The following is a 72,089-nucleotide window of genomic DNA, read 5'->3' on the forward strand; positions in this document are numbered from 1 at the left end:
AAACATGCTTCCCGGTGCCACAAAAGAAGAGTAAATGTTATGAATGTTTACCTCGTATTATTTCCTGGAGAGTGATGTGGTCAAGACCAAGGCTAGGAACCTACAAACCCGCTCCTAGCCTCCTAAAAATATATTCACAATTAACGAATGATGACCAGATAACGAAACGCACATTATCCACACCACTCCCAATAACAGCAAGTAAGCAGTGTGCCTGGAATGAACGGAGACAGAACAGCGACGCCAGTCATTTTCCAGAACTTTCACCCCACTCCCCACTCCAATTGGTGTCTTCTTCTTCTTCTTCTTCTTCTTCACTTTTGTTGGGCTCGGTATTTAACTAACACCCAGTTCCAATACTGTATGAATGAAACACTTCCGAACACTAAGAACCCCTTAGTTATGGTGACTAATAAACACTTTATCTCACAGATGTTAAAACTGGTAAAACTGTGAACTTGGCTTTTATCATGTATGGATTGGATCGTAGTAAGTGGAATTAATGCACTATTCAGAAAGTACTTTAGGACAATGATCACTGATATGGGTGGAAATCTACATCTTGTGCGTGTAAGCACATGGACACAAGGTACTATATCTTCACGCCGAAGTGAGACCCCATTCACAATGCAAACGTAACCGTAAAACTAACGTAAAATTTGTGGTATTCACAATGGGGGAACGTAACATTAACGTAAAGAGTACACAGCAGCCAATCAAAACACTGCCATGCTATTTAGCACGCAGATCGGGTTTTGGGCTATCTCGCAGTTTTATATTTCAATACCTCGAAGGAATCAAACAACGTGATTGCGGAATTCATATTACTTCAAACATATATTGCTTTGCTCCTGGGAGCTGTGTACCTGAAAAGGCGACCTAACCAACGGTGTATAAAATGGGTTCATCCCTTGAATCAAAGAAGGTTATCTCAGGGCGATTTCGGTAATCTACTGTAAGAAATTACCCTCATCAGTTCGTTTTGTACATGAGGATGAAACCTGAAGTGTTTGCTTTTCTTACGATTTGCCTCCCCTTTTCTAATACAAAGAAATGTAAGGTCTCATTTACCGACATCTATGCCCCTATCTATCATACCCCGATGAGATGTTTGAATCTATTTCTTTGGTTGATATCGTTTTTGTAAACTAGTAGTCTGTCATAATGTTAAGAAATATACAAGGGACACTGTATTATCTGGTTTTATTTATGACAGGGATTGTCACTCGCCCGGTCGCCAGCGCTGCGAGCTTGTCTCCCGCCTTTTACCGTCAGATTTCATTGCTACAGCATATTTATTTCCACATATTCTCCTTCGGTACAGCGTCTTTGTAATTCTTTTTCTTTTTATCATACATACATACATACATACATACATACATACATACATACAAAGATTATTTTGAAAGAGAATGACAAGTGTTTCGTCGAAGTCATTACATCGCTCACAAAATACAATGTTTACGTCTGCTCAGATTGGCTGGTTCTTAAACTTAACGTAAAATTAACCTCAAGAGCTTGGAGTTTGCAGTCTCTTAATGTTACCGACTCTCAGTTTAGTTTACGTCGGCGCATTGTGAATGGTTCCATCAGATAACATGGCCGCAAACTTCTAGTAAGTTAACGGTAATTTAAAGTTTACGTTACGTTACGTTTGCATTGTGAATGGGGCTTGACCCATCTTGGCGTCTTCTACTTTGACATACGAGAACGGGTCTACAATTGGGAAGGACACAGAATATAACTCAACAAGTAAGGATCTAGTATTAAGGATGGGATAACACATATAGAGGGTTGCAATGTAGATATTGCTCAATGTGTAATGAAAACTGTACCGGGTGGTACACCTCCACGCCGCTAATTCAAACTTTGCGCCAGTTAAATCTCCTCTACTGGAGGAAGCCTGAACTTTAACTTCCATATTTATTCAACGATTTCTCAGAAGATGTCATTACTATAAATTTTGAAGTGTTCTGAACTATGTCAGTTTCGATTCGTTTTGTTTTATCTGTAGCAAGAAGTGCGAACATTCTCTTCTAGATGGCACTACTGAAGGACTACAATTATGCACCCTAGTGCGAAGTGAAAGAACTGTGTTTTTGGAGAAATTTTGGGTTCATAAGTTTGTTCATTGTTAAATTTCTTTCAGTCATAGTTTAAGTTGGCAATATTAACCCTTTCTTTCCGCCAGTTTTGAATTTGACCAATAAGGAATTTATGTAATTAATTTTCCACCAATAAGGTGTTTCTTCTTCGTCTGTTGTAGTAGTTTTTGCCATTATCCAATAAAAGGCTTGTGGGCGGGTGTTCTCATTCCTGAAACGCCTCGAACTTTCCACGAGGGTATATAAACTGCTGATTTTCGGGTCTCCGCGCCACTTCAGTAACATCTATCAGTGTGTAATGTACGTAGCAGGGAGCGGGAAGCGCCTTTTTCTTCGGGCAGCAGTTCAACCACCAGGTAATGGCCTTTTAATAACTTCTTTTCTTGCTAGCTCAGCAGTTTAACTCTCGGGGAAGGTCCGAAGCCTTTTACCATGTAACTTTCCCCTAAAATGTAAAGACACTTGGTATCTATTCTATCTTTTTAAACTACATATTGGGATAGAGAGTGCTTAACCCTCTCGAGCTCCCACTCATATTGCATTGAGGTGAACTTATTTTCACAACCGTTTCTTCCTTAACGTAATGTAAATTGTCTCCTTCTATAAGTCACCTCTTTAGTATGGGATTAGACCTTGCATTAGAGGCCTAGTGCCAAGTAGGTTTTAATAAGGCGTATTTGGAGTGCAGTTTCGCCTCCTCTCAAGTTGGTATTGTGGAGGCCATGTAATATTTCTGTTTCTTCACTGAATAGGCCTCAGTAGGTTGGGTATTTTTACCCCTGTGTATATGTCCTTGGAGGACAGCTTGAACGTGGAGTTTGGTGTGGCCTTTGATAGGCTTGAACTTAAGAGCGGGTTGCTCTTTCTTAAAATCTGTTTCTGCGTGCCTCGAGGAGGCTTTACTGTGTAATTTGGAGCAAGTGCTCCTGGGCATGATTGGGGTCTTCTGCCCCTTTGTTGAATCCTGTATATCGTAAGGTTGGGCTTATAGCTCAAGAATTGTGTGTCTGGCTCTCGGAGCCCAAATTCTGTAACTCTGTAATTGTACATTCTCGATTTGTGTTTCGGCTACTGAGTACCTGTTATATTTGTTATTTCTTAATCTTGAAAAGAAAATATAACCTTGTTAAATTTTAAATTAAATTTAATTTCGTACATTGAGACCTGTTCATCCCAACACCTTCTTTCACCTCTGCACATCCACAAAACTCCGTAACAAAAACTTACCAAGGACGTGTGTTATTACGAGCGACGTGTTACCCTAAACCTTGATGATGATGATGATGATGCTGTTGTTTAAAGGGGCCTAACATCGTGGTCATCGGCCCCTAATGCTACGAAATGAAACGACAAAGTAAAAGTTCAAAATTATCCACTGACCAAAATAAAAAATGCCATGAAGAATGAATGAACGAATGAATGAATGAATGAATGAATGAATGAATGAATGAACATGAATTTAAAACAATCAGTGGATCCGACTCAAAAAACTATCATAGTTAATAGTATTACTGACCAAGGGACCACTTCCAAGGCAAATCGAGGATGCTTGGTGTCTAAATGGGTCCAAAATACAAGTCAAAGGCCCCTCAGAATGGTACTTATCGCTAGTAATGTAGAACCATGGTATCTGTCCTGTTGCGGTACTAATCAATGGTAGCAGAGACTTGCGGTATTCCACACATTATTGTACTACTCAAAGCTTATGAAATTCGACAATACAGACCTATGTTTTTCTCACTCTGCGGCGCCATTCACAGGCAACGCAAACCTATGATGTTCATCACATAAGAGTACTAACCACAGGGACCTCTCACTATCCCGTGGTGTTCCTCATATAGTGGGTACTAATCACAGGTAAGGCAGGTCCATGGTAGCTATCATCCCATGGTCCCGCTCATATGGTGGTACTAATCACAGGTACTGCAAAAGCCGACCGCACGGTGCTCCTGTGTGCTACTAATCACAAACCTATTTCGTACCTAATATAGTGGTACTACGCACAAGTAAAAGCGACCCTTGGTGTTCTCCGCGTGGTGGTACTAATCACATGTAGTTGCATGGTTCGAATACAACCATCCCTTGGTCGCCCCATTTAGTCGGCTCTCACGACAGGCAGGGGATACCGTGGGTGTATTATTAGTCTGCCTGAATGAATGAATGAATGAATGAATGAATGAATGAATGAACATGAATTTAAAACAATCAGTGGATCCGACTCAAAAAACTATCATAGTTAATAGTATTACTGACCAAGGGACCACTTCCAAGGCAAATCGAGGATGCTTGGTGTCTAAATGGGTCCAAAATACAAGTCAAAGGCCCCTCAGAATGGTACTTATCGCTAGTAATGTAGAACAGGGGGTGTGTGTTTGGTCCGCGAGAAGTATTTTATTTCCCTCAAGTCCGCCGGCAAGCCGGTTAGGACCCCCCTATCCGCCACCTGGGACGCGCCACGTGGGAGTATCACCTCTCCCCCTGCTATGCCTGCGTAGCAGGTTCGTGACCCTAAACCTTACCTTCTGAATCTGGATCCTTCTAACAAAAGAACAACGCACTATGACATATGAGCTAGAGTCGACAAATGACAGTAGTATTGCGAACATTGTTCTTAGTACCTGCTAGAGTTGTATATTAAACAAAAACTAATCAAATCTTAAGTAGGCATAGTCAGGAGTGTGAGGAAGAAGTTGTAAATGACACAACTATTAATGGAAACTTTAACCGTATGGAATTTCTTATAGTATGATTTCCGTATCATCTAAAAATCTGTTTAATATGTATATTACCTCCGGTGTCGGGTTGTAAAAAAGACAATCAACACTTGTTGGAAGCGGCAGTCGTAAGCGTACGGTATTAGATTTGCAATTAACCGTGTTCGAGCCTGAATATATAACGGACACTGGGGAATGAGGTGATTTGCATCCGCCTCATTTGAACCACACTGACATATCGGTTGGTTGACAATGTTGAAACGATACTTATACATATCCGTAAGCGAATGGTTGAAATGTAGCCTAATAATATTTATTATATGACGCCGTGTGTAAGTTGTTCGTTGATACCGGTGTTGAATTGGCTGAGAGGGTTGGATTCTGTGATAGAATTTCCCTTTCATTCTTGCAGTTTCATTCCATGTTGATTTTTTATGTTTCTTTAGTATTGAAATTAGATCGGTAACTCGAGTCATAAATGTCATTGGAGGGGTGTTGAACAGTGATGCTTCTTTGGCAGCTTTATCCGCTTTTTCATTACCGGGAAAATTTTTATGCGCTGGAATCCATATAATTGTAATCTGAGTACCAGTATTATGTAGGTGATATAGTAGTTGCTTAACATTATAAACATACGAGTTCAGCGTGAATTTAAGGGACTGGATCGATTGTAATGCTGATAGAGAATCTGTGAAGATATTGGCATAAGGGATTGCTTCGTTTTTTATATACAGGAGTGTTTGTCTGATCGCTATAAGTTCTGATGTGAATATAGAGAAATGCGGGTCGAGTTTATATAGTGCAATGTGTTTTATTCGTTCATAATAAAACGCTGCGCCTACTCCGCAGGAATTCTTAGATCCATCGGTATAAAAATTATGTCCAATATTAGAGTACGGTAAACGAAGTTTTTTTGAGGTTGATGAAAACATAAGAGGTTTTATACCGCAGGAATGTAAAACTAGTAGTTGTAACTTTTATAGTATCTGGGTAGTATTGGATTACTTCATACGATACCATATAATGGGGAAGGTTTGCGCTCGTTATGATATTCGTTTTTAATGTCGATACATGTTGGAATACGCTTATTAGAGCAAGGGTTATTTTATCTCTTTTGTTATATGAATTGTATCTTTCATACAGTAGTTGGAGTTTCGGTACAATAGGATTAGAAACTGTTATTAAACGTCGTAGTAGGTACATGGAAGCAAGGTACTGCCGGCGAATATGGAGTGGTGTTTCTCCCGTTTCCACGTGCAGAGCATTCGTTGGTGTAGATTTTAATGCACCAAAACAAATACGTAATGCTTGATGTTGTATGTATTTAGCTTATTCAGTGTTGCGGGATTAGCAATATCAATGATATGTGCGCAATAGTCTAATCTTGAACGAATTGTAGCGCAGAACAGTGTCTTTGCTGTTGTAGGGTCTGCCCCCCAGGATCTTCTCGTTATAGCTTTGAGGAGTTTGGTATAATTAGCCGCCGTATTTCTGAGGTTGTGGACATGTCTAGCAAAATTTAGTTTGTTTTCTAGGATGATGCCTAGATATTTATGATATGTATTTATCGGTATCTCATAGGAAGCCACTGTTAGTGGTTCAGTGTTGTAGATCCGTTTCTGCATAAAAATGAGTGTTGAACACTTAGATGGAGATAGTGATAAAACCACGGGCACTTAACCAGTTCTGTACTTCAAGCATTACTTTAGTAATAGTATTACGGGCACAATCAATATCCCTCTCTGATGTATATATGACTATATCATACGCATAGAGTAAGATACGTGCATATTGTAGTACAAGTTGTTCTAGGTTTGAGACATACAAGGCAAATAATATGCCACTAAAAATATCGCCCTGTGGAATTCCATCCGTAGCCTGACGTAAAATAGGTGGAGAATCAGGGCGTTTTATTATAAGCGTTCTGTATGTATGGAGGTTTCGGAGTCGTGTGATGAACGAAGTAGGAATGCCTTTGGATGATAATGCGGCCCATAACATATGCAATGGGACGGAGTCAAACGCCCCCGTATATCCAAAAAGATTGCAATTGTGTGATATTTGCGTGTTTTGGCAAGCAATATGTCAGCTGTTAGTATATTAATGGCATCTTGTGAACTTCGACCTCCCTTGCGTAGTTAACTCGAAAAAGAAACCAGGAATGTTATTATACAGTTGCTTCTTGTTGCTTCTTTTTAAAATATCTTTGTTTGGAAGCTTTTCTAGAACATTTTAAAGACTTGCGTGGATTAGGAACATTTTTGGGATGAAATTCCACTTGAATGTTTCTGTACATCTACCCTCTTCTGTTCAAACTGGAATTCATCAAAATGATGTCATAAGAAAACACATAATGGAACTCATAATTAAAAAAATAAAAATCTTCCGTATAAATATTCCTCAGGAATAATTTCATGTAATAACTTACTAGTCTCGGAATTATATATAGGTTGCCATTTATTGTGCCTGCAATTATGCACCGTAACAAATGAGCTCACCAGTTCGTATCACTGAAAAGCGAAACATGTTAGTTCCGCAGGTTGACTTATTCTGAGAATTTGGTGTCGCGCAGTCCCCATTTTCCTTAAATATGTTAACATACTTCACATAATCAAATGGGGCTCGCCCACATCATAACGATGCCACCGCAAAGGATTGTGGTAGCGTGACCGACCTTCCTAGACTGACCTTGTAATGGCACAGGGTCGGTCCAGGAAGTTCTGGACACGATCCCAGAATCCTTCGCGATATTGAGTCTTAAGCATCGTTACGATTAGGACGAGCCAGATGCGATAACGAGAAATCTATTTGCATTTGCGCTATACCGAATTATCAGAAAAAGTCAACTGGCAGAATTAGAGTGTTTTGCTCTCAAGTGATAAGCAATGGTGAATTCAGTGGGTACGGTACAAAATTGTAGGCGTGATGAATGGCGACCTAAATATTAATTCCGTCCTGTGCGAAGTTCGTAAGTAATTACCTCGAAACTGTTCCTCAAAAAGCATGCCCTGTTAGTATGAACGATTTATTTATTTATTTATTTATTTATTTATTTATTTATTTATTTATTTATTTATTTATTTATTTATTTATTTATTTATTTATTTATTTATTTATTTATTTATTTATTTATTTATTTATTTATTTATTTATTCCATTAAGTATTTCTTTCGGACATCATGATGAATCGCAGTTTGAACAGAAGAAGATAGATAGATAGATAGACGGAAACACTCAAGAGGAATTCCATCTCAAAAATTTTCCTGATCCATTCAAGTGTTTAAAATGTTCCGCGAAATACCCAAAACAAAGATTATTTTGTAAAGAAGCAGCAAACGTAATAGGAACTGTATACTAATAGTACTGGTGTTTACTTCTTCGAGTTAACAACCAAAAGGAGATCGTTTAGGAACACTTAAAGTAAGGAAACTAGCACAAGTAAGGGGAATAAGTGTAAGGGCTCAGCCAAGAGCCCCTGGTCCGCCAACCCGCGCTTCCAAATTAAGGGTCCCTGAGGTTCCTTTTAGTCGCCTCTTACGACGAGCAAGGAATACCGTGGGTGATCTTCTACCATCCCCACTCACAGGGAGTAAAGATTATGAAAGCCTATACAGTGTAGTTTTTCTTGACACGCTTCCTTGTTTTAAAAACATAAAATCTGAATTAAATGAGAATTAATGACAATAAATACTCATTAAATAAAATACTCAATCGTCAGACCTTGTACTCACACTTAGTTCTTAGCAGATTACTTACACATACAATATTTGAAGGGCGCCAGCTACAACTCAGTGCAGCAAAAATAGAGTGAGAAACTTGAATATCTCTAAGGCGTGGGGTAATAAGCTTACTTTTGACAACATACCGTAGGTTCTGGAAAAGGAGATTGTCGTTTTGTTTCCCCCATTAAATGTGAGGTTATCTAATTCTACCATTGAAATAAAACGATAAATTAATTTGGTAGAACAAAATATATTCTTGAAATAATTTCAATAAAAATAGTAAGAACTGCGGCGATAAAACAGATGAGAATATAAAAGTATGACATTACAACTGAAAGAAACTAGGCATTAATTTTAATACCTCTTGACCGGACATTTAAACATTATACAAGAAATTTATCCCTTACTGGGTCACTTGACTGTACCTTTGACACTTTGAGTGTATTTACGACATATTCCTTTAGGTTGGTGTTTTGCTGTAGGTGTATCAAGCCTAATTTGGTGATGTATCCTTTTTGTTTCACTGACGACTAAGTATCCATGTGACTCCTGCTTCTCCATCCGGATGACTGACTACTATCATCTCAGTACAACACTTCTTGGCAAATGTCTCCATCCATATGACTTCTTGGCAAGTCTCTCCTTCTGTATGACTTCATGGAAAGTCTCTCCTTCTATATGACTACAACTAACTGACCGACTGAGGTCTCTCCTTCCAATTGACTCACCCACTGTTCACCATCCATTTGACTGACTGTATAAGACGCTGGTCCTAGTATTTATACCTTTAGTTGACACACCTACGCAATATCCTGAAATAATTATAATATTATTCGCACCCGGCGACAAATCTTACATACAATGGTGAAATTGCCTGGGGCAGCAATAGGTATCTCCAAAAGTGACCTCACCGCTAAATGCACACAATGAAAGAGCGATGTCTCGGCAATTACGCTAGCAGTATTACCCAATGTTGTAATGTCACAAGTTATTACACACGATATTTCCACATCTCATATACAGCAACTCTTACTGTACATGTTTTAGTGCTAAACTACACACACAAATATATACGTAACGATTTAACTACAATCACCCAAGCGATATACATTGAATAATTGAACTGAATAATAATAATAATAATAATAATAATAATAATAATAATAATAATAATAATAATAATAATAATTGTACCGGGCGGTACACCTCCACTCCGCTAATTTAAAATGTGCGCCAGTTGAAACTCCTCTGCTGGAGGAAGTCTGAACTTTATCTACGCTATTAATTCTTTACCTTCTCAGAAGATGTCACCACGTGGAAAATTTTGAGTTTTTGAACTGTGTCATTTTTGATGTGTTTTTGTTTTGCTTGAAGTAAGAAGTGTGAACTTTCTCTTCTAGAGGACACTACTGAAGATCAACAATAGTGCACCCTAGTGCGGAGTCAAAGAACCATTTTGTTGGAGAAATTTTTATTTCAAATGTTTGTTTCTTGTTAAGTTTCTTTCTGCTATTGTTTTAGTTGGCTGTATACCCCTCTCTTTCCCCTTGTTTTGCATTTAACCAATCCTGAATTTCTTTGAGTTATTTCCGACCAATCCGATGTATCTTCCCCCAACTTGGATATGTTTCTGTACCCTAGCCAATAAAGTAATTGTGGGCGGGTGTTTTCATTCCCCTAACGCCTAGAAACTTCCGCGAGAGGATATAAACTGCTGATTTTAGGGTCTCCGGCCCACTTCTGTTCCATCTTTCAGTGTATAAAGTACATAGCAGGAGGCGGGAAGCGCCTCTTTCCTCGGCAGCGGTCATCAATAAGGTAATGGCCGATTAATAAATTCTTTCTTTGCTAGCTCAGCAGTTTAACTCTCGGGGCGGGTGCGAAGCGTTCCACCATGTAACCTTTTCCTAAAATGTAACAATCTTTCTTCTATTCTCTTTTAAGCTACCTTCTGGGATAGAGAGTGCTAACCCTCTCGAGCTCCCACTCTTATTGTTTTGAGGTGAACTTATTTTCTCAACCTATTCTTCGTTAATGTAAAACAAATTGCTCTTTTCTAAAGTCACCTCGGTAGTATGGGATTAGCCCTTGCATTAGTGGCCTAGAGCCAGATTAGGTTTTTTTAAAAAACAAGTGTATTAGGAGTGCAGATTGCCTCCTCTCAAATTGTTATTTTAGAGGTCATGTAATTGCCCCTTTTCATTTAATAGACCTCAGTAGGTTGGGTATTGTACCCCTGTGTCTATGTCCAGTGAGGACAACTTGAAGGTGGAGTTTGGTGTGGCCTGGGAGAGGCTTAAATTTTGAGAGCGAGTGGCTCTTTTGAAAATTAAGTGTTGTATGCCTCGTGGAGGCTTTTCTGTGTAATTTGGAGCAAGGGCTCCTAGGTATGAATGGGGTTTTCTGCCCCTCTGTTAAAACTCGTGTTTGGGGTAAAACTGAGCTGATTGCCCAAGCTGTGTAAAATCAGGGCGAGAAGCCCAATTCCTGTAAATATTGTAACTACCCTTTTGACTTGCTACTTTGTACCTGCCATGCTTGTTATTTCTTGTTTTTGAAAAGAAAATATAACCTTGTTAAATTTTAAATTAATTTTGCTTTCGTAGCTGGAGACCTATTCACACCCGCACCTTCTTTCACCTCTACCTACCACGGAAAAACTCCGTAACAATAATAATAATAATAATAATAATAATAATAATAATAATAATAATAATAATAATAATAATTGTACCGGAAGGTACACCCCAAAGCCGCGCTTTCAAATTCAGCGCCTAAATGAACTCCTCTTATGGTAAAACAGTGAAACTGAAACTACACCAACTTTGAACTTTACTCAGAACATGTCTCCACAGAAATATGATGTAATTTTGTTATTGTAAAGTTTTCTAAACTGGCTGAACTTCTTCTAGTTTTGTTTGCCATACATCAAGAAGCTTGAACATTTCTTCACGGATGAAACCACAAAAATCTATGATCACGCACCCCGGTGCAAAATGTAAGAAGTTATAATTTAAAGAAGTTTTGTATTTCTAGGTTTTTGTAACTGATTGATGTTCATCTACTCTTGGGTTGGCAATATTTCCCTTTTTTTTTCCGCCAGTTTTGAATCTAGCCAATCACTAATTTCTGTAATTAATTTTCCGCCTATCACAAGCTTCTCGTTCGATTCTGAGTGTTACTTTTAAAATCTACCAATAAAATTGAGAGGATGTGGCTAGTATAGTCTTGAATGATCTCGAACCTTCCCTGAGGGTTTATAAACTACGGCTTTTCACGTTTCTTGGCCAATTGATCGTCATCTTACTGAGTGTGTGTGTCAAAGCGGGACGCGGGCGGACTCCTTCATCGGTCGACAGAACATCTACAAAGTAATGGCCATGTAGGCCGCCCCTAGTGGACTTCGAGTGAACTAAAAACCGTAGATAACTCGTCTTTGCCGAGAGAAAAGCGGCAGAAAAAAGTAAAGATGGAGTGAGCTGTTTTTGTCCATTTGTGTAGTGATAATTGTGGTGTAAAATAAAGTGTAGTTAAAGCAGATTCAGTGTGTTGTGTACTTCACTACATAATTGGTGACCCCGACGTGATTCAGTGACGGAAGTACGCAATAAACATCCCGAAGTGCATAAGTGTAGTGTAAGCGTGAAGAACAATGGATGAAAACAACACAACGGGTACGCCATCGGCAAACGAATCTCATTCAGGACACATGGTGGGTGAAGCTAACAAGGTGAGCATCAAGATCCCTCCTTTCTGGATAGAAAAACCTGAAATATGGTTCTTTCAAGTGGAAGCTCAGTTTTCTATCTCAAGAATTACCCAAGAGGACACTAAATTTAACTACCTCGTGTCTCAGCTCGAACCTAAATATCTCGAAAACATTTGGGACATTATCAAAAGTTCGGAACTGAATAAATATTCCGCGGCTAAAGAACGCCTTCTAAATATCTTCAAGGAAAGCGAAGATAAACAAATAAAACGGTTGGTAACAGGCTTAGAATTAGGCGATCTGAAACCTAGTCAGCTTTTAAGGAAAATGCAGTCCTTAGCAGGCGTGATTGTTTCCGAAAAAGTGCTTCGTACGTTGTGGCTTGAGAAATTACCGGACTCTATCAAACATGTTCTAATCGTATCGGACGAAAACTTGGAAAAAATCGCAATTATGGCCGACAAAATCATTGAAATGAATCCCTGCAGTAAACTTTACAGTGTGGAAAATAGCGGTACTGATGCGTCCGTAAGTAACGACACTATCACGAAACTCTCTGCACAGATAGCCGCCCTAGAGCAACAGATAGCTTCAATGCGCACTTTTAGGCCCCGCAGTCGAAGTTCGAGCCGAAACCGAAGCAAAAAGAAGTACGATCCAAACGGAATGTACTGTTACTACCACTTCAGATTTGGTAATAAGTGCTTCCCTGACAAATGCAAGCCTCCATGCTCGTGGAAAAATTCGGAAAACACCAAACAGTAGTAGAGTTGGCAGCAAGCTCCACTACTGAAAGTATTAAGGATTGCTGTAAACACCGTTTATTTGTACGTGACAAAAACACGGGTTTCCACTTCCTAGTGGATAGTGGAGCCGATGTTTCAAAAATCCCTGTCACTTCCAGTAACAGAAACTGTGACCCAGATTTTAAACTGTTTGCAGCTAATGGCACAGAAATCCCAACTTATGGACTTAGAACACTGAATATTGATTTGGGACTCCATCGACAATTCCAATGGCCTTTCATAGTAGCTAAAATTGGCAAGGGCATATTAGGTGCTGATTTTCTGAAGAAGTTCAACTTACTAATTGACCTAAATAAAAAGCAGTTAATTGATGGCGAGACTAAACTCTCTGTCATGGTGAAGTAACAGCCATCACAGCTGATAATGTTGTTAGCACAATGTCAAATGCACAAAAGTTTGCCGACCTCTTATCCAGTTACCCAGATTTAACGAAACCTAATTTACTACCTACTCAAATCAAACACGACATTCAACACTTCATCCCAACTGAAGGCCAACCAGTTTATTGCAAGCCCAGACAGCTGGATCCTCGGAAGCTACACATTGCTAAACAGGAATTCCAGTTTATGCAAAACAGTGGAATTATTCGACCATCAAAGTCGCAATGGGCTAGTCCTCTCCAACTGGTCCTCAAAAAGGATGGAACTTTCCGACCATGCGGTGATTACAGACGACTGAACGCACAAACTATCCCAGACCGATATCCAATTCCTCGGATTGAAGATTTTCAACATATTTTGAGGGGTAAGAAAATATTTAGCAAGCTCGACCTCTTCAAGGCATATTTCCAAATCCCTGTAGCAGAGGAAGACAAACCTAAAACCGCTATTATCACTCCATTTGGCTTATATGAATTTAATGTGATGCCGTTTGTACTCCGTAATGCACCAAGCACCATTCAACGTTTCATTAATGAGGTATTTAGAGGCCTAGACTTTATTTTTCCATATCTTGATGACTGCCTAATTGCTTCAGAATCAGTAGAGGAACATCGTGAGCATCGTAAGATTGTGTTTGAGAAGCTACATGAATTTGGCCTCCGAATCAATGTCTCAAAGTCTGTACTTGGTGTAGAGCAAGTGGAATTCTTGGGACACTTAATCACCACAGAAGGCTCCAGACCCTTACCAGATAAAGTGAAAGCGATTGTTGACTACAAACTACCACAGACAGTTCATGACCTTCGTGTATTCTTAGGTACCGTTAATTTCTACAGACGTTACCTCAAGGATGCAGCAGAAACGCAGTCTCTTTTGCATGCTTATCTCAAAGGTGCTAAAAAGAACGATAAGCGACAAATTAACTGGACACCAGAAGCTATCACAAAATTTGAAAAATGTAAGCAGGACTTGGCAAATGCAGCACTGCTTACATTTCCAGACCCAACATACTAGCTGGCCCTGGCAGTAGATGCAAGTGACTTTGCAGTAGGAAGTGTCCTGCAACAGTATGAAGAGAAAGGATGGAAACCTATCGGATTCTTTTCGAAGAAGTTAAGCGATACACAGAGAGCGTATAGCACCTATGACCGTGAACTGTTAGGAATCTACCTCTCTGTCAAGCAGTTCAAACATTTTCTTGAAGGAAGAGACTTCATAATATATACGGACCACAAACCACTCACTTTCGCATTTAATCAGAAAAATGAGAAGGCATCTCCACGGCAGCTGCGACATCTTCAGTATATCTCCCAGTTTACAACAAACATCCAACACATTAGTGGCAAGGACAATATCATTGCGGATAACCTGTCACGGATTGAATCTATGACTGTCATCGATTACGACACAGTCGCTGAAAGACAACTTCAAGACAGTGAACTCAAACAACTTCAAGAGGAAAGTCAGTCACTCGTGTTCAAGAGCTACCCACTGCCTTCTGGAAAGTTACTGTGGTGTGATACCTCCACAAACAACATAAGGCCATACATTCCAAAAGATGATGATGATGATGCTTGTTGTTTAAAGGGGCCTAACATCGAGGTCATCGGCCCCTAATGGTACGAAATGAAACGACAAAGTAAAAGTTCAAAATCATCCACTGACCAAAATAAAAAATTCCATGAAGAATGAATGAATGAATGAATGAATGAATGAACATGAATTTAAAACAATCAGTGGATCCGTCTCAAAAAACTATCATAGTTAATAATAGTACAGACCAAGGGAAGACTTCCAAAGCACAATCCTGAATCGAGAATGCTTGGTGTCTAAATGGGTCCAAAATACAGATCAAAGGCCCCTCAGAATGATACTTATCGCTCGTAATGTAGAACCATGGTATCTGTCCTGTTGCGGTAATGATCAAAAGTAGCAGAGACTTGCGGTATTCCACACATTATTGTACTACTCAGAGGTTATGAAATTTGACGTATAAAACAGACCTATGTTTTTCTCACTTTGCGGCGCCATTTACAGGCAACGCAAACCTATGGTGTTCATCACATGAGAGTACTAACCACAGGGACCTCTCCCTATCCCATGGTGTTCCTCATATAGTGGGTACTAATCATAGGCAAGGCAGAACCATGGTAGCTATCATCCCATGGTCCCGCTCATATAGTGGTACTAATCACAGGTACTGCAAAAGCCGACCGCGCGGTGCTCCTGTGTGCTACTAATCATAAACCTATTTCGTACCTAATATAGCGGTACTACGCACAAGTAAAAGCGACCCTTGGTGTTCTCCGCGTGGTGGTACTAATCACATGTAGTTTCATGGTTCGAATGCAATCATCCCTTGGTCGCCCCTGTTAGTCGCCTCTCACGACAGGCAGGGGATACCGTGGGTGTATTATTCGTCTGCCTCCCCCACCCACAGGGGGTGTGTGTTTGGTCCGCGAGAGGTATTTTATTTCCCTCAAGTCCGCCGGCAAGCCGGTTAGGACCCCCCTATCCGCCACCTGGGACGCGCCACGTGGGAGTATCACCTCTCCCCCTGCTACGCCTGCGTAGCAGGTTCGTGGCATTCCAAAAGAATTTCGCAAACAACTCTTTCTTCAGATCCACAACATGGCGCATCCGGGGAGAAAGACTACTGTTAGGCTGATGACTTCCAAGTTTATCTGGCCTGGTATCAAGAATGAGGTCACAAAATGGACGCAAGCTTGATGATGATGATGATGATGCTTGTTGTTTAAAGGGGCCTAACATCGAAGGTCATCGGCCCCTAATGGAATGTGATAAACGACATGAGAGATGATGTTAAAATTTTAAAAACATATCCACTGACTAGAGTTTAAAAAATGATGGAGAAAAATGAGGGTGAGATTAAAACAATCAGTGGATCTAATACGCAATGCCTTATTTTCTAATAAAATAAGAGAAATTACAGGAAAACAAAAGAATAAGGCATTGCCTGGTAGTACATAATTTACGAGAGACGTTAAAATAACACATTAAAATACGCAAAACAAACTAAAATTAAGTCAATAGGATAAAAGCGAAAGTGACACAAAACACACTAGGACAAAGGACAGCATTACACACGAGAAAACAGTCCACTATCCCTCATAAAGCGGATGACGAGGTCTGCTGACTGCTCGTCATCACGCAAGATAAGGGAGATAGTACTCGGAAGGTTAAGACTACGGCGCAGATCGACCAGGTCCACACACTCCGTAAGGATGTGCACCACGGTAAGCTGGTCGCCGCAGGTACACACCGGAGGGGGTTCTCCTTTCAAAAGATGCGAGTGAGTCAAGATACCGTGGCCGATCCGAAGACGACATAATACCACGGCTTCCCTCCGCGAAGCCCGAAGGGAAGTCCTCCATACCTTCGTTGTTCCTTTTATCGCTCTCAGCTTATTGGGAAGTGGAATGGCCTGCCACTCCATCTCCCAATGGGACATAACAAGATGTCTCAGCTGGGAGCGAATATCACTTACTGGAACCTGGAAAGGCAACGTGGGCAGTGTAACTGCCTCCTTGGCAGCCTGATCTACTAACTCGTTTCCCTCTATGCCCATGTGGCTTGGGAGCCACAAAAATGTGATTCTGGTGCCAGCATCCCAACACCCGGCCAGCAGGTCCTGGATTAGCTGCACCAGAGGGTGCCGAGGGAAACAGGTATCTATAGACTGGAGCGAACTCAAGGAGTCGGTACACAGAAGAAAGTGTCGGCGCTCATTGTACAGTGCGTACCGCAGAGCCTCATAGATAGCATAGAGCTCTGCTGTGTACACACTACAGGTTGCCGGAAGAGCAAAAAGGAACCTATCATTGTTAACAACGAACGCACAGCCCACCTTCGTATCTGACCTTGAACCATCCGTGTAGACGACGACTGAACCTGGATAGCGGCCAACAACGGACAGGAAGAGCCTCCGATAAATCGAAGGGTCCGTGTTTTCCTTTGGACCAGTGTGCAGATCCAGGATTACTTCAGGTCGTCGTACGACCCACGGAGGTACCCCACTTGGTTGTCTGACAAGGCAAGGAACCGAAGGTACGTCAAACAATTCGGAAATGTTATCCAAGCGTATCCCAACCGGCCGCGTCGCTCGAGGACGAGCAGCGTACAGCAAACGGTTGCCATTGTTGAACACGCAAGGATAGCTGGGATGAAGTGGCATCTGTCGCAAATTTGCAGCATATGTAAGTAGAAGTTGCTGGCGCCTCAGGTGTAAAGGCGGCACACCAGACTCAGCGAGCAGGCTAGCGATGGGGCTTGTACGAAAAGCTCCCGTCGCCAACCTAACCCCGCTGTGGTGGAGACTGTTCAGCTTCGCAAGAACACTTGGTCTTGCGGAGCCATATGCTGCACTGCCGTAGTCTAACCGGGATAAAATGTGTGCCCGATAGAATCGCAGGAGCACCGCGCGGTCAGCCCCCCAAGAAGTGCTGCTAAGAAACTTAAGGATATTAAGCTTCCTAGTGCATTGCACTTTTAACTGCCGCACGTGTGGCTCCCACGATAATTTACTGTCAAAAAGGAGCCCAAGAAATCGGTAGGTGTCAACAACTGGAAGAACGACATTACCTAGATAAAGCTCAGGATGAGGGTGAAGTGTACGTTGACGACAAAAGTGGACAACGGAGGTCTTTGCGGCAGAAAACCGAAAGCCATGTTCTAAGGTCCACTTCTCCACCCTCCTAATAGCTTGCTGTAACTGTCGCTCTGCGACTGCCATACTGCACGAGCTATAGTGCAGAGCAAAATCATCCACATATAGGGACGGTATGACGGCTGGACCAGCAGCCGCGACAATACCGTTTATGGCAATCGCGAACAGAGTGACACTAAGAACCGATCCCTGTGGTACTCCATTTTCTTGAACGTGGTATTGCGAATATGTCCTCCCTACTCGGACACGGAATAGACGGAGGGACAAAAAATTCGCAATAAATACCGGCAAGTTACCTCGGAATCTCCATTGATGAAGGACTGAAAGGATGCCATATCGCCAGGTGGTGTCGTAGGCCTTCTCCAAGTCAAAGAAGACAGCTACCAAATGCTGTTTGCGGAGAAACGCATCCTGGATAGAGCTCTCCAGGCGTACCAAATGGTCTGTGGTGGATCGAGCGGCTCGAAATCCACATTGGTACTCGGACAAGAGTCCTTGTTTCTCCAGACACCACACGAGTCTGCGATTTACCATCCTCTCAAAGAGCTTACACAGGCAATTTGTAAGACAAATCGGTCTGTAACTTCCTGCATACTTAGGATCTTTGTCAGGCTTGAGGACAGGGATGACTATGCCCTCTCGCCACTGAGACGGAAAATCACCCTCTGTCCAGATTCGGTTGAACACACGAAGGAGATATAGTAAACTATCATCACTAAGGTGTTTCAACATCTGGTTATGGATGTTGTCCGGTCCAGGAGACGTGTCCTTGCAAAGCGCTAATGCGCTACGGAGTTCCCACTCCGTAAAGGGCACGTTGTAGTCCTCTGAAGCTTGGGTGGCAAAACTAAGGTGATGACGTTCAGCCTCCCGCTTCAGAGGGAGGAAATCAGGATTGTAATTCCCGGAGCCAGAGACATCCGCGAAATGACTAGCGAGATGATTAGCAATCGCAAGGGGATCAGTGGCGACACTGCCTGCAATGGAAATTCCCGGTACAGCAGATGATCCTTGAATACCCGAAAGTCGTCGAAGTTTCGTCCACACTTGAGATGATGGAGTATGCGACGTCATGGACGACACATATCTCTCCCATGAAGCCTTCTTACTTTGTCGAATAAGAACTCGCGCCTTAGCGCGGAGTTTCTTAAATGTTACCAAGTTGGCCACAGTAGGCTGTCGACGGTAACGTTTATGAGCGCGACGGCGTTCTTTGATGGCTGCTGCTATTTCATCGTTCCACCAAGGAACGAGTTTTCGGCGAGGAGCCCCCGAGAAAAACGGAATGGACTCCTCAGCAGCAGCAAGAATAACTTGGGTGACGTAAGTTATTTCCTCGCCGACGGTCCGCCTGACATCATCGTGAAAGACAGCTAGTGATGTGTACTTTGGCCAATCAGCATGTTTAAGAATCCATCGAGGGGGAGCCTCGACGGGTTTATGTTTCAACAAAGTAAGAATAATGGGAAAATGGTCACTGTCACAGAGATCATCGTGTGCATTCCACCGAAACAGTGGAACCAACGTTCGGCTGCATAGACTTACGTCTATGCGAGAGTATGTGCCGTAACGTACACTAAAGTGAGTTGGTTCCCCTGTGTTCAAAATACATAAATCCAGATCTGTTATAAGTGTTTCCAACTCTCTTCCTCGGGGACAAGGCGTCTCAGAGCCCCATATGGGGTGATGGGCGTTAAAATCGCCCAATAAGAGGAAGGGTGGTGGAAGCTGATCTATAAGATCAGCGACATCATTGATGTTCAGATGCTGGCCGGGTGGAAGATAAACATTACACACTGTTGCTATGACAGGCAGCGAGACGCGAACAGCTACAGCCTCTAGAGGGGTTCGTAATGGAACCTCTTCGCTGTAGCTATCAGAACGTACAAAAATGCCAACGCCTCCGGAAGCCCGGTGAGCATAGTATCGTTCTGTCGAGTATAGTTTGAAATTCCTCAAGACCGTATGATGACCAGGTCTGAAATTGGTCTCCTGAATACAGACTATACTCGCTGCGTACTCACTAATAAGCTGACGTAACTCAGCAAGATGCCTGTCATAACCATTACAATTCCACTGTAACAGTGTCATAGTGTGGACTGTAAAAGGAGTGTTAGGTTATGAGCGAAAAATGCTCGTTAGCCTAAACACTATCTAATTCTACATCCGTAGATGTAGAGGACAGCGCGACATCCATCCCGTCATCAAAAGATGGCAGGGGTGCCGCCCAGAACTTCGACAAATTTCGGGCGCGAGGGGGTCCCCTACGAGGAGAGCGCGCAGGTTTGGGAGCAGGAGTGCCTCCTGGCGCAGACTCATACCCTCCAGATGGGGGGCATGACTTCTCCTTCGCAGGGGAAGGCCGAGAGCGCTCAGAACGGGCGCTCTTCTTCCCCTTCTTTTTTTCAGGTTTAGACGGGCTGGGAGATGGTTTCCCAGCCCTGGTCAACGAAGCCGCCTCCGCCGGCTGGGGCACGACATTCGTCGACCTCCTAAGGGGGGGAGACTTAGTCTTCCCCCCTTGCTGTGCCGGCTGGGAGTTCCCAGCCGGCACAGACTTCTGGTTGGTCGAAGGTGGGGTGGTCCCCCCCTTCGAGCTTTGACTATTTGCGACGTTGCTGGGAGCAGCAACAGTCGCCTTGGGCGCAGCGGTCTGGACAGGTGTCTTGGTCGTAAATGACGAACCTGGAAGACTCTGAGCTATCAAGCTATAGTCGAGTGTACGGGCAGGTGTATTCATAGAATGAAACTTACGGCGCGCTTCCTGGTAGGAAAGACCATCCAGGGTCTTGATCTCCTGGATCTTCTTCTCACTCAGGTATGTCGGACAATTCCGATCCCGAGGAGAATGAAAACCGGAGCAGTTAGTGCACTTGTATGGAGTTGTGCACTCCTCCGCGCCGTGAGCTACTCGTCCACATGTACCACATACAGCCTGATTCGAACAGCGAGATACCATATGTCCGAATCGCTGGCATTGATAGCATCGCATAGGAGGCGGGATGTACGGCCTCACATCGCAACGATAAGTGGTTACCTTGACTTTCTCTGGTAACACTGACAACTTGAAAGAGACAATGAAGGCACCAGTGGCAACGTCTTCACCGTTGACCTTGCGCGTAATGCGCCGGACGTGTGTCACGCCACGGTTCTTCATGTCTTCCATCAACTCGTCGTCAGTGTTCAAAATAAGGTCGCGGTGAAAGATGACTCCGCGAACCAGGTTCAAGGACTTATGCTCCTCCACTTTGACGGGGATTTCGCCAAAGTGCTCGCACTTAAGCAACTGATCAGCTTGCAGTGCTGTACGAGTCTTGAGAAGCAAACTACCGTTGCGCATTTTCTTAAGTTCCTCCAGTTCGCCATAGACGCCTTCGATGTGCCGACTAAAAAGGACCGACTTCACCAGCTTAAAATCGTTCCCATCGGTTCTGGTAGCGACCAGAAACCTAGGGAAGCTGGATCCCATTCCTTCACGCTGCGCATGTTCCCAGGGAGTTGAACCTCTCAGGGAAGCAAAACTTAAAGACTTAGGTGGGCGACCACCTTGAGAGAGCAGACTTCGTTTGGAAGCCATGCCCGATAGCATCCTCCCCGAATGCCACCCACTCCGATCAGGGGTCTCTGTAGCCGAACCAAGCAGCCAAGGCAATACCCACCTGGTCATAGCAGGTACTGCCCGGGGTCCGATGTTGGACGATGCCTAATACGGCATGACGGAGGCAATGAGCACTAAGACTCCCTTCCTCCAGCCACCCGCAATAGCATGTACCCCATAGCGTTTACAGAGCACTAAATATAGAGAAAAAAATAAAAATAATTAATAATAATATGTCCTTCTGGCATTCGGCTGTGCGGGGACCTGCGTTGTCAGGCGGATACCACTGCCCGGGTACATGATACTCCCACCCGCCGCGTCCTGGGTGGTTGCTGGCACGGGCTTTCGAGCGTAGTCGCACACATAGGAGCTCCATCGCCGGGCAGCACGCACATCAAATTTTGAATGGTCTACATCTGACCCTCGGAAAAATAATAAAAAAATAAAGAGGGGACCATGGCCACATGACCCTTTAAGTCGCCTTCTACGACAGGCAGGGATTACCTATGGATGTATTCAGCCTCTCCCATCCACAGGAGGTCCATCACATTATACCAAACCGCAATCCATGTCCGCGCCAAGGTCGCCCCTTTTTGTCGCCTCTTACGACAGGCAGGGGATACCGCGGGTGTATTCTGCATGTGTGTCCCCCACCCGCAGGGGGTAGTGTGTTTGGTCCGCGAGAGGTATTTTATTTCCCTCAAGTCCGCCGGCAAGCCGGTTAGGACCCCCCTATCCGCCACCTGGGACGCGCCACGTGGGAGTATCACCTCTCCCCCTGCTACGCCATCGTAGTAGGTTCGTGGGACGCAAGCTTGCATGGGATGTCAAAAAAGCAAAATAACAAGACATACCAAATCGCCAGTCAGCCATTTTCAAGAACCTGATGAGAGGTTCAGCACTGTTCACATAGACATTGTTGGCCCCCTTTCACCTTCTGATGGCTATATCTACTGCCTCACATGTATAGATCGCTTCACCAACTGGATGGAAGCAATACCATTGCAAAATATAACAGCAGAGACGGTAGCAAAATCATTTTATGATCATTGGGTGACGCGGTTTGGAGTCCCAGCAAATCTAGTTACTGACCAAGGCCGACAGTTTGAAAGTCAGCTCTTTAAGAATCTTTTCGAATTGTGTGGTGTGAAGCTTAAACGTACGACACCCTATCATCCGCAGAGCAATGGTAAAGTTGAACGTCTGCATCGAACAATAAAAACTGCTATCAAAGCCCACAACTCTATAAAGTGGACAGACACCCTTCCGACTGTGTTGCTAGGTCTACGCGCATCACTCCGGGAGGACTCGAACAGTTCAGTTGCACAAATGGTGTATGGCACGCATATTAGGCTTCCAGGTGAATTCTTTGATAACCCTCCATCTCATACTGAACCAGAAACTTTTGTCTCCAAAGTTCAGCAGCACATGCAGCAACTCAGGCCTGTGGAGGTTAAGCACAAAACTTCCCGAACTGTGTTCATCCATAAAGACTTGAGTAAATGTACTCATGTATTTCTGAGAATCGATAGAGTGAAAAAACCTTTGCAACCCCCATATGAAGGTCCCTTCCTGGTAACTGCCAAAACTGATAAATATTTCACGGTTACCATAAAAAATAAATCTGTGAATGTCTCCATTGATCGCCTGAAACCAGCCTACTTCATAGCAGCAGATGATGAAACTTCTACAGCTCGTCATGAAGAACGACCAGGTGTCTTGCAAGGACTCTGCCCCCCTGATGGATCAACCGCGGATTCTACGGACAACACCAGCAAGGAGAAAGTGGTAACAAAATCACGTAGTAGAAGGACTGTCAGGTTCCCCACTCGCTATTTAGATGATGTTGTATATATTTAATATTCTTTTGATTATGGTATATTTTGTTTATGTTTATATTGTCTTTGTATCGTAACTTGGTTACTGGAGGGGGAGCGGTGTAGGCCGCCCCTAGTGGACTTCGAGTGAACTAAAAACCGTAGATAACTCGTCTTTGCCGAGAGAAAAGCGGCAGAAAAAAGTAAAGATGGAGTGAGCTGTTTTTGTCCATTTGTGTAGTGATAATTGTGGTGTAAAATAAAGTGTAGTTAAAGCAGATTCAGTGTGTTGTGTACTTCACTACAGCCACATAACTTATTTCTTTCTTGCTACCTCCGCAGTTTAACCCGAGGGAAAGGTCGGAAATCGTCAATTATGCTTGTTGTTTTTTGTTGTTTTAAGACCCTTACATCGAAGGTCATCGGCCCCTTATGGAACGTGATGGACGACATGATACATGATATTTAAAATTTTAAAACGTATCCACTAACCAGAGTTAAAAATATGGTGATGAAAAAATGAGTATTAGATTAAAACAGCAGTGGATCCCATTCGCAATGCCTTATTTCTAATAAAATAAGAGAAAATGCAGAGAGAAAAGGAATAAGACATTGCCTGGTGGTGCATATATAGATACTTCATTTACATTAGACGTTAAAATAACACATTAAAATACGCAACACAAACTAAAATGAAGTCAATAGGTTAAAAGCGCAATGGAAACAAATACACGAAGACAAAGGACATCACTAGACACGGTAAAACAGACCACTATCCCTCACAAAGCGGATGACGAGGTCTGCTGACTGCTCGTCATCTCGCAAGATAAGGGAGATGGTACCCGGAAGGTGAAGACTACGGCGAAGATCGACCAGGTCCATACACTCCGTAAGGATGTGTACCACGGTAAGATGGTCGCCGCAGGTACACACCGGAGGGGGTTCTCCTTTCAAAAGATGCGAGTGAGTTATGATACCGTGGCCGATCCGAAGACGACATAATACCACGGCTTCCCTTCGCGAAGCCCGAAGGGAAGTCCTCCATACCTTCGTTGTTCCTTTTATCGCTCTCAGCTTATTGGGAAGTGGAATGGCCTGCCACTCCATCTCCCAATGAGACATGACCAGATGTCTCAGCTGAGAGCGAATATCACTTGCTGGAACCTTGAAAGGCAACGGGGGCAGTGTAACTGCCTCCTTGGCAGCCCGATCCGCTAACTCGTTTCCCTCGATGCCCATGTGGCTTGGGAGCCACAGAAAAGTAATTCTGGTGCCCGCATCCGAACACCCGGCCAGCAGGTCCTGGATCCGCTGCACCAGAGGGTGCCGAGGGAAAAAGGTATCAATAGACTGGAGTGAACTCAAGGAGTCAGTACACACAAGAAAGTGACGGCGTTCATTGTACAGTGCGTACCGCAAAGCTCTATAGAGAGCATAGAGCTCTGCTGTGTACACACTACAGGTTTCCGCGAGAGCCAAAAGAAACCTATCATTGTCGACAACGAACGCACAGCCCACCCTCGTGTCCGTCCTTGAACCATCCGTGTAGACGACGACTGAGCCTGGATAGCAGCCAACGACGGACAAGAAGAGCCTCCGATAAATCGAAGGGTCCGTGTTCTCCTTCGGGCCAGTGTGTAGGTCCAGAATTATTTCAGGTCGCCGTACTACCCACGGAGGTACCCCACTTGGTTTTCTGACAAGGCAAGGAACCGAAGGTACGTCAAACAATCTGTAACTGCTATCTAAACGTATTCCAACCGGCCGCGTTGCTCGGGGACGGGCGGCATACAGCAAACGGTTGCCATTGTTGAAAACGCTAGAATAGCTTGCATGTAGTGGCATCTGTCGCAAATTAGCAGCATAGGTAAGAAGCAGTTGCTGTCGCCTCAGGTGTAAAGGCGGCACACCAGACTCAGCGAGCAGGCTAGCTATGGGGCTTGTACGAAAGGCTCCCGTCGCCAACCGAACCCCGCTGTGGGGAATGCTGTTTAGCTTCGCAAGAACGCTTGGTCTTGCTGAGCCATATGCTGCACTGCCGTAGTCTAGGCGGAATAAAATATGTGCCCTATAGAATCGTAGGAGCACCGCGCGGTCTGCCCCCCAAGAAGTGCTGCTAAGAAACTTTAGGATATTAAGCTTCTTAGCACATTGCACTTTCAACTGCCGCACATGTGGCTCCCACGATAATTTATTATCGAAAAGGAGCCCAAGGAATCGGTAAGTGTCAACTACAGGTATAGCTACATTTCCTAAATAAAGTTCAGGAGGAGGGTGAAGAGAACGTTGGCGACAAAAGTGGACAACACAGGTATTTGTGGTGGAAAAACGAAAGCCACGCTCTAAGGTCCACTGCTCTACCTTCCTAATAGCTTGCTGTAACTGTCGCTCTGCGACTGCCATACTGCACGAGCTATAGTGCAGAGCAAAATCATCCACATATAGGGACGGTATTACGGCTGGACCAGCAGCAGCGACAATACCGTTTATGGCAATCGCGAAAGGAGTGACACTAAGAACCGATCCCTGTGGGACTCCATTTTCTTGAACGTGGTATTGCGAATATGTCCTCCATACTCGGACACGGAATAGACGGAGGGACAAAAAAATCGCAATAAATACCGGCAAGTTACCTCGGAATCTCCATTGATGCAGGACTGAAAGGATGCCATATCGCCAGGTGGTGCCGTAGGCCTTCTCCAAGTCAAAGAAGACAGCTACCAAGTAATGTTTGCGGAGAAAAGCATCCTGAATAGAGCTCTCCAGGCGTACCAAGTGGTCTGTGGTGGATCGAGCGGCTCGAAATCCACATTGGTACTCGGACAAGAGTCCTTGTTTCTCCAGACACCACACGAGTCTGCGATTTACCATCCTCTCAAATAGCTTACACAGGCAATTTGTAAGACAAATCGGTCTGTAACTTCCTGCATACTTAGGATCTTTGTCAGGCTTGAGGACAGGAATGACTATGCCCTCTCGCCACTGAGACGGAAAATCACCCTCTGTCCAGATACGGTTGAACACACGAAGGAGATATAGTAAACTATCATCACTAAGGTGTTTCAACATCTGGTTATGGATGTTGTCCGGTCCAGGAGACGTGCCCTTGCAAAGCGCTAAGGCGCTGCGGAGTTCCCACTCCGTAAAGGGCACGTTGTAGTCCTCTGAAGCTTGGGTGGCAAAACTAAGGTGATTAAGTTCTGCCTCCAGCTTCAGAGCGAGGAAATCAGGATGGTAATTCCCGGAGCCACATACATCCGCGAAATGACTAGCTAGATGGTCAGCAATCGCGAGAGGGTCAGTGGCGACACTGCCTGCAATGGAAATTCCCGGTACAGCAGATGATCCTTGAATACCCGAAATTCGTCGAAGTTTCGTCCACACTTGAGATGATGGAGTATGTGACGTCATGGACGACACATATCTCTCCCATGAAGCCTTCTTACTTTGTCGAATAAGAACTCGCGCCTTAGCGCGGAATTTCTTAAATGTTACCAAGTTGGCCACAGTAGGCTGTCGACGGTAACGTTTATGAGCGCACGGCGTTCTTTGATGGCTGCTGCTATTTCATCGTTCCACCAAGGCACGAGTTTTCGGCGAGAAGCCCCCGAGAAAAACGGAATGGACTCCTCAGCAGCAGCAAGAATAACTTGGGTGACGTAAGTTATTTCCTCGCCGACTGTCCGCCTGACATCATCGTTAAAGACAGCTAGTGATGTGTACTTTGGCCAATCAGCAAGTTTAAGGAATCCATCGAGGGGGAGCCTCGACGGGTTTATGTTTCAACAAAGTAAGAATGAAGGGAAAATGGTCACTGTCACAGAGATCATCGTGTGCATTCCACCGAAACAGTGGAACCAACGTTCGGCTGCATAGACTAACGTCTATGCGAGAGTATGTGCCGTAACGTACACTAAAGTGGGTTGGTTCTCCTGTGTTCAAAATACATAAATCCAGATCTGTTAGAAGTGTTTCCAGCTCTCTTCCTCGGGGACAAGGCGTCTTAGAGCCCCATATGGGGTGATGGGTGGTGGAAGCTGATCTATAAGATCAGCGACATCATTGATGTTCAGATGCTGGCCTGGTGGAAGATAAACATTACACACTGTTGCTATGACAGGCAGCGAGACGCGAACAGCTACAGCCTCAAGAGGTGTTCTTAATGGAACCTCTTCGCTGTAGCTGTCAGAACGTACAAAAATGCCAACGCCTCCGGAAGCCCGGTGAGTATAATATCGTTCTGTCGAGTATAGTTTGAAATTCCTCAAGACCGTATGATGACCAGACTATACTCGCTGCGTACTCACTAATAAGCTGACGTAACTCAGCAAGATGCCTGTCATAACCGTTACAATTCCACTGTAACAGTGCCATAGTGTGGACTATAAAAGGAGTGTTCGGTTATGAGCGACAAAATGCTCGTAAGCCTAAACACTATCTAGTTCTACATCCGTAGATGTAGAGGACAGCGCGACATCCATCCCGTCATCAAAAGATGGCAGGGGTGCCGCCCAGAACTTCGACGCTTTTCGGGCGCGAGGGGTCCCCTACAAGGAGAGCGCGCAGGTTTGGGAGCAGGAGTGCCTCCCGGCGCAGAACCATATCCTCCAGATGGGGGGCATGACTTCTCCTTCGCAGGGGAAGTCCGAGAGCGCTCAGAACGGGCGCTCTTCTTCCCCTGTTTCTTTTCCAGTTTAGACGGGCTGGGAGATGGTTTCCCAAACCTGGTCGACGATGCCGCCTCCGCCGGCTGGGGCACGACTTTCGTCGACCTCGTAGGGTGGGGAGACTTAGTCTTCCCCCCTTGCCTGTGCCAGCTGGGAACTGGCAGCCGGCACAGACGTCTGGTTGGTCGAAGGTGGGGTGGTCCACCCCTTCGCGCTTTGACTATTTGCGACGTTGCTGGGAGCAGCAACAGTCGCCTTGGGCGCAGCGGTCTGGACAGGTGTCGAGGTTGTGAATGACGAACCTGGAAGACTCTGAGCTATCAAGCTATAGTCGAGTGTACTGGCAGGTGTATTCGTAGAATTAAACTTACGGCGCGCTTCCTGGTAGGAAAGACCATCCAGGGTCTTGATCTCCTTGATCTTCTTCTCACTCAGGTATGTCGGACAATTCCGATCCCAAGGAGAATGAAAACCGGAGCAGTTAGTGCACTTGTATGGAGTTGTGCACTCCTCCGCGCCGTAAGCTACTCGTCCACATGTACCACATACAGCCTGATTCGAACAGCGAGATACCATATGTCCGAATCGCTGACAATGATAGCATCGCATAGGAGACGGAATGTACGGCCTCACATCGCAACGATAAGTTGTTACCTTGACTTTCTCTGGTAACACTGACAACTTGAAAGAGACAATGAAGCACCAGTGGCAACGTCTTCACCGTTGACCTTGCGCGTAATGCGCCGGACGTGTGTCACGCCACGGTTCTTCATGTCTTCCATCAACTCGTCGTCAGTGTTCAAAATAAGGTCGCGGTGAAAGATGACTCCGCGAACCAGGGTCAAGGACTTACGCTCCTCCACATTGACGGGGATTTCGCCAAAGTGCTCGCACTTAAGCAACTGATCAGCTTGCAGTGCTGTACGAGTCTTTAGAAGCAAACTAACGTTGCGCATTTTCTTAAGTTCCTCCAGTTCGCCATAGACGCCTTCGATGAGTCTACTAAGCAGGATCGACTTCACCAGCTTAAAATCGTGCCCATCGGTTCTGGTAGCCACCAGAAACCTAGGGAAGCTGGATCCCATTCCTTCACGCTGCGCATGTTCCCAGGGAAGCAAAAGTTAAAGACTTGGGTGGGCGACCACCTTGAGAGAGCCGACTTCGTTTGGAAGCCATGCCCGATAGCTTCCTCCCCGAATGCCACCCACTCCGATCAGGGGTCTCTGTAGCCGAACCAAGCAGCCAAGGCAATACCTACCTGGTCATAGCAGGTACTGCCCGGGGTCCGATGTTGGACGATGCCTAATACGGGATGACTGAGGCAATGAGCACTAAGACTCCCTTCCTCCAGTCACCCGCAATAGCATGTACCCCATAGCGTGCACAGATGACTAAATATAGAAAAAATAAATAAAAATAATTAATAAGAATATGTCCTTCTGGCATTCGGCTGTGCGGGGACCTGCGTTGTCAGGCGGATACTACTGCCCGGGTACATGATACTCCCACCCGCCGCGTCCTGGGTGGTTGCTGGCACGGGCTTTCGAGCGTAGTCGCACACATAGGAGCTCCATCGCCGAGCAGCACGCACATCCAAATTTCGAATGGTCTACATCGGACCCTCGGAAAAATAATAAAAAATAAAGAGGGGACCATGGCCACATGACCCTTTAAGTCGCCTTCTACGACAGGCAGGGATTACCTATGGATGTATTCAGCCTCTCCCATCCACAGGAGGTCCATCACATTATACCAAACCGCAATCCATGTCCGCGCCAAGGTCGCCCCTTTTTGTCGCCTCTTACGACAGGCAGGGGATACCGCGGGTGTATTGTACATGTGCGTCCCCCACCCGCAGGGGGTAGTGTGTTTGGTCCGCGAGAGGTATTTTATTTCCCTCAAGTCCGCCGGCAAGCCGGTTAGGGCCCCTCTATCCGCCACCTGGGTCGCGCCCCGTGGGAGTATCACCTCTCCCCCTGTTACGCAGGCGTAGCAGGTTCGTGGAATCGTCAATTATGTAACCTACTTTAGTTATATAACAAGATTTTCTAAAATGTATCTTTCTCCCGGATAATTAAAACCTTCACAAAATCTCTAACTGTAAATCGGGGATAGAGAGTGAATTACCCTCTCGAGCTCCCCTTCATCTTGGTTTGAGCTGACTACGTTTTTATAACTGTTTTTCATTCTGTAATGTGGTAAACTATTTTCTATACGAGTCACCCCAGTCGTTTGGGAATACCCCCTGTTTCATCGTGCTAGAACCCCTCAGGTTGTTTTAGTGTTCATATCTAGGAGTGCAAGAATACGCCTCCATTCAGTTTGTGTTTCGGGCCATTTACTTAACCTGTTCTTTTCCGCAAAGGCCCCATAGGTTAGGGACGAGATACCCCTGTTTCAAATTGTAAGTTGGGCCATGGCAGACCAGAGAGCGTAAGATTTTTGAGGGTGCCTCGAGGAGGCTGGAAAAAAAAACGGTGAGCCGTGAGCTCTTTTTCTAGCTTTGTAATTGTAGAGTGCCTCTGGAAGCTTAGATATTGTAATTTTGGGAGCAAATGCTCTTGATTTGGGGAATTTCTACCCTTGAATTAATGGTTCCCAATTTTTAACTTGAATTATGTAAACTGAATCCGGTATCTCCGGAATTGTAAAACTGGAGGCTTAAGGCCCAAAGTGTTAAGGTTCTGAATCTTGGACTTTTCACAATCTTGTTTAATGATTGCTACTTGTACCTGTAATATTATCATAAAAATGGTTAAGTTTGAAGTTTTGAAAATAGAACCTTCAGTTTAAGTTTTAAATTAATTTTGATATTGTAGTTAGACCCATTCAAGCCCGCACCTTCTATCATCATCTCTACGTTCCATAGATACACCGGAACAAGTGGTAGCAGAGCGTGGTTGAATGGGTCTCAATCACTTTTGACGGCTAAACGTAGAATCCGCACCAAACTGAGAATTTTCTCGGACGCTGGAAATTTTCTAAATTTGTAAATTTTCTTTCATCATGTTTGGCCCTCGCGAAGTCCTCCATCCCGGCTACTTGCGCAAGGAGGAATTGATTTATGAATTACTTATTACGAATGTTCAATCTGGAGGCACGGTTGCGGCAGATACAACCAAACTTAAGGAATCATTAGAACTACAAATTTGCATCCCCACTTTGCGGGAAAAAGAAATTGATGGGGCTCTATCCACTATCACGGACAACACCACCGAGCTAGCTTCTGTAGTAAGTATTTTGAAGTGAGTGATCCATTTCCTAATAAACTTAAGAGAGTATTAGCTAGATTGTTCCATTTTTATAATAGGGTTAGGGACCTATTGTCTCTCAAGTTAAAAGAAGATCATGCTAAGGAGGCTAGTAACTTTGTCGAACACCTTTCAGAAATGTCAAATAAAGTCAGTAAATTGTTGACTGGGGCAGCTGTTCCCAAATTCGTCCAAGCCCCTTAATCAACGTGCCTGATGAGGAGGATTCTTCCATGGATGTAGAAGGTAGAAAATCTGTGGCAACTCAACAAACTACTGCCCCATTAGAAAACGAGTCTGATCGTCGTACATCAATTTCACATTTCTTTTTAAATAATGCTGTGTCTGAAGCTTCTCAACCCCCTAGGCCGTTACCTATAATGTCACCTGGTTTTAGTAGTTTGCCTCATCCTTTGGCCATCTTGCTCACGGGAATTTCAAAGTTTTCGGTGAATTGTAATAACGATGTCTTTTCATTTTTAAGGTTTTTATTTGAATTTCAAGATCACGCGCTTGTTTTTTCTCTCTCTGACTCCGAAATCCTTCAAATTATTTACCCTTGCTCCATAGGCGTCCTCTCGGACAAAATAGTCAAAGCAATAGCTGAGCAATCTTCCATAGAAGAATTCCATGACCATCTGTTAGCTAACTTCATTCCGGCTCGAGCCATGTCGTCATTAATTCAAAAGTACTACTTCAGAGTACAGCGAACGGATGAAAATTTGGCGGACTTCATCCAAGATATTAAGTTTTACACCAGGGTATTCGCTCTTCATTTCCCTGAAGTTCAAATCGTGCAGACGGTTGATGAAGGGATTTCCCCGCCCTACAGGTCGATTTGTGTTTCGCCTCGCGTCCTCAAACTTTTGCAGAGTTGGAGGCTATGGCGGTCTCAGCCGAAGGACTGCGGTGTGGCGATACGTTACGAGTCGCTACGGAACCCCCTCAGTCTTCTAATAGTTTTCGGCCTTCACTTCGCCGAACACTCACCACCCGTAAATGCTCTGCTTGTGGGTCTACGGAACATCTCCGTAACAAGTGCCCAGTGATGAAATCGAGTGGGACAAAGAATGGAGCAGGGTCTTCACAAGGATGTTTCAAATGCGGATCTTTTACTGATTTGGCCAAGAATTGCAGTAATGCTAACAGCACCTCCTCCTGCTCAACTTCTGGTGCAACTTCCGCGAACTCCAAAAATGGAAAATGACTAGTGTCATCGGCTGAGTCGGTATGTTCACCTTCCCAAGGCTCAGCCCTGTTAAACCCAGCGAAAGCTCGGGTAAGGGAAACACTTCTTCTATACAGCATTTGAATGCCCTAAAGAATGTCTCAGAATCGCGGCGGATACGCCCGCACCTCTTCCATTTCTTAAAATCGAGTTGTATAATGAACCGGTCACGGATCTATTAGACTCTGGGAGTGTTTGTTTTCTAATTTCAGCTGAGTGCTATTCCAAATTAAAGACGGTTTGTAAGTTTTCTGATTATTGTTCGTCGTCGATCCAATGCGTTTCGGCTAATTCCCCTCCATTATAAATTTTAGGGTTCATCCTTGCCAAAATTCGTATTTTTAAATTCACTTGGAAAATAATATTATTTGTGGCTAAACATTAGTCTTTCCCCATAATATTAGGGGCAGATTTCATGTCTTCCACTGGTCTGGTGCTCAACATTCAGAGCAAGTCGTGCACGTTCAAATTTGCTAATTTTGTAAAATTCCTTTGCTCAACTGTAACTCTGTGTCCTGTTCATCTCTTTCGCCTACCCGGGATGAGATGTTAGACCTTAGACATCTACCTGAGGAGCAGGCTGAGAGTATTCGTAAATTGTGTCAGTCGTTCCCAGATGTATTTTCCGATACTCTTGGTGTTACCGACCTTATCGAACACAAGATTGAGGTTACGGACTCGATCCCGGTTAGATTTCCACATTATAGGCCGTCTCCACCTGAAATGAAGGCTCTTAATGAGATTATCGACCAAATGTCAAAAGATGGTATTATTCGACCCTCTAAGTCGGCGTATTCATCGCCCATTTTTCTGATGCAGAAACCCCAAGTTGGTTTCATGCCTGTGATTGATTATAGGGCTTTAAAATGTAAGGTGGTCTTACAATCTGTGCCTCTTCCCGACCTTCACACTTATTTTTCATGCTTTCGGAAAGCTAAGTTCTTCACCATCTTAGACCTTAATCAGGCGTACAACCAGATTCCTCTAGCTTGAAGAATCGAAACATCTAACTGCTTTTGCCTCGGACTGGAACTTATGAGTACAATCGCGTGCCTTTCGGGCTCCGCACGGGGGCAGCTGTGCTCACCAGACTGCTAGACAGGGTCTTCTCCGACATCAAATTTGAATACTTGTACATCTTGATGATGTCGTCTTATTTTCTGAGACCTTTGAAGAACACTTTTATCATTTAAAGGAGGTGCTCGATCGCCTTCGTAAGGTTGGGTTAACTGTCAAATTATCTAGGGTAACTTTCGCTAAACCTTCTATGTCATTCCTAGGGGATATTTTATCGCCCGATGGTGTTTCTATCGATCATTTCAGAACACAGGCCATTCGTGATTTCAAATCTCCTAAGAACATCAAAGGTTTTGCCAGGTTCATAGGCATGGTTAATTTCTTAAGGAAATTTATTCCTAACTTCGCTAACAGACCGGCGTCTTGAACTTACTTCGTAGGAAAGGCTTCAAATTTGAGTGGGGACCGTCTCAACAAGCCGCTTTTGAAGATCTGAAATTAGCTCTTTGTAATGCCCCGGTCCTTGCTATGCCTGGTTTTTCAAACAAAATCATTGTCCTAACCGACGCCTCATCATCGGCGGTGGCTGCTCCCCTCCTTCAAGAAACTGAACTCAGAAGACGACCCATAGCTTATGCGTCTAGGACATTATCAGCCGAAGAGGCTAAATATTCCATCTATGAACTTGAGGGTTTGGCAGTCTTATTTGCATTAGAGAAGTTCCGCCTCTATTTGGAACATGTCAGGTTCAACCTGGAAATGGATTATCAAGCCTTTAGTTGGGTCGTAGCTAGGCCGCGTCGTACAAGTCGTATAGCCCGCTGGGCCATCAGGATTTCTGCCTTCCGGTTTGATGTTAGGCATGTCAGAAGGCCTGAAAATGCCATTGCGGATGGACTAAGCCGCATGTTTTCTCATGATGTGGAGACCATCGAACAGGAAGATAGTTCTTCTCTTCCCGCGCCCATACCTTCGGATGTAAACGACATTCTAACTGATGCCCCCATGTTGTTTCGGGACATTGAAAAATATCAACGTGAAGATACCGTGCTCACCCCTATTATTAAAACCCTTTCTTCGGGGGAACATGTCGTCCCTTATGTGTTGAGGAACGGAGTTTTGTGTTGCAAGTCGTGGCGTGACTAAAAGATGAAAGTTGTGGTTCCAGCCGTGCTTGAACCTAAGATCTTCAACTACTATCATGAGACCCCGTTAGGGGGGCATTTAGGCATCTTCAAAACTCGGAAAATGATCCGAGAAATGTTCATCTGGAAAGGTATGGACGGCGAAATTCGAGAATTGGTAAAGGCTTGTAAATCTTACTTGCTTAGTAAGCCCGCCTTGTCCACTAAGCTAGGTCTTTTATCTCCTCATCAACCGCCGCGCCCCATGGAACGACTCTATATAGACTACGTCGGACCCTTCCCCCAATTAAAGGGGAGCGCCAATAAATTCATTATTGTGCGTGTAGATGGTTTCACTAGATTTTCCTGGTTGTTTCCGACTAAGCTGGCTACCGCTCAGTCCACTATTTCTTGTTTAAATACTTCCTTCTTTGGATCCTTGTCAATATATAGTTTCTGAAAATGCTAAAGCCTTTACATCCAACCTCTTCCGTAAAATCTGTTTTGATCTGTCTGTATCGTATGTAACTACTTCGGCGTATTATCCTCAAACATCTCTGGCTGAGCGGGTCAATCGTGACCTTAGATCTGCCCTAATTGCGTTTCATCATGATGATCATTCCAGGTGGGGTACGTCCCTGCATTGGTTGGCCTTTGCTTTAAATTCGGCGGTTCATGAGGCCCATAAGTTCACACCAGCTTCTGTTATGTTTAAATTTGTTCCTAACACGCCGCTCTCTAAACTTTGGTCACACAATGATATTCTACCAGATACAATAGATCCCGATAATATTAGAGATCTATGGAAGAAAGCTAAGCACAACCTGAAGGTTTCTCATGAAAAGGTTAGGGAAAGATATGATCGTGGGCGTAGGCCCCCCAATACAAAGGTCGGACATCAAGTCATGGTTAGAAACTTTGTTCCCGCGGGCAAGCTTGCCAGCAGATTTCATGGGCTGTGCATTATATTGGATTTTTTTGACGCCAGTTACATTATTAGTGAGCAATCCAGCCACAGAGAGAATCTTTAGAATCCACCTCTCTCAAGTGAAACCTGTATGACTGAAGTACATTTTTACCATTAAAATATTAGCAGGAGTTTAAAGGTTATATTTTTTGGAGGCCGTCTGAATAAAATTATTTTATTTAGTTATATATATGACCTGTATATACGATCTTCACCTCTGGTTTTCCTGCTGTCTATTCCTTAGTGGCCATTATCAAGACCCCGTCTCCTGCACCTCCGCACTATTAGCACTTTCCACGCCGCCCGCCCCTCTACATCTCCAATAAAGGTCGTACTCTCAAGTCTGCAACAACACTTCTCTGTCGCCGAGATCTTACTGTTTCCGTGCCCCCTCGGACGTTCGCCGCCATACTGCAACTGAAGTGGGGTAGGGCCCACTCCACTCCCGTGAAGACTCCCTGTGAACGGCGCGCCGGAGTGCATCTCCCCGGCAAAGGCTGAAGTGCGGTGACCCTATCACCAACTTATCTGGGGAATGTACATATACTTTTAATCTGCGGCGACCATCACCACGACTACCCCTCTCATAGTACCTGGAGAGGTGTATCTCCGAGTACACGGGGGCTCCGGACGACCTTCACCTGGGTATCGGCAAGCGCCGACAAGTCTTGCCGTCAAATCTATCAACATGTATTTAACATTCTACGACAACAAGGACGCTCTAAAGCTAGAGCTAATCTAGTTTCTACCTATCAACTTCAAGAAACTTACAATTTTTTTTCTCTTCAATTGAAAATGTTTTCTCTAATTTCTTCTGTGTACCCCAAGGGAGGACATTTCGGGGGGGGGGGTCAGCACCGGGAGATACACCACAAACCGCGCATTCAAATTCAGCGCCTAAATTAACTCCTCGATTGGTAAAACACTGAAACTGAAACTACACCACCGAATGAACACAGTAATGAAACATCAGGTACAATGACAATTTCAAAAAATTGGAAAATTCAAGATTCAGACCTTAATAATTCTGGGCTACAAACCCCTAAGTAACAAATATAAATAGAAAGTGGTATAATTTAGTTAAGGGCAGAAATCCCCTAAACCAAGAGCACTTGCTCCTTAAATTACAATGTCTAGCCTTCCAGAGGCACTCTTCATTAATACAAAACCTTGAAAAGGGCTAACAGGCTCTCAGTTTCCTCCAGCCTACAGAAGGCAACATTACATGAAAATCTTACAATCCCTGGCTTCTCAAGGCACAATATACCATTTGAAATAGTTTTATACAGGGGTATCTATTACCCAAACTACAGGGTCTTTGCGAGACAGAACAGGTTAAATTAACGGCCCGACACACAAACTTAATGGAGGCGAAAACGGCGCTCCAGATACTGAAATATAAAATCCTACAGGGCACTCGGCCGATGAAACGGGGGCTATTCCCAAACTACTGAGGTGGCTCGCATGGAAATTACTTAAACACATTTCAGGAGAACACAGTTACGAAAACGTAGGCACCTCAAACCAAGATGGAGAGGAGTTCGAGAAGGTAACTCACTCTCTATTCCCGATTTACAGTTAAAGGATTTACGAAGTTTTACATTAGCCGAAAGAAAATTTACATTTTAGAAAAGAATGCTACATAGTTAAAGATTCGGACCTTCCCCTCAGATAAGGTTGCGGAGACAGCAAGAAAGATAGAATTTTATGTGGTCATTACCTTATAACTTACAGTCGTTCTGCTGACCTAAGAAAGAGGCGCCCCGCCTCCTGCCTTAACACACACATAAAGACGGCGATCAACTGACAAGGAAACCCGAAAATCCGCAACTTATATACCCTCAGGGAAGGTTCGAGAGAATTCAAAACTAAACCGGCCACAACCTCTCAATTTTAATGGTTAACACAAAGTGAACAAAAATGCGGGATTCGTTGAAAATTAATTACAAATATTAATGATTGGCTAGTGTACCTCCCTTTAAATGTCCTTCCTAGGGGTGACACCGAAGTATTTAGAGAAATCATTTCCAGTTGAAAACAAATTTCTGTCTTTTTTCGAAAGTAGATTTGTAGAATGACACTAGTCACTTTATATTATTGGAGTTCGCGGAGGTTGCTGTAGAATTTGAACAGGGGTGGTGCTATTGGCGTTAGGACAAATCTTGGCGAGGTGAGTAAACGAGCCGCATTTGAAACATCCTTGAGATGACCCTGCTCCATTCTTTGTCCCACTCGACTGGGCACTTGTTACGCAGATGATCCATAGACACACAAGAATAGCATTTGCGTGGGCTGAACTTCGGCGAGGTGGAGGCAGAAAACTACTAGAAGATGGACACTTCAGGTGTCGGCATACCTCACTCCTTCAGCTGAGACAGCCATAGCCTCTAATTCTGAAAGGTACGGGGTCGAGACTCGAAACATAAATAGGATCTATAAGTTGCAGAGATGCCTTCAGTAATAGTTTGCACTATTTGTTCTTCCGAAATATGCAGAGCGAACACTCGGGTATAAAATTTGATATCCTGGATGTAGTCCGCAAGGTTTTCGTCCAGACGTTGTACCCTAAGGTAGAACTTCTATATTAAGGAGGACACTGCACTGGTCGGAATGAAATTTGCCAACAGGTGGGCGTGGAAATCTTCTATGGATGATCTATCAGCTATAGCCTTGACTATCTTATCCGATAGGACGCCTACCAAATATGGGTACATAATTTGAAGAATTTGAGAGTGAGAGAGGGAAAACACTAGCGCGTGCTCTTGAAATTCAACAGGGAACCTAAGAAATGAAATGACATCATTAGTGGAGTTTACTGAAAATTTCGAAATTCCCCTAAGCAACATAGCCAATGGATGGGGCAAACTACTGAAACAGGGTGCAATAATCTGTGGCGGCCTAGAGGGTTGGGAGGCTTCAAACCCAGCATTCCTCAAAAAGAAAGGTGGAATTTGTTTCGAATGACCAGACTGAATTTCCAATGGGGCCGGTGTTTGTTGAGTTGCCACAGATTTTCTACATTGTACCATTTTTGAAGAATGCTCTTCATTCACAATGTTTATCACAGGAGCTGGATCGGTTTTGGGAGCAGCTGCCCAGTCAACAATTGATTAACTCTATTTGACATTCCTGACGGATGGTCAACTAAATTACTAGCCTCCTTGGCGTGATCTTCTTTTAATTCGGGAGAAAATAGGTCCGTAACCTTATTATAAAAATTGAGCAAACTTGCCTGTACTCTTTTATGTTGGTTGGCATAAAAATAGCTCACTTCAAGGAACTTACTACAGGTGGTGTTCTCCGCGATAGTGGAGAGAGCCTCATCAGTTTCCTTCTCCCTCAAAATTGGGATACAAATTGGCAATTCCAAGGAGTCTTTAAGTTGGGCCGCATCTGCCACAACCGTGCTTCCAGACTGAACATTTCTAATGAGTAATTCATAGATCAATTCTTCCTTGCGCAAGTACCCGGGATGAAGGACTTCGCGAGGGTGGGGCATGATGATATAAGACTTAAAAATTTAGAAAACTTCCAGTGACCGGGAAAATAGTTAGAGTTCTGCGCGGAGCCTATGTTTAGATCCATTCAACCACGCTCTGCTACCACTTGTTCCGGGGAATGTGTGAAACGCAGTGATGGTGGAGGAAGGTGCAGGCTTGAACGAGTCTAACTATAATATCAAGAATTGAATTAAAATTATAAAAGGCTATATATTTCTGTTAGAACTTCAAACTTAACAACATTTCACTGAATGATCATAACAATGAAACGATGATGATGATGATGCTTGTTGTTTTAAGGGGCCTAACATCGAAGGTCATCGGCCCCTAATGGGACGAAATGAATGACATGAGACATGAAGTTAAAATTTTAAAAAGTATCCACTGACAAGAGTTAAAAAAGAATGGTGATGAAGAATGAGGGTGAGAATAAAACAGTCAGTGGATCTAATACGCAATGCCTTATGTTCTATTAAAATAAGAGAAAGTACAGGAAATCGAAGGAATAAGGCATTGCCCAATAATACAGATATTAACACATAATTTACGTTAGACGTTAAAATAACACATTAAAATGCGCAACACAAACTAAAATAAAGTCAATGAGATAAAAGCGCAACTGACATAAACAACACTAGGACAAAGGACATCATCACACACGATAAAACAGACCGCTATCCCTCATAAAGCGGATGACGAGGTCTGCTGACTGCTCGTCATCGCGCAAGATAAGGGAGATAGTACTCGGAAGGTTAATACTACGGCGGAGATCGAACAGGTCCACGCACTCCGTAAGGATGTGTACCACGGTAAGATGGTCGCCGCAGGTACACACCGGAGGGGGTTCTCCTTTCAGTAGATGGGAGTGCGTCAAGATACCGTGGCCGATCCGAAGGCGACATAATACCACGGCTTCCCTCCGCGAAGCCCGAAGGGAAGTCCTCCATACCTTCGTTGTTCCTTTTATCGGTCTCAGCTTATTGGGAAGTGGGATGGCCTGCCACTCCATCTCCCAATGAGACATGATCAGATGTCTCAGCTGAGAGCGAATATCACTTGCTGGAACCTTGAAAGGCAACGGGGGCAGTGTAACTGCCTCCTTGGCAGCCTCATCTGCTAACTCGTTTCCCTCTATGCCCATGTGGCTGGGGAGCCACACAAACGTAATTCTGGTGCCGGCATCCGAACACCCGGCCAGCAGGTCCTGGATCCGCTGCACCAGAGGGTGTCGAGGGAAACAGGTATCAATAGACTGAAGCGAAATCAAGGAGTCAGTACACACAAGAAAGTGTCGGCGCTCATTGTCTAGTACGTACCGCAGAGCCACACAGATTGCATAGAGCTCTGCCGTGTACACACTACAGGTGTCCGGGAGAGCAAAAAGAAACCGATCATTGTCGACAACGAACGCACAGCCCACCTTCGTATCTGTCCTTGAACCATCCGTGTAAACGACGACTGAACCTGGATAGCGGCCAAGAACGGACAGGTAGATCCTCCGATAAATCGAAGGGTCCGTGTCTCCTTTCGGGCCAGTGTGCAAATCCAGGATGATTTCAGGTCGTCGTACAACCCACGGAGGTACCCCACTTTGTTGTCTGACAAGGCAAGGAACCGAAGGTACGTCAAACAATTCATAACTTCTATCCAAGCGTATCCCAACCGGCCGCGTCGCACGAGGATGAGCAGCGTACAACACACGGTTGCCATTGTTGAACACGCAGGGATAGCTCGGATGAAGTGGCATCTGTCGCAAATTTGCAGCATACCTAAGTAGTAGTTGCTGGCGCCTCAGGTGTAAAGGCGAAACACCAGACTCAGCGAGCAGGCTAGCGATGGGGCTAGTACGAAAAACTCCCGTCGCCAACCTAACCCCGCTGTGGTGGATACTGTTCAGCTTCGCCAGAAGGCTTGGTCTTGCGGAGCCATATGCTGCACTGCCGTAGTCTAACCGGGATAAAATATGTGCCCGATAGAATCGCAGGAGCACCACGCGGTCAGCTCCCCAATTAGTGCTGCTAGGAAACTTCAAGAGGTTAAGCCTCTTGGTGCATTGCACTTTTAGCTCGCGCACGTGTGGCTCCCACGATAATTTACTGTCAAAAAGGAGCCCAAGAAATCGGTAGGTTCAACAACTGGAAGAACGACATTTCCTAGATAAAGCTCAGGATGAGGGTGAAGAGTACGTTGACGACAAAAGTGGACAACGGAGGTCTTTGCGGCAGAAAACCGAAAGCCATGTTCTAAGGTCCACTTCTCCACCCTCCTAATAGCTTGCTGTAATTGTCGCTCTGCGGCTGCCATACTGCACGAGCTATAGTGCAGAGCAAAATCATCCACATATAGGGACGGTATTACGGCTGGACCAGCAGCAGCAACAATACCGTTTATGGCAATCGCGAACAGAGTGACACTAAGAACCGATCCCTGTGGGACTCCATTTTCTTGAACGTGGTATTGCGAATGTGTCCTCCCTACTCGGACACGGAATAGACGGAGGGACAAAAAATTCGCAATAAATACCGGCAAGTTACCTCGGAATCTCCATTGATGCAGGACTGAAAGGATGCCATATCGCCAGGTGGTGTCGTAGGCCTTCTCCAAGTCAAAGAAGACAGCTACCAAGTGCTGTTTGCGGAGAAACGCATCCTGGATAGAGCTCTCCAGGCGTACCAAGTGGTCTGTGGTGGATCGAGCGGCTCGAAATCCACACTGGTACTCGGACAAGAGTCCTTGTTTCTCCAGACACCACACGAGTCTGCGATTTACCATCCTCTCAAATAGCTTACACAGGCAATTTGTAAGACAAATCGGTCTGTAACTTCCTGCATACTTAGGATCTTTGTCAGGATTGAGGACAGGAATGACTATGCCCTCTCGCCACTGAGACGGAAAATCACCCTCTGTCCAGATTCGGTTGAACACACGAAGGAGATATAGTAAACTATCATTACTAAGGTGTTTCAACATCTGGTTATGGATGTTGTCCGGTCCAGGAGACGTGTTCTTGCAAACCGCTAAGGCGCTGCGGAGTTCCCACTCCGTAAAGGGCACGTTGTAGTCCTCTGAAGCTTGGGTGGCAAAACTAAGGTGATGACGTTCTGCCTCCCGCTTCAGAGGGAGGAAATCAGGATTGTAATTCCCGGAGCCAGAGACATCCGCGAAATGACTGGCGAGATGATTAACAATCGCGAGGGGATCAGTGGCGACACTGCCTGCAATGGAAATTCCCGGCACAGCAGATGATCCTTGAATACCCGAAATTCGTCGAAGTTTCGTCCACACTTGAGATGATGGAGTATGTGACGTCATGGACGACACATATCTCTCCCATGAAGCCTTCTTACTTTGTCGAATAAGAACTCGCGCCTTAGCGCGCAGTTTTTAAATGATAGCAAGTTGGCCACAGTAGGCTGTCGACGGTAACGTTTATGAGCGCGACGGCGTTCTTTGATGGCTGCTGCTATTTCTTCGTTCCACCAAGGAACGAGTTTTCGGCGAGGAGCCCCCAAGAAAAACGGAATGGACTCCTCAGCAGCAGCAAGAATAACTTGGGTGACGTAAGTTACTTCCTCGCCGACGGTCCGCCTGATATCGTCATTAAAGACAGCTAGTGATGAGAACTTTGCCCAATCAGCACGTTTAAGAATCCATCGAGGGGGAGCCTCGACGGATTTATGCTTCAACAAAATAAGGATAATAGGAAAATGGTCACTGTCACAGAGATCATCGTGTGTATTCCACCGAAACAGTGGCACCAACGTTCGGCTGCATAGACTTAGGTCGATCCGAGAATACGTGCCATAACGTACACTAAAGTGAGTTGGTTCTCCTGTGTTCAAAATACATAAATCCAGCTCTGTTGCTAATATTTCCAGCTCTCTTCCCCGGGGGCAAGGCGCCTCAGAGCCACACATGGGGTGATGGGCGTTAAAATCGCCCAATAAAAGGAAGGGAGGTGGAAGCTGATCTATGAGATCAACGACATCAGTTATATTAAGATGCTGGCCTGGTGGAAAATAAACATTACACACTGTTGCTATGACAGGCAGTGAAACGCGAACAGCTACAGCCTCGAGCGGGGTTCTTAATGGAACCTCTTCGCTGTAGGTATCAGAACGTACCAAAATGCCAACGCCACCGGAAGCCCGGTGAGCATAGTATCGTTCTGTAGAGTATAGCTTAAAATTTCTCAAGACCGTACGATGACCAGGTCTGAAGTTGGTCTCCTGAATACAGACTATACTCGCTGCGTACTCACTAATGAGCTGACGTAACTCAGCAAGATGCCTGTCATAACCATTACAATTCCACTGTAACAGTGCCATAGTGTGGACGATATAAGTAGTGTTAGGTTATGAGCAATAAAATAATCACAAACCTAAAGACTATCAACATCTACATCCGTAGACGTAGTGGACAGCGCGACATCCATCTCGTCGTCAACAGACGGCGGGGATGCCGCCCAGAACTTCGACGTTTTTCGGGGGCGAAGGGGTCCGCTACGAGGAGAGCGCGCAGTTTTCGGAGCAGGAGTACCGCCCGGCGCAGACTCATACCCCCCAGACGGGGGGCATAACTTCTCCTTCGCAGGGGAAGTCCGAGAGCGCTCAGGACGGGCGCTCTTCTTCCCCTCTTTCTTTTCTAGTTTAGACGGGCTGGGAGATGGTTTCCCAGCCCTGGTCGACGATGCCGCCTCCGCCGGCTGGGGCACGACTTTCGTTGACCTCGTAGGGTGGGGAGACTTAGTCTTCCCCCCATGCTGTGCCGGCTGGGAACTGCCAGCCTGCACAGACTTCCGGTTGGTCGAAGGTGGGGTGGTCCCCCCCTTCGAGCTCTTACTCTTTGCGACGTCGCGGTGAGCAGCAACAGTCGCCTTGGGCGCAGCGATCAGCACAGGTGACGATGTTGAAAATGACGAACCTGGAAGACTCTGGGCTATCATGCTGTAGTCGAGTGTACGGGCAGGTGCATTCGTGGAATTAAGCTTACGGCGCGCTTCCTGATAGGAAAGACGATCCAGGGTCTTGATCTCCTGGATCTTCTTCTCACTCAGGTATGTCGGACAGTTCCGATCCCGAGGAGAATGAAAACCGGAGCAGTTAGTGCACTTGTACGAAGTTGTGCACTCCTCCGCGCCGTGAGCTACTCGTCCACATGTACCACATACAGCCTGATTCGAACAGCGAGAGACCATATGTCCGAATCGCTGGCATTGATAGCATCGCATAGGAGGCGGGATGTACGGCCTCACATCGCAACGATAAGTTGTTACCTTGACTTTCTCTGGTAACACTGACAACTTGAAAGAGACAATGAAGGCACCAGTGGCAACGTCTTCACCGTTGACCTTGCGCGTAATGCGCCGGATGTGTGTCACGCCACGGTTCTTCATGTCTTCCATCAACTCGTCGTCAGTGTTCAAAATAAGGTCGCGGTGAAAGATGACTCCGCGAACCAGGTTCAAGGACTTATGCTCCTCCACTTTGACGAGGATTTCGCCAAAGTGGTCGCACTTAAGCAGCTGATCAGCTTGCAGTGCTGTACGAGTCTTCATAAGCAAACTACCGTTGCGCATTTTCTTAAGGTCCTCGAGTTCGCCGTAAACGCCTTCGATGTGTCGACTAAAAAGGATCGACTTCACCAGCTTAAAATCATGCCCATCGGTTCTGGTAGCGACCAGAAACCTAGGGAAGCTGGATCCCATTCCTTCACGCTGCGCTTGTTCCCAGGGAGTTGAACCTCTCAGGGAAGCAAAAGTTAAAGACTTAGGTGGGGGACCACCTTGAGAAGGACGACTTCGTTTGGAAGCCATTCCCGCTAGCATCCTCCCCGAATGCCACCCACTCCGATCAGGGGTCTCTGTAGCCGAACCAAGCAGCCAAGGCAATACCCACCTGGTCGTAGCAGATACTGCCCGGGGTCCGATGTTGGACGATGCCTAATACAGGATGACTGAGGCAATGAGCACTGGGGCTCCCTTCCTCCAGTCACCCGCAATAGCATGTACCCCATAGCGTGTACAGAGCACTAAATATAGAGAAAAAAATAAAAATAATTGATAATAATATGTCCTTCTGGCATTCGGCTGTGCGGGGACCTGTGTTGTCAGGCGGATACCACTGCCAAGGTACATGGCGCTCCCACCACGCAATGTTCCTGGGTGGACAGTTGCGGGCTTTTGGGCGTAATCGCACACGTAAGAGGCCCATCTCCGGGCAGCACGCACATCAAAATTTGGAATGGTCTACATCTGACCCTCGGAAAAAGAATAAAAAAATAAAGAGGGGACCATGGCCACATGACCCTTTAAGTCGCCTTCTACGACAGGCAGGGATTACCTGTGAATGTACTCAACCCCTCCCATCCACAGGAGTTCCAACACATTATACCAAACCGCAATCCATGTCCGCGCCTAGGTCGCCCCTTTTAGTCGACTTATACGACAGGCAGGGGGTACCGCGGGTGTATTCTACATGTGCGTCCCCCACCGCAGGGGGTTAACATTGAAACATCAGGTACAATGACAGTTTCAAAAAATTGGAAAATTCAAGATTCAGACCTTAACAATTCTGGGCTACAAACCCCTAAATTAAAAATATACAATAGAAAGTTGTATAATTTAGTTAAGTGCAGAAATCCCTAATCCAAGAGCACCTGCTCCTTAAATTACAATGTCAAGCATTCCAGAGGCACTCTTCATTATTACAAAACCTTGAAAAGAGCTAACAGGCTCCCAATTTGCTCCAGCCTACAGAAGGCAACATTACATGAAAATCCTACAATCCTTGGCCTCTCAAGGCACAATATACCATTTGAAATCGTTTTTTACGGTGGTATCTAGTACACAACTTACAGGGCCTTTGCGAAAAAGAACAGGTTAAATTAACGGCCCGAATACAAACAGAATGGAGGCGAAAACAACGCTCCAGATAATGAAATATAAAATCCTGCAGGGCTCTCGGCCGATGTAACAGGGGCTATTCCCAAACTACTGAGGTGGCTTGCATGGAAATTACCTTAACACATTTCAGGAGAACACAGTTACGAAAATGTAGGCACCTCAAACCAAGATGAAGGGGAGCTCGAGGGGGTAACTCACTTTCTATCCCCGATTTATTAAAGACTTTACGAAGTTTTACATTAGCCGAAAGAAAACTTACATTTTAGAAAAGAATGTTACACAGTTAAAGATTGGGACCTTCCCCTCAGAAAATATTGCGGAGACAGCAAGAAAGATAGAATTTTATGTGGCCATTACCTTATACCTTATAGATGTTCTGCTGATCGAAAAAATGGCGCCCCGCCTCCTGCCTTAACACACACACTTATAAAGACGGCGAACAATTGACAAGAAAACCCGAAAAGCAGAAACTTATATACAATTGACAAGAAAACCCGAAAAGCAGAAACTTATATACCCTCGGGGAAGGTTCGAGAGAATTCAAGACTAATCCGGCCACACCCTCTCAATTTTATTGGTTAACACAAAGTGAACATGAAATGCGGGATTTGTTGAAAATTAATTACTAATATTCCTGATTGGGTAGATTCAAACCTGGCGGAAAGAAAAGCAGGTGTTGCCAAGCCAAAAATAAATGAACACAGTTATGGACAAACTACAAACACGAAACTTCTTTCAGTTATATGTTCTTATACCTTGCACCAGAGTGCATGATCAGAGATTTATGATTGTGTCATTTGTGGAAAAATGTTCAAACTTCTTGATGTATAACGAAACAAAACAAGGAGATATTCAATCAGTTTAGGAAACTTCACAATAACGCAATTACTTAATATATCAGTGGTGACATCTTCTGATTAAAGTTCCAAATTCATATAGTACCAGTTTCACCTTTTGATCGATAGAGGAGTTTATTAAGGCGCTGATTTTGAATGAGCGGAGTAGAGGTGTACCTCCCGGTACAGACCTTCCTCCCCCCTCGAAATGTCCTTCCTAGGGGTGACACCGACAATTTAGGGGAATCATTTCCAGTTGAAAACAAATTTCTATCTTTTTTCGAAAGTAGATTTATAGAAAAAATTTAAATCCAGCTTTAGAGTGTCCTTATGGTTGTAGAAAGTGAAATACATGTTGATAGATTTGACGGCGAGTCCTGCCGGCGCAGCCGATACCCAGGTGAGGACGCCCAGCCGCCCCTAGTACCCTCAGATACACCTCTCCCGCTATTGTGAGAGGGATAGTCGTGGTGATGGTCACCGCAGTTTAGAAGTATATGTACAGTCCCCAGAAACAGTAAGATCTAGGCGACAGAGAAGTGTTGTTGGAGCCTTGAGAGTGTACGATCTTTATTTGAGAGGTAGAGGGCCGGGCGGCATTGGTGGTGATGTTTGTGTCAATAATGCACCTCAGCCTTTGCCGGGAAGATGGACTCCGGCGCGCCCTTCACAAGGAGTCTTCACCGGAGTGGAGTGGGCCCATTCTTCACTCTTGTTTCTCTCACCGGATGTTGCTGCATGGCGGCTGATGGCTGAGGGGGTGAAGAAACAGTAGAATCTAGGCGACAGAGAAGTGTTGTTGGAGCCTTGAGAGTGTATGATCTTTATTTGAGAGGTAGAGGGCCGGGCGGCATTGGTGGTGATGTTTGTGTCAATAATGCATGGATGCAGGAGACGGGGGCTTTGTAATGGCCACTAAGGAATTGACAACAGGAAAACCAGAGGGGAGATCGTACATAACAGCTCATATATACAATTAAATAAAACCATTGGCGTAGAGGCATCAAAAAAAGTATATAACCTTCAAACTCCTGCTAAATGTTGATGGCTAATGTAAATAGTAATGCAATTAAACAGGTTTCGCCTGGGAGAGGTGAAGGCTAAAAATCATCTCTGTGGCTGGATTGCTTACCAATAATGTAACTGGTGTCAAAAAAGCTAATATAATGCACAGCCCATGAAATCTGGGGGCAAACTTGCCCGCGGGTACAAAGATTCTAACCATGACTTAATCTCCGACTTTTAAATTGGTGGTCCTCTGTCCACGATCATATCTTTCCCTGACTTTATGAGAAACCTGCAGGTTGTGCTTAGCCTTCTTCCATAGATCTGTTATATTATCGGGACATATTGTCTCTGGTAATACATCATTAAGTGACCAAAGGTTAGAGAGCGGCGTGTTCGGAACAAATTTAAACATAAGAGAAGCAGGTGTGAACTTGTGAGACTCATGAACCGCCGAATTTAGAGCGAACGCCAGCCAATGCAGGGAAGTAACCCACCTGGAATGATCTTCATGATGATATGCGATTAGAGCAGATCTAAAATTACGATTGACACGCTCAGCCAGAGATGGTTGAGGATAATACGCCGAAGTAGTTACATGTGATATAGGCAGACCAAAACAGAATTTACGGAATAAGTTGGATGTGAATGCCTTAGCATTATCGGAAACAATATATCAACAGGGGCCAAAAGAAGCAAGTATGGTATTTAAACAAGAAATGGTGGACTGAGCGGTTGCTAGCTTAATTGGAAATAACCAGGAAAATCTAGTGAAACCATCTACACACACAAGAATAATTGTATTGGCGTTCCCCTTTGATTGGGAGAAGTGTCCGACGTAGTCTATATAGAGGCGTTCCATGGGGCGCGACGCTTGGTTAGATGATAATAGACCTAGCTTAGTGGAAAAGGTAGGTTTATTAAGCAAACAAGATTTACAAGCTTTTACCAATTCAGGAATTTCACCGTCCATACCTTTCCAAACGAACATTTCTCGTATCTTTTCCCGAGCTTCGAAAATGCCCAATTCCCTCCTCCCTAATGGGGTCTCATGATAGTATTTGAAGACGATAGGCACAAGCACAGCTGGAACCAAAATTTTCATCCTTTGATCATGCCTCGACAGGCAACACAAAACCCCGTTCTTCAATACATAAGGGACGACATGTTCACCAGAAGAAAGGGTTTCAATAATAGAGGCCAGAACAGGATCTTCACGTTGATATTTTTTAATATCCCGAAACAACATGGGGGCATCAGTTAGAATGGCATCAATGTCCGAAGTTATGGGCGTGGGAAGAGAAGAACTATCTACCTGTTCTTTGGTCTCCACATCAAGAGAAAACATGCATCTTAGTCCATGCGCTACGACATTTTCAGATCCTCTCATATGCCTTACGTCAAACTGGAAGGCAGAAATCCTGATGGCCCAACGGGCTATACGACCAGTACGACGCGGCCTAGCTAAGACGCAACTTAAGGCTTGGTTATCTGTTTCTATGTCGACATGTTCCAGATCGAGTCGGAACTTCCCTTGTGCAAATAAAACTGCCAAACCCTGAACCATGCTAATATGGCATGTTCATAAAGATGACGTTTCCCATATTGCAAAGAGCTTGCATCGGCCTCACTTCAATTAACAAAAGTGTTTCCATGATTGTGCGAGAGAGGGTAGATCCCTAGGTTATGAGCACGGAAGATCATTCTTTCAGCGAGACGTTGGTTTTTATCTCTTTGGAGCGATTTTTACATTGTTATGTGTGGAATATAAACATGGACCCCACGCAGATTGGAGTGGCGTTTTTATGCCATACATGGGTTTTTAATAGATTTAAACTTGACCCGTACTACCATCCTTCTTGTTACTTTGATTATTAATATTACAGGTATGGTAATCCCAGTATTTATATTGTTTCTACGGTTAAATTGTACCGTTCGCCTCTTCTAATGATGGCCGATTGATGTGCGTCCTTGCGTTCTATAGCGAGAATGGGCTGTGTGTCTGCGGTTGACGTGATCGTGACGTGTTCATAGCTGGGTCTCAGATTGATTTATTTTTGTGCACTACATTGTACAGTATTTTGCCACCAATGAATGTATGCCCTGAGTGTCGACTCGGAGATCCATTCGTGTCGCGCGGAGTGCGTCAGCTGATGGGTTTATGTGTGACCACAGGGTCTCTATTATTCTACTGCTATTTGCCTGCGCCTTCACGCTATCTCTGACATATATGAGATCTTTGTGACCATGAGAGTCATACTATATGAGATTGTGTTCAAATTATTAACTGGAGCAGTTGCTCGTACTGTTTGCCGATACCGGCAATGTCTGAATGTTTGAGTGAGTGTGTGTGTGTGTGGTTGGAAGGAGAGAAAGGATGACGTATCGGTCAGCTCATCTTATATTTTAATTTTTTCTGAGCCTCATGTTTGTTGCCGGCACGATGATATTTATTCTGCCTTGGTCTCAGTCATGGCCGTTTACTTGCCCACGAGACCGCTAAGTTATTTTCTTATATTCAGACTATGCGAAAGCCTGTGATCCTATTTGGGTTTAAATTTTATTTCCTTGGTCCAGAGAGGTTTCTCTGTGCTATGTAGTGATCTCTCGCATCCCATTTTATCTTTTCTGAACTTTACTTCACCTCGCTGTGTGGGAGCTTTGATCTGTGTGGTAATTGTTGTTGAGACGATGTGAAAGAAAAATAGACGCGCATATAAAGAGTTTTATTAATCTCGCGGAAAGAATAACCCAGTTGATCCGTGTCGATTGTATTCACATTACCACATTATATAGCGAGATTGCAATTGAGACGGTGAGTTCGTCATATGTATAATTTAAGCTATGTGTTTGAAAAAGCTGTGCTCACGCATTAGTGTTATGACTTAATTGGAAGAACTCTGCACATGTACGTATCCTTTCTTTTAATCGCTGGCTTCATTTCTTGTTTCTTTTTAAATTTTACCATATCAATAAGCCCTCATTTAAATTCAGTTTGAACTTTATTGCTAGTTGCTTTAGTCTCATTCCTGTTCTGCTTTTAAAATGAGGACCGTTTCCAGTTCAGGGCTGTATTTAGCCTTTCCTACGGAATCTTCCGACGTGTGTGTTTATGCTGAGGTAGGTGGTTGGTAAGGGAGGGGGTGCGGCTCAACACCTCATGTTCATAGATGGAATATTTGGCCTCTTGAGCCGATAATGTCCTAGAAGCCTAGGCGATAGGTCGCCTTTCGAGTTCTGTTTCCAGAAGAAGTACCGCAGTCATCGCCGATAATGAGGCGTGGGTTTGGACAATTAATTTCTTTGCGAGAACAGGGGCGTTGCAAAGAGCTAATTTCAGATCTCTGAAAGCGGCTTGTCGAGACGGTCCACATACAAATTTGACGCCTTCCCTACGGAGTAAGTTCAAGGGCGCCGCTCTATTAGTAGAGTTAGGAATAAATTCTCTGAAGAAATTCACCATGCCTATGAACCTGACAATACCTTTGATGTCCTTAGGAAGTTTGAAATCACGGATGGCCTGTATTCCGGAATGCCGGGCTGAGTGGCTCAGACGGTTAGGCGCTGGCCTTCTAACCCCAACTTGCCAGGTTCGATCCTGGCTCGGTCCGATGGTATTTGAAGGTGCTCAAATACGACAGCCCCGTGTCGGTAGATTTACTGGCACGTAAAAGAACTCCTGCGGGACTAAATTCCGGCACCTCGGCGTCTCCGAAGACCTTGAATAGTAGTTAGTGGGACGTAAAGCAAATAACATTATTATGTTCTGGAATGATCAATAGACACACCATGGGGCGACACTATATGCCCTAGGAATGACAAGGAATGCTTATCAAAGGCTACGTTGGATAATTTGACAGTCAACCCAGCTTTACGAAGGCGATTGCGTATCTCGTTTAGATGATGTAGGTGTTCTTCAAAGGTCTCAGAAAATACGACGACATCATCAAGATAATGATACAAGTATTCAAATTCGATTTCGGTGAAGACCCTACCTAGCAGTCTAGTGGGCACAGCTGCCCCCCTGGGCAACACGAAAGGCACGCGATTGCACTCCTATAAGTTCCAATCCGTGGCAAAAGCAGTTAGATTTTCGGGAGGAATCTGGTTGTAGGCCTGATTAAGGTCTAGGATGTTAAAGAAATTGGCTTTCTGAAACCATGAAAAATAAGAGTGAAGATCAGGAAGGAACATACATTGTAACACCACCCTACGATTGAAAGTCCTTTAATCAATCACAGGCCTGAAGCCAACTTGGGGTTTCGGCACAAGAAAATGGGCGATGAATACGCCGACTTAGAGGGTCGAACTCTAATAATCGAAAGTGAGTAGTGTCATCGGCTGAGTCGGCGTGTTCATTTCTCCAGGATCAGCCCCTGTTAAACCCTCCGAAAGCTCAGGTATGGATAAAAGTTCTTCTAATTTATCTTTTGAAGGTCCTAAAGAATACATTAGGATTGCGGCCGAGACCCCCGCACTTGTATCTTTTCTCAAAGTTGAACTGAATAGTGAACCGGTTACTCCTCTATTAGAATCAGGGAGTGTTTATTCCATTATTTCGGCTGAATGGTGTTCTAAATTAAAATCTGTTTGTAAGTTTCCCGCCTATTGTTCATCGTCTGTTCAATGTGTTTCGGCCAACTGGTCTCCATTAGAAATTTTGGGTTTCATCTTTGCTAGAATTCGTATTTCTGAATTCACTTGGAAAATAAAAATGTTTGTGGCTATACACTTGCCTTGCCCCGTAATATTCGGAGTGGATTTCATGTCTTCTACTGGTTTGGTGCTCGACGTACAGAGCAAGTCGTGCACCTTTAAACTAGCTAATTATTATAAAATTCCTTTGCTCAAATGTAATTCTGTGTCATGTGCATCTGTTTCGCCTATCAAGGATGAGATGTTGTTAGACCTTAGACATCTACCTGAGAAAGTATTTGTAAATTGAAGGATCCTAAGGAGATCATCGATCAGATGTTGAAGAACGGTATTATTCGACCCTCTAAGTCGGCGTATTCTTCGCCTATTTTTCTAGTTCCGAAACCCCAAGGTGGCTTCAGGCCTGTGATTGACTATAGGGCTTTAAATCGGAATGTGGTGTTACAATCTGTGCCCCTTCCCGATCTTCACTCCTGTTTCTCGTGGTTTCGGAAAGCGAAATTCTTCACCATCTTAGACCTCAATCAGGCGTATAATTAGATCCCTCTAGCTGAAGAATCTAAATATCTGACAGTTTTTGCCACGGATTGGAACTTGTATGAGTACAACCACGTGCCTTTCGTGCTCCCCACGGGAGCAGCTGTGCTTACGCGACTGCTAGACAGGGTATTCTCCGACATCAAATTTGAGTATCTATACCATTATCTTGATGATGTCGTCGTATTTTCTGAGACCTGTGAAGAACATCTAGATCATCTGAAAGAGGTCCTGAGTCGCCTTCGTAAGGCAGGGTTAACGGTGAAGTTGTCCAAGGTGGCTTTCGCTAAGCTTTCCATGTCATTTCTAGGGCATACTCTGTCGCCCGATGGTGTCGCTGTAGATCATTCTAGAACACAGGCCATCCGTGATTTCAAACCTCCCAAGGACATCAAAGGAATTGCCAGATTCATTGGCATGGTGAATTTCTTCAGGAAATTTATTCCTAACTTCGCTAATAGAGCGGCGCACTTGAACTTACTCCGTAGGAAAGGCGTCAAATTTGAGTGGGGGGCTTCTCAACAAGCCGCTTTCGAAGACCTCAAATTAGCGCTGTGTAATGCCCCTGTTCTTGCCATGCCTGATTTCTCGAAGAAATTTATCGTCCAAACCGACACGTCGTCGTCGGCGGTGGCTGCAGTCCTTCTTCAAGAGACTGAACTAGGAAGGCGACCCATCGCCTATGCATCTAGGACTATATCGGCTCAAGAATCCAAGTATTCCATTTATGAACTTGAAAGTTTGGCCGTCTTGTTTGCACTAGAAAAGTTCCGCCTCTATTTGGAACATGTCACGTTCGACTTGGAGACAGATAACCAAGCCTTAAGTTGGGTCTTAGCTAGGCCGCGTCGCACTGGTCGCATAGCCCGCTGGGCCATCAGAATTTCTGCCTTCCAATTTGATGTTAGGCATATAAGAGGAACTGAAAATGTTGTGGCTGACGGACTAAGGGGTATGTTTTCCAATGATGTAGAGACCCTTGAACAGGAAGACATTTCTTCATTTCCCGAGTCCATATCTCCTGGTGTAAATACCATCCTAACGGATGCTCCCATGTTGTTTAGGGATCTTGAGAAATATCAACGTGAAGATCCAGTGCTGGCTCCTATTATGGAAACCTTTTCTTCTGGGGAACATGTCGTCCATTATGTATTGAGGAATGGTGTTTTATATTGCCCGTCGAGGCATGATCAGAAGATGAATGTTGTGGTTCCAGCTGTTCTTGTACCTATGATCTTCAAGTATTACCATGAGACCCCATTAGGGGGAGCATTTAGGCATCTTCAAAACTCGAGAAAAGATCAGAGAGACGTTTATTTGGAAAGGTATGGACGGTGAAATTCGTGAATTGGTAAAAGCCTGTAAATCTTGTTGGCTTAGAAAACCCACCATGTCCACTAAGCAAGGGCTATTGTCTTCTCATCAAGCGTCACGCCCCATAGAACGTCTTTATATCGACTACGTCGGCCCCTCCCCCCAATCAAAGGGGAACGCCAACAAATTCATTCTTGTGTGTGTGGATGGTTTCACTAGATTTTCCTGGTTATTTCCGACTAAGCTGGCTACCGCTCAGTCCACTATTTCTTGTTTAAATTCCTTCTTTGCTTCTTTTGGTCCGTGTCAATATATCGTCTCCGATAATGCTAAAGCCTTTACCTCCAATCTCTTTCGTAAATTCTGTTTTGATCTATCCATCTCACATGTTACAACTTCTGCATACTATCCTCAACCATCTCTAGCTGAACGGGTCAATCGTAATCTTAGGTCGGCTCTAATTTCCTATCATCATGATGATCATTCTAGGTGAGACACGTCCATGCATTGGTTAGCTTTCGCTTTGAATTCGGCGGTTCATGAATCTCATAAGTTTACTCCAGCTTCCTTGATGTTTAAGTTTGTACCCAACACGCCGCTCTCTAACCTTTGGTCTCTAAGTGACATTTTACTGAGGCAATAGATCCAGATAATATTAGAGGACTTTGGAAGAAGGCTAAGGCCAATCCTAAAGCTTCTCATGAAAAGGTTAGGGAAAGATATGATCGTCGACGGAGGCCCACCAATTTAAAGGTAGGAGACCAAATTATGGTTTTAAAAAATTTGTTCCCGCGGGCATGCTTGCCCCAAGATTTCATGGGCCGTGTATCATTTTAGATTTTCTAACTCCAGTAACTTTATTAGTGAGCAACCCAACCACCGAGAGGATATTTAGGGTTCACATCTCTCAGGTGAAACCGGTGTAATGTAATTGATAACTTGCCATCTGTGTCTTGCAACGGTGTAAAGGTTATATTTTCTATTAATGTTAGGCATCCTGACCTTTGTTTTCTCATCTGCACTGTATAAATATGTAAGACCTTCTCCTATGGTTACTCTGCTGTCTCTTCCTTGTGGCCATTACCAAGCTCCCGTCTCCTTCTAAACCATACCAGTGGCTTAAAAAAAATTTCCACGCCGCTGACCCCTCTGCGTCACAAACAAGATTGTATCCTACAACAAGAAATCAGATGTCAACAACAATTCTGCCGCCGAGATTTTATTGTTTCAGTGCCCCGCAGCCCTTCGTCGCCTTACCGCCACCGTGGTGAGGTATGGGCCCACTCCACTTCCGTGAAGTCTTCCGGTGTACGGTGCGCCGGAGTCTATCTCCCGGCCAAGGCTGATGTGCGGCGCACCATCCGCCAGCTTATCTCCGGACTGTAAACACACTTCGCCTCTGCAGCGTCCTTCAGCACGACTACCCATCTCATAGTAGCGGGAGAGGTGTATCTCAGGGTACTTGAGGGGTCCGGGCGACCTCGACTGGACAGTGACAGCGTCGAGTGGTCTGGCCGTCAAAATTAACAACATGTATTTGGCAGTATACAACAAGAAAGACTCTCTAAGTCTGGAATTTATCTAGTCATCCACCAAACGGACTTTGAAAAAAAATTCTTTCTTCAAATCTCTTCTTCTATTCAACGGTAAGAGACTTTTTCATCTATTAATGTTTCTTCCATGTATTTCAACAAATCTATCTGCAAGGAAGCAAAAATTTTCTTCAAGTGATGATTAATGTTGGGTTAAACAAAACTTGGACTTTTGTTTTGGAAAATAATTTTCTTCAACATTATTCTGTGTCACCCCTTGGTAGGACTTTCGGTTGGGGGGGGGGAGGACTGTACCGGTTGGTACACCTATACGCCGCACATCTGAATTTTTCTCCTTAAAGTACTCCTCTACTGCTGAAACTCTGGACTTTAAAACTGAATTAATTCAACCGTTTATCAGAAGATATCAGTGGGTTAATTTCGAATTTTTTTGTTTACTAATTATCAAGAAGTGTGGACATTCTCTCACAGATGTCTCTACCAAAAACTACGATCATGCACCCAGGTGCGAAGTGAAGGAACTTTTCTTGAAGATATTTTGTATTCGTAAGTTTGTTCTTTATTACATGTAGTTCTTTCATTTGTGGGTTGACAATATTAATCTTTCTTTCCGCCAGTTTTGAAATTAGCCAATCGTAAATTTCTGTCATTAATTTTCAGCCAATGGCGTCTTTCTTTCCCAATGTTGATGTGTAACTGTAAGCTACCCAATAAACGACTGTGGGTGTGTCTTAATCATTCATGAAAGGTTTCGAATCTTCCCCGAGAGTATAAAAACTGCTGATTTTCATGGCTCTCGGCCACTCGTACTATATCTAGCTTAGTGTATGGAAGTATAGCAGGAGGCGGGAAGCGCCCCTTTCATCCGCCAGCAGCTCTTCTACAAGGTAATGGCCTTTTAATATCTTTATTTCTTGTTAGTTCAGCAGTTTAGCCCTCGGGGAAGGTCCGAAACTTTTTCAATGCAACCTACCTTTCGAAAAATGTAACTTAGTGCCGGCTTATATAAAAGTTTCTTATTATTTAACTGTAAATCGGGGATAGAGAGTGCTTTACCCTCTCGAGCTCCCCTTCATTTTGAGTTGAGGTGACTACGTGTTCATAACAGATCTGCTACTCTTAATGTATTAAAAAATTCTTATACGAGTCACCTCCCTAGTTTGGGAATAGCACCTCTATCATCGGCCTAGTGCCCCGTAGGTTTTATAAAGTTTCATGTAGGAGTGCAAGCTACGCCTCCATTCATCTTGGTAATTTTGGGCTATTTCATTTACCTATTATTGTTCTTTTAAGGCCTTGTAGGCTGGGTACGAGATATCCCTGTTTAATTCTTGTAAGGTTGTGCCTCGATGGCAAGTTTTTGTGAAGTCTGGTATTGCCTTTAATAGGCTTGAAAAATTGAGAGCGGGTCAGCTCTTTCTTGGGTTTGAAATGTGCCTCTGGGAGGCTTGAGGTTAAAAGTTGGGGGCAAGTGCTCCTTGAATGAAGGGGTTTTCTGCCTTTGAATAAACGAGTGTACCTTGGTAATGTTGGGCTAGTAGCTCAAGGGTGATGTAACTGAGGCTCGAAGCCAGAACTTGTAAAGACCCCGAAACTTGTGCTTTCGTTTGTTAAGTTGATGATGATGATGATGCTTGTTGTTTAAAGGGGCCTAACATCGAGGTCATCGGCCCCTAATGGTACGAAATGAAACGACAAAGTAAAAGTTCAAAATTATCCACTGACCAAAATAAAAAATGCCATGAAGAATGAATGAACGAATGAATGAATGAATGAATGAATGAATGAATGAATGAATGAATGAACATGAATTTAAAACAATCAGTGGATCCGACTCAAAAAACTATCATAGTTAATAGTATTACTGACCAAGGGACCACTTCCAAGGCAAATCGAGGAGGCTTGGTGTCTAAATGGGTCCAAAATACAAGTCAAAGGCCCCTCAGAATGGTACTTATCGCTAGTAATGTAGAACCATGGTATCTGTCCTGTTGCGGTACTAATCAATGGTAGCAGAGACTTGCGGTATTCCACACATTATTGTACTACTCAAAGCTTATGAAATTCGACATTAATACAGACCTATGTTTTTCTCACTCTGCGGCGCCATTCACAGGCAACGCAAACCTATGATGTTCATCACATAAGAGTACTAACCACAGGGACCTCTCCCTATCCCGTGGTGTTCCTCATATAGTGGGTACTAATCACAGGTAAGGCAGGTCCATGGTAGCTATCATCCCATGGTCCCGCTCATATGGTGGTACTAATCACAGGTACTGCAAAAGCCGACCGCGCGGTGCTCCTGTGTGCTACTAATCACAAACCTATTTCGTACCTAATATAGTGGTACTACGCACAAGTAAAAGCGACCCTTGGTGTTCTCCGCGTGGTGGTACTAATCACATGTAGTCGGCTCTCACGACAGGCAGGGGATACCGTGGGTGTATTATTCGTCTGCCTCCCCCACCCACAGGGGGTGTGTGTTTGGTCCGCGAGAGGTATTTTATTTCCCTCAAGTCCGCCGGCAAGCCTAGCAGGTTCGTGGTTTGTTAAGTTATCAGCGTACCCGTGTTTTTAATTGCTATTTCACCTAGTGAAAATTTGTTAAATCTTGTTGTCTATTGAAAATATAACCGTTATTGAAATTTTAATTCATCTTTCGGTCTTGTAGTTAGACCCATTCCAGCCCGCAACTTCTTTCACATCTGCATTCCACGGGTAACTCCGTAGCAATAATAATTGTACCGGGAGGTACACCCCTACGCCGGAGTTTTAAATCTTGCGCCAATAAATCCTCCTTTAAAGGAAAAAAAACTCTGAACTTTAAAAACTGCATTAACTCTTAAGTTTTCTCAAAAGATGTCACCACCGTACATTTTGTGATTTCGTAGTTATCAATACTGTGTGGATTTCAACGTGTTTTCTTTTCTATTGATCAAGAAGTGTGGACATTCTCTCATTGATGTCTCTACTAAAAAAATATGATCATGCACCCTGGTGCGAAGTGAATGAACTTTCTTGAAGATATTTTGTATTCATAAGTTTTTGTCCTTACTAAATTTCGTTCTTTCATTGAAGGGTTGGCAATATTAATCCTTTCCGCCAGTTTTGAACTTAGCCAATATAGAATTTCTTTAATTAACTTTTGGACCAATCATATCCTTCTTCTTCATTATTGATGCGTAACTTTAAGCGAGCCAATAAAATCTTGAGGGTGTCTCTTAATTATTCATGAAATGTCTCGAGCCTTCCCCGAGGGGATAAAAACTGCTGATTTTCTCGGCTCTTCGCCACTTCAACAACATCTAGCTTAGTGTATGGACATGTAGCAGGGGGCGGGAAGCGCCTCTTTCCATCAGGCAGCAGCTCTTCAATAGGTAATGGCCATTTAACGTCTGTATTTCTTGCTAGCTAAGCAGTTTAACCCGCGAGGGGAGGTCCGAAACCGATTACAAATGTAACCTGTCTTTCAAATGTAAATTCAGCCGGCTTATGTAAAACTTAAATTTGTAACTGTAATTCGGGGATATAGAGTGATTTACCTTCTCGAGCTCCCCTTCATTTTGCCTTGAGATGACTATGTTGTGGTAACTAATTTTTTTTAAGTCCAAGTTCAGCCCCCTTCGTGGTATGAGGCGATGGGAGAGTGATATATAAAAATAATCGAAAAGAGTGTCGAATCTATAGTTGTCGGGGTCGCTCAGATGAATAGTGAGACTCCGGATATTTTATAAGTCTTTTATCCCCCTCCGGTGTGGGGGCGAGGGAGGAGTGATATATAAAATTAATCGAAAATAGTGTCGAATACATAGTTTTCGGGGTCGCCGAGGTGAATGGTACGCTTCGCATTTTTAGTATCAGGAGACAAAAATACGTGGGCGTAGGACACCCCAGGAACGCTTAGGGGCGGGAGGGGGGCGAGGGGGTGAGACATATATATCATCGAAAGTAGTGTCGAATCAATACTTTTCGGGCTCCCTGAAATGAATAGCAACACTCCGGAATTTTTTAATGTCCAAGTTCAGCCCTCTTCGTTGGGGGGGGGGGGATTGATATATAGAAATAATAGAAAATACTGTCGAATACGTAGGCTTCGGGTTTGCTGAGATGAATAGTGACACTCCGGAATTTTAGTATCAGGAAACAAACCACGTGGGGGTAATACACCCCCAGGAAACATTAGGGGTGGGGGGCGAGTGGCTGAGATATACAAATCATCGAATGTAGTGTCGATTCCATATTATTGGGGGTCGCTGAGATGAATAGTGACACTCCGGAATTTTTTAAAGTCCAATTTTAGCCCCCATCTTGGTGGGGGAGATGGGAGAATGTTATATAAAATTAATGGAAAATAGTGTCGAATACATAGTTGTCGGGATCGCTGAGATGAATACTGAGAATCCGTTTATTTTATAAGTCCAAGTTTATCCCCCTTTGGGATCGGGGGCGAGGGGGTATTGATATATAAAATTAATCGAAAATAGTGTCGAATACATAGTTTTCGATTTCGCCGAGGTGAATTGTACACTTCGAAATTTTAGTATCAGGAGACAAACCACGTGGGGGTAGGACACCCCAGGAACCCTTAGACTTAGATGAGCGAGGGGGCTGAGATATAAAAATCATCGAAAGTAGTGTAGATTCCATACTTTTAGGGGTCGCTGAGATGAATAATGGCATTCCGGAATTTTTTAAAGTTCAGCCTCCTTCGTGGTGGGTGGCAATTTGAGAGTGATATATAAAAATAAATGAAAATAATGTTGAATCCATAGTTGTCGGGGTCGCTGAGATGAATGGTGAGACCCCGGATATTTTACAAGTCCAAGTTCATCCCCCTTTCTGGTGGGGTTGAGGGGGATTCAGATTTAAAAATAATCGAAAATAGTGTCGAAGCCATAGTTTTCGTGGTCGCTGAGATGAATAGTAACACTCCCGGGTTTTTAAAACTCAAAGTTTAACCCCCTTTAGGGGGGAGGGTAATGAGATATAATAATAATCGAATATAGTGCCTAATCCATAGTTTTCCGGGTCGCTGAGATGAATAGTAACATTCCGGATTTTTTAAGTCCAGCCTCAACCCCCTTTGGTATAGAGGGTGAGAAAGGGTGAAATAATAAATTGTCAAAAATGCCCCCCTTTGCCATAGAGCGTGAGAAAGGGTGAAAAAATAAAGTATCAAATATGCCCAAGGTAATAGACGTGTGTATGTTTCAGTATGACTTTCAAGTATGACTTACTACCTGGAAAACACACTGTGGGAGTAAGACGCCCCTAGAACCACTTCGGAAGCAGGTGAAATATAAAATCCATATTAATATATAGAAGACAGTTTGGCGCGATCTATATATACTGTACTATACATATATAAATTAAGGCATAAAAATGAAAACATACGTGAATTAATGAGACCATTCTAGGCATCCTAGAAACTTAAAACTTGGTACCAGACAACCTGATGACTTCAGGATCCCTAGAAAAATCTAAAATTCTCAAAATTCTCTAAGAGGGACACGTTGGGAGTTTTCAAATCTGCATAAGAACACAGTCGGTGATATTTATCCTGAAGGATGACCTATACGTTTCATGGGCTTAAAAGTTTCCTGAAAGTCCTAATTTTTAACCCCCCTCCCCCATATCAAGATGGCAGCACAATCTCCCAGACGAGTTAGAAAATAGAAATTTGGCAAAATTAAAGCTTTTGGCCTGTAATCGATGGAAGATTTACGAGATGTTTAAAAATTAATTTTTTACCCCCAAAAAATATCGAAATATGGAGGCAATTTTAATGACGGTGCAGACTTTCCTTTCGAGGTGTTAGTTGGCTAGACGGTAAGTCGTATCACAAAACGGATGGCACAATCTCCGTTCAATTTAGAGTGATCTACAACTTTGATCATATAACTTTTTGTTGTATCTCTATCCCTTATGTTAAATTTGGCTCTATTTCTGGAATTACCTAAATTTTGCACTTTGTACACGTAAATTGATGGTTTGATTCACTTATAGGAAAGATGGGATCATCATATTCTACACGAATATTGGCCCACCCAGCAAAATTCTATGTTTGAAGCTGTCGCATAAGTATTTGAAAAGTAATTCACTGTGTGAAAACCTTACACAAATTTCACCCTATTCAACGGTTCTAAAATAATCTTGCCTTTAAATAGATGAGATACGAGGAAATTCCATAGGGCCAGCCATTTAGATAGATAAATGAGGCCAGAGTCGTCTTTTAATACAATCCGTTTTTCAATATGAATGCACCGTTTAGCAGCAGTTATTCTGTAAACGAAGGTGAACATGCATATACTTCCGTATGCCGATCTACATTTATTAATTTAAGTCGATTTTTAGCGATCTAGAAAGGGATGTGTCTTACATTGTAATTAATACTTTACAAATCAAAAATGACTCTCAGCAGGAGGGCGTCTGCTGTTGTAATCAGTACTCCCCACATCGACCTTAACTAGCAATAGGAATGGGGTAGTTCTCCAACCCCTGTGTACCGTTGTAATGTATAATTCCCTTCTTGATTTCACTAGCAGAAGGCAAGGGAGCGTGCATTTTTTTAAACTCTTTTACGTGATTCTCTTTATCATTAGGTATAGGTGCACCTGATTATAAACAAATTTACCCATCAAAATGTGACTGACGTTACGCATAGTGAATTGCGGCAGACAAGTGGACCTGTCGTTATCATCACAACTCTGCAACTCGCACTTTACATTGGAAACAACGTCTGCGGAACTCCCTATGCTTTTTCTCGGATAACGCCAAGAGACATGCAATTAAATTTTTTTATTCACTTCATGTACAGCAATTTACTTCGATCCGTATACATTGTAGAATACCGTAGCGAAGCACGGGTACATTTGCTAGATGTGAATAAAACAGTGGAACAACTAAATCGTGGTACAGGTAAGGTTGCAGATGTAGCAAACATGACGATGGCCACTGTACTTTCAAAGAACACTGGATATGAAGAAATGACAAAGTTTGCTGCAATTCTGTGTGGAGATTTAAGTGTAAAATTAACACTGGATTTAACCCCAGCAGATACTGTGAAGTTGAATTATGCCCCCATTACCTCTTCCGATGTTGAACGCAGTTTCAGTCAATATAAATCTGTCCTTAGAGATCACAGGAGAAGATTCACTTTCCAGCTCTTAAAAGAAAATTTTGTAATCCGTTTTGGTAACAGAGAATAAAAAATTGTGTTCTTCAAATATATTAAAATGAGAAGTGCAACATTATGTTGCATGTAGATCTACTTCGTTTAGCTTGTTTGAACTTTGATATTAAATGGAAATTAATGTTATATGTGTAATATTAAGTCAATATATAATTCCATATTTCAATAAAAATAACTAAATATATGTATGTACATATTTCAATAATTATTAGTACATATAAATCCGTTCCCTGATAATAAGCCTTCTCACGTCGGACTTAGAATACTAGACTAGAAGACAGCTTCTCGCTCAAGACTTGCCAACATAAAGTCTTCTCATCTTTGTACATAGTGTACATACTGTAATTAATTCTACGTATCAGAATACATTATCTTCGTGGGATTCCACTTCATCGACTTCCTCTTTCTCTGCACCTTACCCCCTGCGGGTGGGGGACGCACATGTAGAATACACCCGCGGTATCCCCCGCCTGTCGTAAGGGGCGACCAAGGGATGATTGAATTAGAACCATGAAACTACTTTTGATTCGTACCATCATGCGGGGAACACCATGGGTTGCATGTACTTGCGAGTAGTATCACTAACTTAGTACGAAATAGGTTTGTGATTAGTTGCAGTAAAAAGCCTGGCCTGGTGGATTCCAGTACCCGTGCGTTGTACCCATGTGGGCAACACCGCGGGTCTGGGCGTAGCCTGTGAGTTGTACCACTATATGAGCGACACCGTGGGTTGCGTTGCCTGTGATTAGTACCCACTATGTGAGGAACACCACGGGGCCCTTGGGACCGGCACCCGTGAATAGTACACCTGGGACCGGCACCCGTGAGTAGTACACCTAGGTGAGGAAAGTCATCGGTTTGCGTTGGCTGTAAGTGGCGCCATTGTGTGCGAAACACCATAGGTCTGCGTTACCTGTACGAAGTACAATACTTGTGAGTAGTACCATCTTGTGTGGAACACCGTGAGTCTTCGCTACGTTTGATTAGTACCCCAAAATTACAAATACCATGGTTCTACTTTACTCGCGACATGTACCATACTGTGGGGCCTTAGTCGTGGATTTTGCAACCCTATAGACATCAAGCATCATTGTGCTTTATAAGTGGTTCCTTGATCAGTAATACTATTATTCACGATCTTTTTTTGTGTGTCTGATCCACTGTTTTTGTTTGTTTGTTTGTTTTTGTTTTTTGTAGGGTTCATGTCCATCCATGCATTCTTCATGACATCTTTTATTTTATTTTGATCAGTGGATGAATCTGAATTTTTTGTTATTTCATTTCGTACCATTAGGGGCCGATGACCTCGATGTTAGGCCCCTTTAAACAACAAGCATCATCGTTTCGTACCATAAGGGGCCGATGACCTTCGATGTTAGGCCCCTTAAAACAACAAGCATCATCATCATCATCACCATCATCATCTCTGCACCATAGTTGTAACTTCCCAACCTATACGTTCCTACCGCTCGGGAACGATCCAACCAACCTTCCATCCAATCTGACAATTCCTACAAGCTCAAATCCTGTCGGTCACGACAGGAACAGCGCCCGGTTTAAATCTTGCTCTCTCGCCTTTAAATACAAACACATAAATTCTGTGGTTGTTATCGAAATGCCTAATCACTTAATCCGTAGAAAATACGAATTATTACCGTTCGAAAGTCGCACTTAGCCAACAAAGTTTTCGTGAAGTCTCCGGGTTGAAAATGATGGGAACACACTTTAATATTTTCGGTCATATTCAACTCCCCGAAATGTTTCCTTCTGATAGCATGTAACTATTTCTTCCTCATTTCCTTATTTTGTGGAAACTGATGAAACGAAAACGAGCCTCCCTGATTTTTACAAAGAGGAACACTGCAATAGCTCGGCATAGTCACGAAAATAACAATTTAAACAACTTAAATTCGTGGATATTAGCGACATGAGTACACAGGAGACAAATGAAGAGCGCGTTGCGCTTACGCAGTACAACAGCACTAATGATGATGATGATGATGATGATGATGATGATGATGATGATGATTGTGGTTTAAAGGGGCCTAACATCGAGTAGATCGGCCCCTAATGGTACGAAATGAAATAACAAAAGTACAAATTAATCCACTGACCAAAATAAAATAAAAAATGTCATGAAGATTTAATGGATGGACATGAACCAAAAAAAACAGTGGATCAGACTTTTAAAAAAAAAGCTCAGAAATAAAGGTATTACTGACCAAGAGACCACTCATAAAACAAGATGATGCTCGATGCCTAAAGGGGTGAAAAATCCATGTCTAAGGCCCCACAGAATGGTACATGTCGCGAGTAAAGTAGAACCATGGTATTTGTCATGTTGGGGTACTAATCAAAAGTAGCGAAGACTCACGGTGTTCCACTCAAGATGGTACTATTCGCAACTATTGTACTTCGTACAGGTAACGCAGACCTATGGTGTTTCTCACACAATGGCGCCACTCATAGCCAACGCAAACCGATGAGGCTCCTCACCTAGGTGTACTAACGACACATCCTGTGGTGTTCCTCACATAGTGGGTACCAATCACAGGCAACGCAGACCCACGGTGTCGCTCACATGGGTACGACGCACGGGTACTGGAAACCCCCCAGGCCAGGCTCTATACTACTACCTAATCACAAACCTATTTCGTACCTAATATAGTGGTACTACTCGCAAGTGCAGGCATCCTAAGGTGTTCCCCGCGTGATGGTACGAATCAAAAGTAGTTTCATGGTCCTAATTCAATCATCCCTTGGTCGCCCCTTTTAGTCGTCTCTCACGAAAGGCAGAGAATACCGCGGGTGTATTCTACATGTGCGTCCTCCACCCGCAGGGGGTAGTGTGTTTGGTCCGCGAGAGGTAATTTATTTCCCTCAAGTCCGCCGGGAAGCCGGTTAGGACCCCCCTATCCGCCACCTGGGACGCGCCACGCGGGAGTATCACCTCTCCCCGTGCTACGCCAGCGTAGTAGGATCGTGGACAACAGCACTGCGCTCTATCGGTGCTAGTTCTATACATCCCTATTAACCCATTTATGCCCAGCGGGTCGTTTGCGACCCACCCGGAAGAAAAAAATTCTGCCGAGCGTATTTTTTGTTGTTTCGTGTTGATGGCGCATTCAGTGTGTGTAGTAAGATTACCCGCCACAACGCAGATGCTGCTCGGCACCTAGTTGAGTCATGGTGGAACCTGCATCGCGGTCTCGCCATTATTGATAAGCAGAGTCGTTAGAATATTTAAAATGTAGTGTTCAGTGTGTTGATGTTGTTCGGGGATATCTGACGCATCTTTAGATGCCTTTACTATTTCAATATGTCAATTCTTTCTTACAATACACCACGAATAACATAGTGTGGGTCGCAAACGACCCGCTGGGCACAAACCATAGAATAGTACTTTAGCGCGTATGTGCATTTAGATGGTTACAACACAAGGGATTGTGGGAAAATGTTCTAAATTAGTGTTTTTGAAACAATATCAACTATTCGGAGCACATTTAAGCCGTCCATTCATTAACTAATTAGCAAATTACAGTTTTTAAATATTTATTTCGTCTTTTTCAGGCGAAAAAATTTAACTACTGCTGAAATTCTGTCAGAGCTTAAGGTATTGACTGCCAGCGATATTCCTGGAACATTAGTGGATGTTTCTATCACTCCACCGGATGATAAGTCTATTCGGGCGACGAAGATGATTGCTGCAATCCAGACAAAATGAGTGGGTCACAACTAGGGACTGAAGCACAAGACTATTTATCAAGGTGCAAAAGCTAACGAAAAACACTCGAAAGATGTTGACTTAGGGGAAAGCGTTGTTTTGAAATTCTGCGATGTTTTATCTAAGTTTTACCCCAGTGTATGCTTCTCTTTTTACTGCGATAAATTTTGTACTTGCTCAAAGTTGTTGTAGGAGTTAAAAAAGAGGAATGCGATGCACTGGCACGGTTCGGGCTAACCGGATGGAATGGCTGCCCATTGACAGACAAGAAGACGATGAATAAAAAAGAAAGGGGTTACCTTGAATGTGCAGTTGACTAAGAAGACCAAATAGTGGCTGAGACATGGAAAGACAACAACACTGTGAAAATCCTGTCAAACGAGCGTGGCGTAGAACTTGTGGAAGAAGCTGGGCGGTACTCATTCGCACAGAAAAAAACCTGTGAAGATACCTCAGCCACATTTTGTTTCTAAGTACAACAAGAACATGGGAAGAGTAGAACAAACGGACAACAATGTATCTACTTTCCGCATCAGCATAAGAGGCAAAATATGGTATATGCCAATTCTGCTCTGGCTTCTAGACGTTGTGATGAGCAACGCGTGGATTTTGTCGAAATCTCACGGCATGAAGCTTGACGCCTTGGCGTTCCGACTATTCATTGTGGCCAGCTTGTTAGAGAAGTCTAAAAAAACCCTCCTCGCAATGTTAACATGAGTGACTGAAGCCATGCAGGAAAGCCATGGTAGTCATCTTCTGGTGGACAATCAGCCCCGGCGACGCTGTCGCGTCTGCAAAAGTAAAACTGTCCCGAGCATGCCAAAGATATGCTGTTGCCTTACACCATTATTGGTTTGGAGAATTCCACAAGAAGTAAAGTGCACTGTGTAAATGAGAACGTGTTTTTTAACTTCGTAGCTTTAGTAATTTTCACTGATTCAGTTTTTTATGCAAGACAAAATGTTTTATAATAATTGTTACGGAGTTATCCGTGGAAGGCAGAGGTGAAAGAAGGTGCGGGCTGGAATGGGTCTAACTACAAGTCCGAAAGATGAATTAAAATGATGATGATGATGATGCTTGTTGTTTAAAGGGGCCTAACATCGAAGGTCATCGGCCCCTAATGGAATGTGATAAACGACATGAGAGATGATGTTAAAATTTTAAAAACATATCCACTGACAAGAGTTTAAAAAATGATGGAGAAAAATGAGGGTGAGATTAAAACAATCAGTGGATCTAATACGCAATGCCTTATTTTCTAATAAAATAAGAGAAATTACAGGAAAACAAAAGAATAAGGCATTGCCTGGTAGTACATAATTTACGAGAGACGTTAAAATAACACATTAAAATACGCAAAACAAACTAAAATTAAGTCAATAGGATAAAAGCGAAAGTGACACAAAACACACTAGGACAAAGGACAGCATTACACACGAGAAAACAGTCCACTATCCCTCATAAAGCGGATGACGAGGTCTGCTGACTGCTCGTCATCACGCAAGATAAGGGAGATAGTACTCGGAAGGTTAAGACTACGGCGCAGATCGACCAGGTCCACACACTCCGTAAGGATGTGCACCACGGTAAGGTGGTCGCCGCAGGTACACACCGGAGGGGGTTCTCCTTTCAAAAGATGCGAGTGAGTCAAGATACCGTGGCCGATCCGAAGACGACATAATACCACGGCTTCCCTCCGCGAAGCCCGAAGGGAAGTCCTCCATACCTTCGTTGTTCCTTTTATCGCTCTCAGCTTATTGGGAAGTGGAATGGCCTGCCACTCCATCTCCCAATGGGACATAACAAGATGTCTCAGCTGGGAGCGAATATCACTTACTGGAACCTGGAAAGGCAACGTGGGCAGTGTAACTGCCTCCTTGGCAGCCTGATCTACTAACTCGTTTCCCTCTATGCCCATGTGGCTTGGGAGCCACAGAAATGTGATTCCGGTAGCAGCATCCCAACACCCGGCCAGCAGGTCCTGGATTAGCTGCACCAGAGGGTGCCGAGGGAAACAGGTATCTATAGACTGGAGCGAACTCAAGGAGTCGGTACACAGAAGAAAGTGTCGGCGCTCATTGTACAGTGCGTACCGCAGAGCCTCATAGATAGCATAGAGCTCTGCTGTGTACACACTACAGGTTGCCGGAAGAGCAAAAAGGAACATATCATTGTTAACAACGAACGCACAGCCCACCTTCGTATCTGACCTTGAACCATCCGTGTAGACGACGACTGAACCTGGATAGCGGCCAACAACGGACAGGAAGAGCCTCCGATAAATCGAAGGGTCCGTGTTTTCCTTTGGACCAGTGTGCAGATCCAGGATTACTTCAGGTCGTCGTACGACCCACGGAGGTACCCCACTTGGTTGTCTGACAAGGCAAGGAACCGAAGGTACGTCAAACAATTCGGAAATGTTATCCAAGCGTATCCCAACCGGCCGCGTCGCTCGAGGACGAGCAGCGTACAGCAAACGGTTGCCATTGTTGAACACGCAAGGATAGCTGGGATGAAGTGGCATCTGTCGCAAATTTGCAGCATATGTAAGTAGAAGTTGCTGGCGCCTCAGGTGTAAAGGCGGCACACCAGACTCAGCGAGCAGGCTAGCGATGGGGCTTGTACGAAAAGCTCCCGTCGCCAACCTAACCCCGCTGTGGTGGATACTGTTCAGCTTCGCAAGAACGCTTGGTCTTGCGGAGCCATATGCTGCACTGCCGTAGTCTAACCGGGATAAAATGTGTGCCCGATAGAATCGCAGGAGCACCGCGCGGTCAGCCCCCCAAGAAGTGCTGCTAAGAAACTTAAGGATATTAAGCTTCCTAGTGCATTGCACTTTTAACTGCCGCACGTGTGGCTCCCACGATAATTTACTGTCAAAAAGGAGCCCAAGAAATCGGTAGGTGTCAACAACTGGAAGAACGACATTACCTAGATAAAGCTCAGGATGAGGGTGAAGTGTACGTTGACGACAAAAGTGGACAACGGAGGTCTTTGCGGCAGAAAACCGAAAGCCATGTTCTAAGGTCCACTTCTCCACCCTCCTAATAGCTTGCTGTAACTGTCGCTCTGCGACTGCCATACTGCACGAGCTATAGTGCAGAGCAAAATCATCCACATATAGGGACGGTATGACGGCTGGACCAGCAGCCGCGACAATACCGTTTATGGCAATCGCGAACAGAGTGACACTAAGAACCGATCCCTGTGGTACTCCATTTTCTTGAACGTGGTATTGCGAATATGTCCTCCCTACTCGGACACGGAATAGACGGAGGGACAAAAAATTCGCAATAAATACCGGCAAGTTACCTCGGAATCTCCATTGATGCAGGACTGAAAGGATGCCATATCGCCAGGTGGTGTCGTAGGCCTTCTCCAAGTCAAAGAAGACAGCTACCAAGTGCTGTTTGCGGAGAAACGCATCCTGGATAGAGCTCTCCAGGCGTACCAAGTGGTCTGTGGTGGATCGAGCGGCTCGAAATCCACATTGGTACTCGGACAAGAGTCCTTGTTTCTCCAGACACCACACGAGTCTGCGATTTACCATCCTCTCAAAGAGCTTACACAGGCAATTTGTAAGACAAATCGGTCTGTAACTTCCTGCATACTTAGGATCTTTGTCAGGCTTGAGGACAGGGATGACTATGCCCTCTCGCCACTGAGACGGAAAATCACCCTCTGTCCAGATTCGGTTGAACACACGAAGGAGATATAGTAAACTATCATCACTAAGGTGTTTCAACATCTGGTTATGGATGTTGTCCGGTCCAGGAGACGTGTCCTTGCAAAGCGCTAATGCGCTGCGGAGTTCCCACTCCGTAAAAGGCACGTTGTAGTCCTCTGAAGCTTGGGTGGCAAAACTAAGGTGATGACGTTCAGCCTCCCGCTTCAGAGGGAGGAAATCAGGAGTGTAATTCCCGGAGCCAGAGACATCCGCGAAATGACTAGCGAGATGATTAGCAATCGCGAGGGGATCAGTGGCGACACTGCCTGCAATGGAAATTCCCGGTACAGCAGATGATCCTTGAATACCCGAAAGTCGTCGAAGTTTCGTCCACACTTGAGATGATGGAGTATGCGACGTCATGGACGACACATATCTCTCCCATGAAGCCTTCTTACTTTGTCGAATAAGAACTCGCGCCTTAACGCGGAGTTTCTTAAATGTTACCAAGTTGGCCACAGTAGGCTGTCGACGGTAACGTTTATGAGCGCGACGGCGTTCTTTGATGGCTGCTGCTATTTCATCGTTCCACCAAGGAACGAGTTTTCGGCGAGGAGCCCCCGAGAAAAACGGAATGGACTCCTCAGCAGCAGCAAGAATAACTTGGGTGACGTAAGTTATTTCCTCGCCGACGGTCCGCCTGACATCATCGTGAAAGACAGCTAGTGATGTGTACTTTGGCCAATCAGCATGTTTAAGAATCCATCGAGGGGGAGCCTCGACGGGTTTATGTTTCAACAAAGTAAGAATAATGGGAAAATGGTCACTGTCACAGAGATCATCGTGTGCATTCCACCGAAACAGTGGAACCAACGTTCGGCTGCATAGACTTACGTCTATGCGAGAGTATGTGCCGTAACGTACACTAAAGTGAGTTGGTTCCCCTGTGTTCAAAATACATAAATCCAGATCTGTTATAAGTGTTTCCAACTCTCTTCCTCGGGGACAAGGCGTCTCAGAGCCCCATATGGGGTGATGGGCGTTAAAATCGCCCAATAAGAGGAAGGGTGGTGGAAGCTGATCTATAAGATCAGCGACATCATTGATGTTCAGATGCTGGCCGGGTGGAAGATAAACATTACACACTGTTGCTATGACAGGCAGCGAGACGCGAACAGCTACAGCCTCTAGAGGGGTTCGTAATGGAACCTCTTCGCTGTAGCTATCAGAACGTACAAAAATGCCAACGCCTCCGGAAGCCCGGTGAGCATAGTATCGTTCTGTCGAGTATAGTTTGAAATTCCTCAAGACCGTATGATGACCAGGTCTGAAATTGGTCTCCTGAATACAGACTATACTCGCTGCGTACTCACTAATAAGCTGACGTAACTCAGCAAGATGCC

The sequence above is a fragment of the Anabrus simplex genome, chromosome 4 (genome assembly GCF_040414725.1).
Source record: "Anabrus simplex isolate iqAnaSimp1 chromosome 4, ASM4041472v1, whole genome shotgun sequence".
In the NCBI taxonomy this organism is placed as follows: domain Eukaryota; kingdom Metazoa; phylum Arthropoda; class Insecta; order Orthoptera; family Tettigoniidae; genus Anabrus; species Anabrus simplex.